Source organism: Coloeus monedula (assembly GCF_965178545.1).
Source record: "Coloeus monedula genome assembly, chromosome: 3".
Taxonomy (NCBI): domain Eukaryota; kingdom Metazoa; phylum Chordata; class Aves; order Passeriformes; family Corvidae; genus Coloeus; species Coloeus monedula.
The window spans coordinates 20575032-20647120 of NC_138783.1; positions in this window are offsets into that span (position 1 = coordinate 20575032).

Below are 72089 nucleotides of genomic sequence, written 5' to 3' on the forward strand. Positions count from 1 at the left end.
TTTTTTTCCCTTTTCTCTGCTGGACAGTTTCAACATCAGAATACATTGGGAGGACTTTCCACTGAGGCCTTGGCCCTGGAGGTGGGCCCACCACCCTGTCCCAGCTCCAAGGAGGGGGAGAGAGAGATCTACAGAAGGACTCTGAAGTTTCCCAGGTTTCTTTCAGCAGAGCAAGAGGTTTTATTATTTAGCATTATTATTCTTTTCCTGTATGTTTGTTAAATAAATAGTTTTTATCTCTTTCACTGTCCTTTGAGGAAAATTTATTTTTTCCCAAACCTGGTGGGGGAAGGGCTGGTTGTAACCTGCCTTCTCTCAGAGGATATATTTCCAAATTTACCCAAACTGGCACAGCAAGACAAAGTGCTAGATGAACCATGAGAACAGCTGCTCCTCACCATTGCCTCAGAGGCTCTTCCTACACCCCTGCTTCTGCCAAAACAGGATAGCAGCCTATAACACCCTCAGCTGCTACAGTGCCACCACATTATACTGTAGAAAATTTGACTTTGCAACTTCCATTCTTGCAGTGTCATAAACACTGAGAGTCAAACTCAGGATCTTCAGCACCAAAAAGCATATATTTCCACCTTGAAAGTTCAGAATAATCTTCTTTGTCCTGTAGCTAGGCAATAGACTCTTCCTGTCAGTGAATCAGCTGCTGGAGGAAGACTTCTCTGTATGTACAAGGCACTGCATTTACATTTTGACCCATTTGAAAGATGGCTGAGGGGGAGTGACAAGTCAGTCAGAAATCCTAATATTTTGGCAAAGCTCATTCCAGATTCCGATCAGGAAGAAAAATAACAGTCTAGATTCAAATATAGTAGCTTACTCTTATGTTTTATTTATGAAAATCATTTAATTAGCAGTGCTTTGCCTCTACTCAATTTCCCACTTCTCCTGAAATGTTCTGCCTATACTGCACAGTGCAAAGACCATGCACACCCTCCAGAGAAAAACAGTGCTCAGACTGCTGGGCTTTCTACTCAAAGTGGACATGGTGATAGATTTTAGTTCAGCTCAGGAAAGCAGCTTTGAAGTTACATCGTATTTCTCTTTCCTACATTTGAGTTCATATTGGAGAAGCCTCTGCACTGCAAACTGGATGCCCTTCAGATGAGGCCAAGCCAGAAGATGCCCTACTAAGATGCAGCTGGCACAGTCTACCTGTGTGGCACCTTAGAGCAAATCTGATGCTAAAGCTGCAAACGGGCAGGCAGTGCAGACCTTGCACACCCAGGGACAGCTGCCTGACTCTACAGATCCACTCCTGTTGCACTGTGCTGCCCTCTGAGGCAGGCACAGCTTCATGTGTTTCTTTATCCATTCTTTGAACATAAAAGGAAATTTGATCAATTGGTCCTATGGATTAAACTCTAGATGGAAAGTCATAAAATCCTGGAAAGCCACCTTCAAGTCCTGAGGGTTCAAGCAAGACTTTTTATCACAGATGTGATTGACCTGTCCCTGATGGAGAGATTGCCACAGCAGGAGCCCTACAGCTTCAGCAGGAAAGAGTTGCCCACTATGTCCATCCCCCTTCCCTCCCTCTGACCCAGTGCTAACCTGCAAAGTACCTTTTTTCCACATCTGTCATTGTACGGATGTTATGAATTAGAATTTAATTTTCCAAGGGCATGTCAGAAGTGCAGTACAGAAAGAATTTGAAAAGGTTGCAAAAGGGCTGTAACGAAACTACCACACTACCTGTACTTCATGCAAGATTTTAGACCTCTGGGAGCCTAATAAACACTTCTCGCTTCTCTTTTTGGGGTGCACACAACTGTATTCATATTCCTGTCTGCCTCACTACCAAGCACAACATGTTCTTGCCCCTGGAATAAGAGAAAAAGACAAAAAAATTCCTAGAACAACATAACTTTTTTAAAGATCTTCCCCAGTCCCCTTCCTCAAAGACATACTGACTGGGAACCATGGGAACACAGATCCCTGCTGCGAGTCTATATTATTCAGCAATATTCTTAGGAATCTGCTTACTGATTTCTCAAGGGGGTAGAAAGGAAACTGGGAAGTCTATTTCCCAGTAGAAAATGGAGTAAATCTCTCTCACTGGCAGACTTACACGCACACACACAATTTTTTGCAGTCTAATTCAATGCAGGCATAGAAGTCAATTGGAACAACAGTGCAATTAAGAATGCTGCATTCAATCCTGTGTGTCGCATAGCCCTGCTATACATAGGAGAATTAGAGGCTCATATGCCTCCAGTTTCAAAGATAAGTCATAAGTTGCACACACAAAAATCTTTATTTCATCACATCTTCCTCAGGCAGATAAACTGAATTCTGTATCAATCACTATGTTCTGATTTTCTAAGACTTTCATTGTTTTAACACAGCACTGAGGTAATAGTGTCAAATAGTGCAGTTTACAGTCTAGTGAAGCTGGGTAATTCAGAGTTGTTATTGTAAAATAGTCATCCCATTTATATAAAAGTTTTGATCTTAAATTACAAGGTGTTCTGCTTACTTTGTATTAGAGATGTCAGGGATATTTTTTAACTATAAAGGGGTGAAGAAAGTGTCTTTCTAAGTAGTTAATTTAAAGAGAGATACTGCATGGAACCCAAAAATACTCTTTTGAGTATGATAGCCTGAATCTTAAGTACTTGGTACTTTCCAGGCTGTGTTAGCCAAGGCACTGAACAAAGGACACTTCTGTGTCACCACTTGCAAAACAGAGCAGGGCCACGTTTTTGCATGCTTTTTGATAGCAAAGGCAGGATACAGTTATCAGCTGAGCTGAAATCATTCCTTCTCAATTCTCTTTGCAAGTTTTCCATACTCTGAGGCTCATGATTTGATTTTAAACAGTCAAATATTCACAACTATTGTCTTCCAGAGAGGAGTGTGCTGCCTCTTACCTCCAGTCTCTCAGCACGTTAGGCTGCCAATGAAGCCTGGAGGGGGCTCAGTGGCTGCTGCAAGCTCCCATCTAGGCAGGAGCACACATCTCAGCAGGATGTTCCACTGAAAGCAACCGTCCTCCTGGAAAAGCAGATGTTGACTTGCACCATGTGGGACTGGTATAATGTCCCTCACCGTCGTGCTCAATTTAGTACATTTGCATCCCTCTGCTTCTTAGTACTGTGAATGTCTTAGCTGGTATTTAATGGTTTGTGTTATTTAAATTGGATCCAAACCTTATTTACCTAGGTCTATTAGAATTTCTGTTCTGTTTCCTCACTTATTCAGAGGTATTGTTCTTCCTCCTTATTTGGTTCAGTCTGGTTTTGTTTGTCCTTAAAGGCTCCATCTTCTCCCAAGACCAAGACTTGTGAATTTCTCTTTTTCTTGCCAAGTGCAGGAGTGCAGTCCTAATCCCTCACCCTACAGTTTTGCCATGTAATTGCATCAGCATGCCCAAATTCTCTGTTTCCCCCCAGCACCACCATGTTCAGGAACAATGCTTCTGTGCGAAAACCTGTAATCTCTGGAGGACCCTCATAGTGACAGGCATTACATCGTGCCTCTGCCTTCATATGCACAGGTATTTTTAAAGGACAAACTAGAAAAGACCAGTTGTGAGGTCAGGCAAAATTCAGAAACAAAATACCTTGTTATCTTGAAAAGGGCTTGAATAGCACAGCTACACCTCTTCTTACTTGGCCACATAATGGTAGGTTCTCCCTTCAGGTAAAAAAAATGGAAAGAAAATGGAAAACAAGCTACAATTTCTCTGTCTTGGCACACATTCTACACTACCCAAAACACACAAAGCTAATGGAGTTTATAAGGTGAGGAACTGACTAAGAAGGAGGGCTTACAAGAAGATAAGGAAGATTTCACTAAAATAAATAACCACCTCTCTACACACCCTCAGCAAAAGTAACTCAAAAATACTGTTTGAAAAACCACACTTCTATCCTTTCTTATGTGTGCACATATGTACATTTATTTTCATTTTTATGTTTCTTCTTAGTCAGATAGCCCATGCAGGCCAAAAAGCTGGATAAGGAGCATGTCTGATCTCCAGCCAGAATTAAATACACAGTCTTAGCTGAGAATAGGTCAGGACAGACCTCTTGGTGAGAGACTGGGCAATACACAGTAGTTCCCACTGGAACAGGAGTGAGTCCTCTGGAAAATGACTGTGGACCCTTTTGAAAGACAACATTTTCCAGTTCATTAATCCACTTACAGCAACAAAATCCCATGCTGTCAGGGGAACCTGCAAAACAAAAAGCATAGGGAAGCCCTGCTAGGTCAGACATTCTAGCCCAGTACTCTCCATTAGCAGAGAGAGAAGCAGTTACTTAACTATTTATCCTACTAATACTCCTGCAGGTTCCACAAGTCCTGGACTGAAGACTTCTGATGTACATCCCTGATTATTTCCATTAGCTGAAGTTTATGGACCTAAATAAACATCCATTAATTTGTGCATTTCCCTTCTGACCCCACTAATGCAATCTGCCTCCACAGCCTCCCGTTGCAAAAGATTCAGATATTAACTCTCTGGGACGTAAAAAGTAGGTTTTGTGTCCATTTCAAACCAATTTCTGCTGGGTTTAATGCATATTTCTTGTTCTAGTCTTTCACTAGACGAGATCTGCTCTAGGTTAGCAAATCAAGAGACCTAGACCTCAGACTAGACCCCTAGGTATAGCCCTGGATTTGTGCTACCTTACCTGCCAATATGTGATGTCATGAACTACCATCAAAGACCCCTTAGGCCTCACTCCAACCTGAGAAATTCCAGCCTTATTAGTTTTTCTGCATAAGGAAAATTTCTTCACCCTCTTAGTTGGTTGCCCTTTCCAGTCTTTTCTATATCCACTATGCCCTTCTTAAATAGCGAAGTCCTGAATCACACAAAGTACTCAAAAGGTGCATCAATGTGGATGCAAATATGCTGCTAGCAAGAATTTCTCTTCCTTCTTTCCAGTCCCGTGAGATATTTTTCTCTCTCATGGAAGACATTAGCAGAGTTCTATAAACTATGAACACCTGTGGCCTTGCAGAGCTTTGTTTATGGTATAGTAGAAAAATATTTTGACAATGGATGTTTTAGGATTTTAGCCAAACACCCCAAGGGGTGGCTGATCCTTTGACCAATTAGACTATGAAGAAAAAAAGTCTATAAAAGAGTTGTAAAATAATTAAATCAATCAATCTTGCTGCACAATTCCTGCCTGCTGGATCTTTCTTCTCCTCCCTACCACTGCGGGATACCGCAATACATCAAAATTTTGATAAGAGCAAAGAAGTGTTTTCTGGTTTGCTCTCAGTACATTGCTAGGGATAATTAACATTGTGCTGACTTTTTGGCTGCCATGATATCCAAGCAGTGATTTTAGGGGACTGTCAAGGACAACTGCAGGATCTCTTCCTCTTCCCTGAGTCATAGCTACCATCTGAATGCTCGACATTGCACAAGCACAGTTTAGGTTATTTCTCTCTAATTGCATCACCCTACATTTGTCTACACTTTTTTCATCTGGTGGGCTTCGTGGACAAGACTTTCTAAAGTTACTCACTATCAGCACAGTATTCAACTAACCAGAAAACATTCTTAATATCATCTGCAGATTTGGAGATGTCACTGCTCATGCTCCTGTCAGACAGCTGATGTCTGACCAGCCAGATTTACCTTCCCTATTATTTTGGAGATGCACTGGAGGTTGTATTACTCCCTTACCTGTAGGATCTTCTCCCGGTTCTAGTTTAAATATTCTTCTGTGCTTTTAATTAACAGAGCCATCAGCCCAGCAATCCCTTGCTGAAGAGCCTCCTCCACAGTGCCACGGATTGAAGCTTACATTGGTTTAGCTTCTCCCTTTACTGGGAAATCATGTAATTCCCCTTATGACAGTTAACAACAAAGTGAGACCTGCTCTAGCTAAGGTACATCAGCCTAACCCACTTCCGAGGAACCAATTCCATTTTTCTCCCCATCTTTCTTAGCCAAACTGCCATGGAAATTGTCTTACTTGTGGTCCTCTGTTCAGCACCACTTCTGTGTATGCAGCTCTTCATTCCAGGGGTTGTTTTCATTTGGGCAAGAATTCCCAATAAACGTCAGCACCTTTATACAAATGTATCAAGGGTTTGAACCAGAAATGCACTACTGTAATCTGAAACTTCTTGTTCATCTAGCAATACTTTGTAATAAATCTACCAAGTAAGGTGCTGTAAGACAGATGACTAGAAAATATAGTGCCTGCATTCAGCCAGCAGGAGAGAAGGCGCGTGGATAACCATAGTCCTTGAATTTTGACTTCAGAGGTATGTAAAGCTTCAGAACAGCTTTTAAGGAAAAGATAATTAAAGACAGAGATCAAATGAAAATGGCATAAAATACAGCATGGGCTTAACAAAAGTAGATTGAAACAGATTAACCTCATACATTTCTTTGACAAGATAACCTACACTCTAGACAAAGGACATGATTGAGCCCATCTGTCTTAACTTTAGCGAAGCCTATGAAAACAAACAGGGAATTAATAGTAAAACAGGAAGAGTTGGGGATTATCAGAGAAATTGTGAGGATGAGAAGCTGCCTCATGTCAGACATCGAGTGTGCTTTCTGAAAGGGAAGGTTTATGGCTGAAAGGAAATTAGGAAATGAGGTTCCTCAAAAATCGGCTTTGACTTCACTTTATAGAACTTGATAAAAGTCACTAACAATCAGGGAAGAAACATTAGGAAACACTAATAAAGAAAAATAGCTCACAAATGGAAATTGTTTTCACTGAAGAGAAGAACTGGACTACAGTACACAAAAACAGATACCACTGAAGATTAGGTTAAAAAAATTGAAAGAAATCTTGAAGTGCAAACTGAAGGATAACAATCTTTGGGACTAACAGCAAGAAATTCTCCTGTAGGGTGAATGCTCCACCCTTGGAAATGGTGAAGAAGAAGAAGAAGAAGGAGGATTTATTTCTGCTTGTTGATTTGTAGGAGGGCAGTGGGCCACTTATATGAGGAAAAACAAAAGTGTAAAAAGCAAATCCAGCACACATAAACAAGAGTTGTCTGTAGGGGTGGGGAAGGATACTTTCTATTAGGAGAAATAAAATTTGAAATGGAAGACGTACAAGAAAGAATTATAGGGATTTTCAAAATACTGAAGAACTTATTTTTGGTGAAAAGTCAAAAAGAAAATTGAGACAGAGAGACTGAAAGGAAAATGATTGTTATACACTAAATTATTTAGGCTAAAATCAGAGTTCACCCAAGAAAAAATGAGTACAAACTTAAAATTGGATTTCTTGAGCTTGAAAAATATGGACTCAAGAATTAGATTAGTTTTTTGAAGGGAACAAGAGGGATAAAAAACCTGGTTTTAATATACAGTCTTACAGTAAAGGAGATGTAATAGAGTGCTTGCACTAGCCACGGATGACATTCAATTAACTGAAGTCTCCTTTCCAGTCCTGTATGTTACCTTTAACAGAAGCAGTAATCCAACTTTGCCACTTAAACAGAGCAGTTAGAGGAGACATTCCTGCAGAGAAGAAGCTTCTCTTGAAGTTTGCAAATTTTTTAGCCAAAAAAAATTTAACCTGCCAATCTTGGCTTTCCCTTTGCAGTGGTCACCCCTTGCACAAGCAGTGCAAAGGAGGGGCAGTAGTGGCCTTGCAGATCCACAGATGTCTGTGACCTGTTGCTGTCACCCACCTTGGTACAGAAACCCTCAAACCTGCAAGGAAGGGTCTCTAAAGGCAGCAGTGGGGGTGGGCAGCTGTTTGTGTCTGGTAAGAGGTTTCCTCCTGTTTTACATTTACAGCATCTCTATGCAGCTGACAAAAGCAGGCTTGAAGTGCAGGCTAGGAACGTGTCCTGTGGTAGATTTAATCCAGTGAATTTGCAGGAAGTGCAGAGCTGTGGCAGCACGGGCTCCAGCGGGACCGCTGCAATCCTACCTGGAACTGGGGTATGTGTGCTCCAGTTTAATCAACACCAGCAAAGTCTGCTTCTCACACTGCCATTTTTTATGTAGACATATCCTCCAAAGCTAATAATCTTTACTATCCAGAGGATTCCACATCTAGAAATATATTGCAGTTTAATTTGTGCTTGATACTGTATGAAAACAAGTGGGGAAGTGAGAGCTAGCCTCTGGGGGGTTCTGTATCCTGATATAGACACATTTCATTACTTCTGTCCAGTTTATTGGGGTCTTTCTCAGCCCACTGATGGTCTGCATTATTCAGGTACATGAAACCAGAAGGAGCAATATATTAGCCAAATACTGTTTATAATACACTGAGAGGAGATTGCCCAGTTGAGGCAGTGCTCAAGTTCTTCCCAGTCAAAGCATCACTGTAATTGTAGATGCAGAAAGAGTGGAGGTTTTTTCCCATCTCTTTTTTAAACATCTCTCAATTCTTTAATGACCCAGCCAGTTATATAAACATACAAAAGTATTTCAGCAAAGGTACTTCAGGGAGATTTAACAGGTTTGGAAAGTATTGTTCCACAGATGTCATCACTGTTATGATGCAGGCAGCACTAAATCAGCTGTGATTTGAAATTTGACAAAAAACATGTAAAATAGAAGGGCCATGAATGAAAATGGTGAAGCTTCCAGTATCAGTGTGGAATGTAAGAACTAATAGAGCACCATTTCTTTTTCAGAATTAAACAATTTTATGGGAGATGGTTCCGTTTGAAAGAGATCAAACTCATATAGGGTGATAACATTCAATGACTTCTAGCCTCACATCATGAAGTTCCTCATATATTACCAAAAAAATCTACTCTTCCCTAACTCATGCATTTTACTTCAAAATATCTTTAGCAGATGCTTTCTGTAGGGAAAAGCTGGAACACAGGAAAGCAAGCTGTAGATAACAGACATCTGCTATCTGGTTTTTAAACAATGTGTGAGGCTTCTTCCAGGTATCCCCATTCCCATCAAGAGGAGTTAGTCCCAATCCACAGAGCATTGCAGCTGCTTTGCACCACATTAGCAACACAAAGCACCACACTGGGTTTGGCACCCAAGAACAAATATAGCCTGCCATTTTCATACTCAAAAAGCGAAGATCACAGTCAGAAATATTTCCTTTGGGTTATGGCACAAGTCTAACAAAAACAGCTTAAATCCATCACCCTGGAACTGGAATCCTGGAATTACTTTCACCTCAAAACCAAGCTCTGAGCACAAGCCTACAGTCACTATGGATCAGTGCAGTGTGATTTTGGTCTCTCTCTCTCATGCAAGATGACAGCCTGGCTGCCACTTGGAGGGAAATTATCCACCAGGGTCTTCTTGGTTAATTAATAGAAATTTAGAGGCCAACTTGAATGCATGGCTCTTCACAAATTACTTTTTTTTTCAGCTGCAAGCCTAAGAGTCTTTCTTCTTTTTCTATACCATGGCAAATGGGGAACAGATTTCTGTTTCCTAATGCTAGTATCCAAAAAACCCAAGGTTGTAGACTCAGTTGTCAATGGCAACAGCAATACCATTGTTTAGCCTCTAATTAATAGCATGGAGTGAGCTCAATTATCAGTAAGCTTATGTTTCCATAAATAGCAGTTCTGGTTCCTTTCTGCAGAAGTATTACACATCACATAAACCTAATCCAACTGTCCAGAATGGTGCTTATCTGTGAAGGTTGTAGCAGATTACTCCAAACTTTAAAGTTCAAGACCCTTCCTAAGGCTAAACAACAAAGAATTCCACACACTGAAACTATTTTCAGTTGGATTCCATCAAAGTTTTTGATTTCCAAATGGTAAATTTTTAGGCTTTTTGTCTGTTCCCTATGATATTCCCAGCCTGGCTAGGTAGTCCCACAGGGCTATTTTTACAGCAATGAAAGTTTGAGTTATGCTCCTGCTGCGAATTGCCTCTGGAGTAGCTTTTCTTTCCATTCATTAAAGAAAAACCCCTCCACTCTGTTACTTGCACTAGATAACTCAAGTCAACCAACTGGAATATCCTGCTGACTGCTATGTGGCTCCTTTTGTTCACTGTATTATGTTTTTCCTGTAGGTCTTGAGAAGCCCAAGCTCCTGTGCAAAAAAACCCAAGTTATCTGAGCTGGTTCAATAGCAAATAGCATCCTCACTTTTTGCACTTGAAGACAGATGACTACTTGTACTTAAATAACTGCATCTACATTTGTCCACCCTTTGCATAGCCTTCCTTCCCTGTTTCCCTGATAGCAGAAGCAAGGAGTTTTAGGATCACAAGAACAAAGGGTGTAGCAAAAAAATTGTACTTGTGTGTAAATTAAACTTCACCAAAGTTTCTGTACGCCATTTTCAGGAAGTTATGCTTTGCTCTTGCAGGACATTTATGGATAAATGATGCAAAGAGATCCTGTCCTTGGATGTAAGGTACAAGTCAGTTAAACAAAGGATGAAGATGTTTTCTTTGGGCAAACAAAACCAATTCACATTATGTCTCTGCTTCCCTTCAGAGGAATAAAAAGTTCAGGTTGTGACCATACTGTGAGGGGTGAGACCTTCTGAAGGACATCTGATTGGAGCCAAAGATTTCTCTGGTCAGCCCAGTGGGCAGTGGAAAGGGTTTCACAAACTTTCAGTTTCCCACTGCACAAGCAACCACAACATATGATTCTAAGACTTGAAACTCCATTTTAAAAGCAGGAGAGATTTTGACTTATGACTCTGTCTTGAATGCTACTGTGGTGGCCTGTTAATACCCTGATTCTGTGATGTTCCCCCTGTTCCCTCTCTGGCCTTGGCCACTCCCTCAGTTTCTCCCTCTTTGCTCCTGTACCCCGACCCCACCCAGGGACCACCCCTGGGCCCCTGACAAAACCACCCCGCACCCAGACCATGCTGTCTCTCTACATCTGAACATTGTGGGGACAAGATGTGATTAAAGCCATCTCACACCCTCATGAGAGACCCTTCTCTCCCTTCTTTACCACCACTGCGTTGTAACACTGCTGGCTGCCGGAGCCAGATCGAGGGACTGTCCCAATTGGACTCTGGGATGTGACTGATTGCACAGCCCTGGGTAACCCCCGCTGAGCTCTCAGGGAGCAGCAGCCTGCTAGGCAGAGTCCAGCATTACAACATGCTATGGCATCTCTCTAATAGAAACATTCCTATTTCCAGCCTATACTGATTCATGGCCCTCTTACATCTGTTTCTTCTTGTGCCAGCATTGTCCTCTACCTTAAACCTCTCTTTTCCTTTGTAGAGTTTACCTCCATAATGCATTTATAGATAGCAATCATATCCCATTCTCAGCCTTCTCTCCATTCATCGAAACGACACTAAGCATTTATAGAGCATTTTTATGTCTGAAGTTCTGCAGACATTATGAGTTTCTCCTCACCAAGAAGATGGGCAGATAAGCAATATGAGTTTTCATTTTTTCGTTTTTGACTCTTAGTGTGTGTTTGTGATGAGATCATTCAGGCAGAAAGCTGAAGCTGTCACTGTACGGAGGAGCATCACATTACAGCCAGAAGGAGAGCCAGAATTCACAAGCACCAAACAGCATTCCAGAAAACAGCCTGGATCAAGGTCTATTTCATCATGGTTTTGCTTTATATAAGCTTTCCCCTCCTCCTAAACATAGTTGCTTCATAATAGTCCATAATTTGACCTATTAAAGAAGCAACACTTTAGTACAAACAATGTTATCAAATTTGCTAGTGAAACATAAAATAAAATAATATATATATATTTTTTTTTGTACCGAATTTCAGAGCTTTGGCTGCACTGCAGCTCACCAATCCAAGGGTCACAGCTGTGCATTCTTTGTTCTAAAAATTTTGGAATCGTTCATGTTTAGAAATTTCTTAATGGAATGATAATGGCCTCATATCTCCAAAAGCAGAGGAATATATCTGGAGATACTGAAAGAATATATATCAAAATGTAATGAAGAAATGTGATATCTCTGATTGCTTCCAAAAAAATCTTGCAGCAGCACAAAGCCTACATGAAAATCCAGCAGGATCTCTGGCTAGTTTTCAGATTCATAGCAGGGTACATGTAAATCTCTAGTGCTCAAAGAGCTGAAAAAATAAAACAAGGAATCAGATCTTATACACACAAAAGACAAAAGCTGAGCTTTCATTTTCCAAAGTTATCCAATTCATGTAAATACAACCCAGCAAGTTTTCATTCAGTAAGAGTCCAAGCAAAAATCAAAGTGTTAGACATCAATTCCTCAGCAAAAGGCGACTTCAAGTATCTGGGTATTCTAATATCTGATTTAAAAAAAAAAAAAAAAAAAAAAAAAAAAGAAGACAAATTAACTCAATGGAAAAGTGTTTCTTGGTTTCTTGTAAGAAACAAAGTCCTTTTTCACATTCAGTATTATTTTCAATAGGCAAATTTTACTGCCTCCATATGAGATCTGCAAAGCTGAACAAAAGGTTGGCTATGTCATCAAAAATGCTGATCATCATTTCCCGTTTATACAGTGATGACACTAAATGGCAGAGGAGAGAGAAATGTTCTAAGCTGGAAATGATGCAATATTTCTGATATAAATTATAGCCCAATTTGAAAAGCAAAGACCTGAAAGATTACTGTCTTGCTTGAGATTTGCATCTCTTCCTGAGCCCTGCCAGGGCAGCAACCTCCAGCAGTTACAAAGTGAGTCCAAAGTGACTGCTAAATGACAAAATAATGTCACTGCTTTTAGATCTATTTGGGCTTCAAGAGCAAGCACTGGACCAAAAAGAGGGTCTCAATGCCTGCTTTATTCCCCAGTGCCTGGAGTGCCTCAGCACACCCAGCTCAGATTCTGAAGCCAGACCTAAGCATCCTCAGAACTCCTTTGCACCCAGGCACAGCAAAAAGCAACCCAAGTAAGTGACATTGCTCTTTCCACTGGGGAATGTCAGAGAAGGTATTACAAAACAGCAATTAGCTAAATACATGTTGTGGCAGCAGAGTCTTATGCAAACCAAACCAAGAAAATCCCCAAAATGGGCCAAAAACAAAGCCTATTGTCAACAAAAGGACTTAGACCCTCTAGGCTGGTAGTGGAAAAATTCATTGATCAATCAAGCCAACAAAAGACAATGTAATATATAGACGGTTAAATGATAAGGACATTATCAAACAACAAATAGTAGAAAAGGAGTTTATAATTCAAATCAACTTGTGTTAAAGGTGGGACAATCCTGGCTCATAATTGCAGTATTTTTCTTTTGAGCAGGTGAGTTTTAAGACCTGCCTATTGAAGTCAGTTGAAACAAAGATCTCCGAGACCTGAATGAGAAGGCATAAAGAGCCCTCTAAGTCAAAAGGATAAAATCAAACCTGGCATATGCATTCAAAGGGTGGAGAAAGGAAAAACTTCACAGAGCATGTCAGATGGAAATCCGCATTAAAAATTTAGTGAAGATACCTACAAGAAAGAGATGGAGATTGATAAGCAATTAAAACAACTTTTTAAGTTTATCCTAAGAGAACAGCGCTCAATACACTGCCATAAAAATGAAAGAACATACTTACTGCAGTCCTGCAACTCTGTCCCCAGTCCAAGACCTTTCAATAGTATCATTAATGATGGGGACAATGGGATGCTGCATATGCTTATGAAATTCACGAACAATGACTAAAGCTGTGAGAACAATGGAGAACTGGACTGAAATTCAAATTGCTTTGGCAAATTGGATAAATAGCTTGCAAAAATGAGATTCAATACAAGTGGGAGGACAAACATGGGGCACAACACTTAGGCAGGAATTATCAGCTCGCACAAATACAAGATAGGGAACAACTGGTTAAGTGGCAATTCAGCATAAAAGGGTCTGAGGATTATAGGGGATTACAAAGTAAGCACAGTTCAGAAATGTGGTGCTAATACAAATGACATAAAGGCACAAAATCACAGGATAAAAGCAGGAGGATAGCCTGTGACATATATGAGCTATTAATTACTCACTCACTCAGCATTGTGTAAAAGTCTTTGCTTTAGTATTGTGTCTACTTCAAGTACTTTAGACCAGAATCCAAGGAGAAACAACAACTGGAATGGTCAGAGACTTAAAACATCTGATATACTCAGAAAGTGAATGAGCAACAACAACAAAAAAGAGATGGATGGGTGACGTGATGACAGTTATTGGAGGGTTATATAAAGGATAAATCAGGAACTGTCATAACACAAGTGGAAAGTGTTCAAAGGAAAAGTAAATGCACAGTAAACCTTTTCTTACATTGATACATAAATAGTAAAGAAAAGAGCAAGGTCATGATGCACTGAAGATGGGATCAATAAATATAATCTTGGTAGGATCCATAAGCTAAACAAGCACTTTAGCCTATCTTCACTCACTTTAGCATAGTTTCATTAAAGGTGACAGTACAGAGTACTCAGATATGTAGAATAAAGGCAGAAAAGTAGGATCACTGTAAAACAAGTGAGGTGGAACAAAGAGTCAAAGTACTTATGCAATTGATGTGTCCAAATCACATCTATCCAAAAAACTCTAGGAAAACTACCATATGGAAATATACTGTGACAGCAATAGCAAAAAATACTACCTGCACGTAAAAAATACCAGTAATAAATTTCAGTGACATATCCAAATCAATTTGCAGAGAAGCAATAAAAAAAGTTACAGAAATAAGGGGACATGGTAAAATAAAACTCAAAATAGTTTAATCTGAAATAAGTTGGCCTAATATAACTTTTTTCTACAGTGTATTTGGACTTGAGAAGAACCTCTGTTATATATAAATCTGTATGGGAAATTACCTAGACAATACAACTTCATAGGAGCAGCTACTTAGCAAGGCACTGAAAGGAGGTAAATATGGGTGTTCTCAAAGATTGATTTCATAGCCAGTCTTATTCAGCAATATTTACTTTAGTGGACTCAGCAAAAAGAATATGAAGGCAGTTAAGTAATATGCTGATAAGACAAATCTTGTGAGCATCGCCGTACAATAAAACATGATAATTAAAAGGAGTTTGGAGAAAAGGGATGAAATACTGCAGAAGAGGACAGCAGTAGTAAGGGATGGATGGGAAATTCAGGTAAAAGATGGGAGGACATCAGTCTGATGAGAAGGAAGACATGAGTGAGCTATCTTATCCCAAGTGATACTGAGCAAAGGTAATTGCACAAGGCACTCCACAGGGAATTACTGAAATGTCCTTTGGAGCCCTGTGGGCACTCTGGTGATCCACATTCCAAAAAATGATGAATTTAAGCGATTTAAACTGGAGCAGGTGCACAGAACAGTTTCTAGAATGATCATGGAAATAGAAAGCTTAGCTGAAAAGAGAAACTGTTTAACAAATGAAGGCTGAGAGGGAATATAATTGTTCTCTATAAACATATCAAAGAGGTAAACGCCAGGGAAGGAGAAGAGCTATTTAAGCTGAAGGCCAGTATTGGCACAAGAACAAAGAGGTAGAAGCTGGACATAAATAAGGTTAGGCTGGGAGCATGATTTCTAACCATCAGAGGAAGGGAATTCTGGAGAAGCATTAAGAGCATGAAACTCAGGTATTTTACAGTGGAGCTTTATTGGTTTGGGGAGGCAACATGGTAATGTGACTGGCTGGTGACTGCAGGAGGATTTAATTCAGTGAGACAAAGAAATCATTTCAATCATGTACCTCATAAAAAATAGAAAGGTCTTTCCTGAGCAGGCTGAACCTGCAGATATAAATCAGTTGTGCTCATCACAGAAGCATCTCTTCTATCATGCACAGTGTGGGGCACAACCAACCATCCTGATGAGTCCTTCAGGACTACTTGTAATAAGACCCTGCCATTCCTATTCCGTGGCTACTACCAGAAGAAACCTCCAAGGTTCTCTCTTGCATTATTTGCCCTTTATATTAACAAGTACTTCCAGGGGAACTCACAGCATACACAAACAGACTTTACAGCAATTAGAACTTATCAAATCTAAAACCCATTCAGAAATGGTTCTACAATTTTTTATTACTCCTAAGATGTGAGTTTTCCCCCTTTCTATTTCTCAAACTACTTCATGGAAGGCTTTGCTTAAAATGAAATTAAATATTATGAAAGTTTCTGGCTAAATGTCTATTGAATGCTATAAGAATTTTCAATTTTTAAGAGCTCTTTATCAACTGTTTTTATTTAAACAATAGTTTTGATAAATTTTGAGGAAATATTCCATTAAATTTGCAGTAAAATGTTTGAGAAACCCTTCTAATGAATTTTCTAAGAGTTAATAGTTTATTAGGTGTCAGATGATTTTTGACAAAAAATAGACTTCAGTGAGAATTTAGAAATACCTGACACACTTTTTTTTACCCAGCACTTTTCCAAGGAGAATAACTTTAAGTCCTGTACTACATTACAAATGGGAACATAGTGAAAGGAAAATAATTTGATCAGAGGGAAAACAGTGCATTAATAAAGTACCAGATTTCAAGCATCCAGACTCCAAACCCTCTTTTTCCCAAATGATTTATTTCTGAAAGTACTCATGCAAATATATGAAAAACAGTAAAGTATTTTTTTCTATCTGAGAAAAAAAGTGCTATATATGGTATACTTTGCAAAACTATCTAGCTCTTGTAAGGTCCTGTTGCTGTAGAACAAACTTCATTTTCCAAAAACTGACACAGGCCTGGTTATAAATGGTGATAAATGCTGAGAAAATAAATTTCACTTTGAGACAGAACTCAAGTAAACCCAAAATTCAGAATGAAAATCATGACTGCACAGCAGATCTGTACAGGACCTCAGGAATTACAAGAAGCCTAGTCAAGCCTTGCATTAAGAGGCAAAATTTACTGCAGTCCAGAAGGGTGATGCAGGGTCAATGAATCACTTAATTTCTCAAAATCCAATCTAAGTAAAACTTGAGTGGGAAAGGATCTTTCCTCTGCCTGCCAGCCCAGGGGAGGAGACTCTTACTGTAAAGGTTTGCACAATGCAGCCCATGTGCTGCTGGGGGGGCCCTGCAGGCTGCGGTGAGCTCTACACGACATCCAGCCAAGTCTTGCTTGGATTCAGAAGGGAGTCAGCAGACTGTGAGCAGCTCTCTGCTGAAATTAGCTCAGGTGTGAGACCTCCTTCTGGCCTGCTACAATAACCCACAGTGTCAGGAAGCCTCGTTTGAATTTGTGGCTTATAATTAACCTAAAACCCACAGCTGATGAAAGTCCTAATATTTTTTTAGTGTAGTTTCTTTATTGCCACTCACATGAAAAAAAAAAAAAACCTCTTGATAGGCCAGTGGCAGGACTCTGGATTTAAGGGAGCTTTTATGCTACAGCACTTGTCAACAGCATGGTGTTTCCTTTAAATGCTATAATAAAAAAAGAGAAAAGCAAATTAAGCTATCAAACTATCATTCCCCAGTGTGTTAACAGCCAGCACACAGGGAAGGGAAACCCGAAACCTTTTATTTACTGGACTGAGGCAGGACTCTGGAGCATGTCGCTGATGGGGGGATCAGGTGTGATCAATTTCTCTGCCCCTAACCACCAAAAGGGAGGTGCCTTCATTGCACCAACTGGAGCTGCATTAGCACCATGACAGGCCCAGCTCTAAACGCCCTGGAAGGGATAACAGGGCTCTTTGGTTTACTGCATCCAGGTCAGGTTTTCCAACCATCAGGAAAACATTAAAAGTGGACGAGTTGAATGTTACTGAACTGCCTTACAACTCTTAGAGAGGGTTTTTTCCATTAGCAAACTTCCCCGAGATCCTGATTTCCCATATAATCTTGATTACAAATCAAGTCATTTCTCCAATGCCTCCAAAAAATCCTCTCCAACAGTAATAAATAACGCATGTTTGATATACCCAGAATGCAGACAGAAACAGCAAGTTCATAGGATTGATTTTCAGGTGAAAATGGAGCTCTGTGGGTTTGGGTATTTTACTCCAATTTGTCTTGTGTGCTTTTTGTGTGCTGTCTGAAAACTATAAACTGAGACGTGGAGAAAATGCAAAACTTGTTAAATTCTAGTAAGAAAGGCCAACATTATTGATCAGCTTCCTTGATTATTCTTGATCATGGATAGTCTTCAGAAATTCCTTTTATAAGAAACATTTTGGTTCCAGAGAACAGCTTGGGTTCTCACCTTCTGGATGTGCATCCAGGACTAGGCATAAGAGAGAAAGTTAAGCAAAGCATTTCAATCTCAGACTTTTCTTGCTTTGGTGAGTTTCAATCATAGAATTAATGTTGTTTGTAGTAGCTTTTGTGGACTTTAATAGTCTAAGGACTTCAGCCACTAGAAGTAAGTCAAGTATACACAAAAACTTTCAAATCGAGGATTCAACAGACAAAAAAAAAAAAAAATCCAACTTAGTTCAAAATGTTAATATTTCTCCATAATTAGCTTTGCTGTCCTTTTGTAAAACCCTGCCACTATTGTAGCAATAGAAAGATGTGTATATAAATTGCAGCATAATGGACTTTCAGAAATTAAGTCATTTAACAAACAGAAACCCCAGACAAACACTTTACATTAGGCATTTAGGACTTGGTTTGCTAATTAAAACAGATAATAAATATGTTCACACGAAAGGCATCCCATATGATTTCTTGTCTCAACTCAGTGGTTTCTATTATTTCAGTGCTCTAAAGCAAAATCATATTTATCATAACTAATTATCCAGATAATTCCTTGAAATGGTTCTTTCATTTAATTATCCTCTAACTCAGGGTCTTCTGTAACTAACAACAAGAAGCAAGCTCAAGAAACAGACAATAACTTGCAATCCATACTATCAAAGCTGCTCATCTCTAAGTCTTTGATAAGGAAACATTAATAACTGGGTGCCTCAAGAAGAGGCCCACTGTGCAAGCATTTCAAAGCTGTAATTTCCAGTAGCCTGTGAGTGTTGGAATACTTCTTTATCACTGACTTTACTGGCAGTTGCTTTCTTCTGTTTGATGCTGCATTCTCTGCTTATCCTGACCCACAAATTTTCCATATAAATCAGACAGATTTATAGATCTTGCATACTGTGTAGGGCACAGAACACTACACAAACAACATTTTAGGCTGATTAATGGGTTTGTGCACCACATTAAAAACATCTAGTTTTGCTCTTGCTTCTTTTACCTAGGTAAGTTAATCTTGCCCATCATATCATATTTGTCTCAAGGTGCCTGTTCTCTTCATTTATCCTCTTTTTCCTGCTTCACTGCCCGCTTGCCTTTCTCTCAGAATGCACTGGGAGGTCTGTGCTGCAGGTGGTTTAGTCTGCTGCCAGGGAATGCAAATACAACCTGCTCAAAACCTGGGGAAAAGCCACTCTCAGGTCAAGGCTCTGTGCAGCCATGTGAAGCAGCACACATTAACCATCAGGAAGTTCACAGTGCTTCACTGTTGCACCCTGACACGGGGCAGACCAGAGAAGGTGGGATGGACATTACAGTAGAGACTTCTGGAGCAAACAGATGTACAAAACCCCTCAGGGCACTGGCAGAGCAAGGCCAGCTACAGCACAGCCAAAAGAAACTGCAGACTGCTCATATGGCACATAAAACCTGGCAAAGACAAGTCCCAGGTCCCACAGTATCCCATAACAAAGTTATAAAAAATTCACCTATAACTACCTACAGGCCCTGATGCTGTTACTTTTCAACCAGTACTCCCAAACAGTTTTGCCCCCATCTTTTATTTCTTCCCTAAGGTACACATGCTCACATCAGTTTTCAGTCTGAACTGAACAGACTGAACACAAGGGTAACACAAGAGTAAATCCTTCCCAGGCACGGGAGATATTCTAGATTTGTACAAGCACAGAGAGGAAAGTCTTACCTTTCCTAATGAAACATAACGTATCAAGTGGTTTTATCAGCCTAGAACTTTCTAATCGCAGCCTGAGGCCCACCTGTTTATTTAAGAGTCTCCTGGGATACTGCTAGCTCAAATATTATTGGTCACACACACATATATATGCATCCACAGCCTCATGATATTACCCTTTGCTTGCAGGAGATCAAGACCAACCAGAGTGTAAATTAACTCTGTCAATGCTATTCCAATATTCTGTATGCTGTGCCACCATCTTACACTTAAAATCAATGTCACAAAAGGCTGCCACCAGGAGCAGAGCTGGTATGCCCCAGGGGTTCTGCTGTGAAAATCCAGCACCAGTCAATGAAACCCTGTTAGTTCACTGCTTCAGTTTACAGCAAGAGTGCTATTGATGCAGAAAAAAAAGTAGCCATGTTACTTTTTGCTACACAATAAAGTGCAGCAATGGCCAGGGTGAGAGCTGATAACCTGATGGAAATAGGAAAACATTTTACAGAACACAAAAGTCACTGACAAATTCCTAAGAGCAGAGGCAGCATTAGAGAGGATACTTTTGCTCATGTTATAGTAAAGAATGGGTACTTTGATTGCTTTCTGCTTTTTACAGGTCGCCTTAAATTTCCCAGAGTGCTAAGGAAGAGAGTTGTTTGCAAAGCAAGTGAGTGCAATGCTTAAATCAGAGAGATCACAGTGACCTGTTGGGATTAATATGTTTTTTCCTGGACCAGTCTTCTGGTGAATATTTCCAAGTACAGAGAGTCATTGTGTCAAGTAGCATCTTGCTCTCAGATTGTGCTCCTGCTCAGTGCAAGAGCCTTTGTGGGCCCACAAGCCATATTCCCTTGCTCTTCCTACAAGAATTCCCTGTAGGAAAGGGGAGTGAAACCTGTGGTGAGACGAGAGACATATCTCAGGGAAAGACAAGTATGTTGTCCATCTACGTATTCCTAGAAAATATCTCCGGTAGGACAGAAAAAAAGAGGAGGCCCAGCATCAAATTTACAGAAGATCTTGATCCACACCATGCCAGGCTGATGCTAGCTCCAAAAGGGCCAGAAATCCCCTGGATATCAGGCTACCAAGGACAGCCAGGTCTCTATCTTCTCCTGCTTGGCATCAAGGAGACTGCAAGAGCCATGACCACTACCAGCACTGAATTGCTATCCTCTCCTCTTTTGCTCTGGCCACAAAGCAGAAAGGAGCAGGTTGCTAACAAGACAGCCCATGTCAAGTGAAGATTCTAAAGAGCCAGGAACCAAGTGCCACTGTGCTGTGAGAGATGCCATCACCTCTCCCTTTCCAGGTTAGAGACAGCTGAGATATCTGAAAAGCTGGAGATTATCTCCTCTCTTGGGGAATAAGTTGCCCAAGAAGAGATGGAGGGTTGGCCCAAGTATGCCTGCATTTACAAAATGGATATTTTGACAGGGAGAAGTGAAAATCGGGAGAGAAAACTCAAAGCCGCAGCTGATGGCCCGAAACGTCATCCCCACCACCATGAGGCACATCAGCACCAGGGCTAAGGGAGCCTGCAGAGATGGCTGGAATGGTGCCTCGGCTTCCCTGCCAGCCCTTGGAGAGTCCCAAAGAGCTGAGCCAAGAGGCACAGCCTGCACCACCAGCCAATGCCTGCTACTGGCTCCGTGCACTGCCTGTACTCTCCCAGTGCTGCACTTTCCACTTACAGGGTTGTGCCTCCCCTGAGGAGGCACTGACCTCCACCCTACAGCCTGCACTGGGTAAAGCTGTGGTGAATCTGTTGTTTTCCTTTAATCTAGTTGTACCATGCATGATGTTCAGACACTTTTTCTCCCCAGCTCAGTGACTTATTGCAGAAGTTCCTCCAACTCTGCCAGCAGCTCCTCTTCACCAGCTTTCTTGTAGCGCAGTAGCATGAACAAGCTGCTCTCAGCCAGCTGCACTATAGACATTTCTAAGTCTTGCTTAACACAATAAGCACTTCTGCAGGTATGTGCCCACCACATACTAGCAAATACACCAGCCCTCCACAGATGTCAACCAGTACCAAAACATCTACTAGCCAACCCCACTGCAATATGTCAAAAGACATTGCCTCTTTCTGCAGCTATTAACTGGTGCTACCTTTGGATTTAGAGCATGGCAGCAACTGGGATACACACAGGACCATAATTCTGCTTAATTCACTCTCCAGCAAGGTTGCAAATTGGAGCTCAAGTCAAATTATTAACAGTCTTGCTTGTTGTCTTTGAATAATTCAATGACAAATAATTTTGCACAGAAGACAATTCAAGGACAAATTAAAAGACATTAATATTTCACATTTAAATCAAGGCTTCTTTTAAACAATGTTCTGTCTATTCTGCTGTTTCTGTATTTTCCACACACCTGGATACCTGTGCAAAAACATGGACTAAAACAATATTTCATGGGACAGTACCCTGTTAAATTTCATATCCAGATCTAAAAAATTTAATTCTTGACCTACAATGGATCATTGTAACTCCTTGCTCCGAGGAACTCTGTATTTACAGACAAGAAAATTAATCTCCAGTAGTTCTAGAATATAAGAGATTTCTGCTCCTTTATGATTAAAATGCATTTTCTCCAAAAATTGACTACATATTAGTTTCTAACAGAGCTAACCAGCTAATCTTATATCTTGTTGGGCTTTGTTACCCTTCTAAAGCAAACCAATGAAGTCACCTCTTTGTCACTCCATTTATAACAAATATAGCCATTAGAAGCGACCATATGTTCCTGCAGTAGCCAGCGTTATTAATTCCCAGCAGGGGATGCTTTTTCCTCCCTAAAAAACCAAACATTAACTTCAAGGACCTTTTTGGCTAAAGCAAGATCCTCTTCACTCTATAGAAACAGCTAAAGTTTCTCCAAGGTTTCTACAAAAGGAACAAAGGGAAATTGCAGAAAACAAACCACGTACCAAGATCATCTTTTTCTTATATTTCAGCTGTGTACTGAGCTGGCTAGAAGGGCCTCCATCAGTATCCTTGCCTACTTGGGCCACCTCATTTCTTCAGTACAGCATAAGGATGGATGGCCAGTGGCACCTCTGTGTGTTTAGCAGAGCTTTGCATGCTGGCAAGTGGTTATTCACACTATGCCATCAGCAGTAGTGCTCTAGTAGCACCCATGTGCAGCAGCACTTCCAGACAGCTCTGGGGCTCCAGCAGAGCAGCACACCCTTCCCTCCTGGGAGGCAGGAGCTGTGGGGAGCATACTACATTAGCCCTCCAAAATCTTCATTAGCTCTCTATTCATCTCAGCAGCCAGCTCAGGATGTAGCCACAGCGCTACAAAGCTCTCAAACATTTGCACGTGAGCTCTCCTTTGTACCAGGGACTGTCATCAGACTGGAGAGCCTGGAAATTTCCCATGGGGGTCGAAAGAGCTCGGTTTTGAGTTTTCTCTTGTATTACTTCCAGCTGTTGAGCAGGTTCTTCAGGTCACAAGGCATATTAAGAAGCCTACCAGACCTTTTTTCCTGGAAGGATGAGCCTCTCAGAGCTGCTGGGTCAACAGCCACTTGGCACACTGCTGCCACGTATCCTTTTTTCCATGATCTGCATGCATTCTAAAACACCAAATATAAATACTGGGAGCATCTACATGCATAAGTAATAAGATCATTTTCATTTGTCTTTTCACAAGGAAGTTTGCTTCATCACAATGAGTTAATTTGCTAATACATTTTCCCTTAAGGCATGTATTTCCTTGATTGAATCATTTATCAAAATTTATTATAGATCAAGACCCACCCCCCAACATGTGCAAGGCCCTGATTTATTATTAAATGCTCTGAATTTTTTGCCTTTGTCAAATGGACACACTGTGGATTTAACTTAGATGTGTTGTTAGTTCACTAGCAATGAAGCTGTGGATGTCACACACAGTTTGCATAATTTTGGTCACTGCAGCACTTGCTGTTCCTATAAAGCTAACCAGTGCAACAATTGTCCACTTCAGTGTAAATAAAATTGAGGAACCTTTCCTATTAGGCTGTGGAGACAAAAAATATTTTCTCCTTGGCCAGTGAAAAGGAAAGAGGCATGATCCATGGAGCTGAGTGGGGGGGGAAAGGAAAAACTCTTTCCCCAAAAAAGGGGATTTATTTGTTTGTTTTCTTTATTTGTGGCACTTGAGTTAGCCATTTACTCTCCCATGAATTTTATTTCTGACTGCAAAATGGTAACTCTAATGTTGAATTGTAAATCTAAAGCTCTTCACTCTGGACCTCAGAGGGCTGAGGGGAAGATGACCCAAATAATGTGTATTCAGAACAGCACTCTCAGTACCAAGCTGTGAATGAATGAGCTCAGGTAATGAGAAGAGGAAAAATTGCTTTAATGCAGTTTGGTGCAGATGCATGCCAGCTTAATCCAGCTGACCTAGCAAGACATACTTTTTGGAATAGTAAAAATAGCCAGAGGATCCCTTAGCTTTTGCAGAAATAGGAGCAACATAGGCATTAAACAGCTACCAGATCACAACCCTCGGCAGTTATTTACTATTGCAAGTGTGGGAAGGCGCCTCTCAGACAATTATGCATAAAGATAAGAAATGCTCGCTTTCCGTAAGGGAGTAGCACTGCTCTGAGGCCCTCCTGACAAGACCCACAGTCACTGTCTAAGCTCAGCTTACACTGTGCACACAGAGTCGCCATCCAGCCAGGGGTCTGTCTGCAGAGCAGCTGTGAGCTGACACAAGGGCTGGTTCTTGTTCTCAGAGCAGCCAAAGCAAGCAGCAGATGAGGTGAGATCTGCCAGGGACCCAGCACGCCTGCAAAACCCAACAGGATTAGGGGAAGACAGTTTCTTTGAACTCTGGGGCCTGCTTTTACACGGTTTTGCAACAAACTTTCTCCCCATCACGTTCAATGTGCTTCTTTCAAAATTGAGAAACAAGCAGGTGTCCTACCATGGCTAAGTTAACACCTATAAACACCATGGCTTGCAGTGCAGTGCTGTACAATGGACAAAATGCCTACTGCAAATCAAGTTACAGCAGTGCATTTGGATACAAGCTTAAAAACACACTCTCACTATTTACTCCCCTGGCATTCTGACTGCATGTTCATCCATGATTCCTAAGGCACTAAATTTAATCAGAGAAAACAAACACCAATATTTCCTCTTATTGTGTTCAAAATAATTTCATTAATTCTCTCGTCAGAAACAGCATGTACCTTCTTTTTCAAGTTGGTTTAACCTATCTCTCCCTGACGAGAGTGGAGGTAAGAGCTTTGGGCAAATAATTTAGGATTAAGAAGTCAAGATCAGTCTCAATAAAATAAATCCATACTTATCACACAGAAGCATTGCCATTTACCTGTAGTGCAGGTAGCTCAGCCACAGACCCTTTCAGAAACTGTTTAAATTCCTCAGATATTTGTCATTCTGCTGTAGTCCACCTGTGCCCCACCAGGGGGTTCATATCTCAAATGCTCCAGCTGTACCTATTTTATCCCTGACAAAGGTTCAAGGCCAGTTTACCCAAGTAGCTGTGCTTTTGTTCAATACCTGCTTTGACAGTTCACTTTTCATGAGCATGTGATCTTTAAAATATAACTGAACAGTAACAAAAGACTGCCTTAGGAGCTATGAGTTTAGCCAGCTATGAGCATGACAGAGTAAAAATGCTCCCTCTTGTTACTCCTGATCAAAACAATAAAAAACTTCAGCATCTTCTGATGCATTTCCCCACCTGTCTTAAAAGTTTAAGACAATTAGTTTCAAATTCTTCTGATGTTCCTTCCAGTTCTTGCTGGACTTTTTTTTTGGCAACAGTTCGACCTAAGGTCCCCAATTTTTCTCCCAGCTTCTTGCAATCTCAAGCAGAAGTGTTCTCACATATTTTCCATTACAGTCAATCAGACATGAACTGTGTCCAATGCTTGCCTGTAGCTTTGCTGTTAAATCCATTAAATCGTGGATCTCCTGCTGCTGTGGAAGCTGACAAGTTATCTTCCAATGTCTGGAATCTCTGAAATGTAAGAATAATGACAACAACAATAATAATAACAACAAATCAATCCTGATTAATTACTTTTTCTCCAGCTTTAGTTTTGTTTGAGCTCACCTCCTTCAGAAAACTTCAGCATATCCCAGCTAGCACACTGAGATGCCATTCCTGGAGTTGCTGCCCCTCTCAAAGCACACCTGTAGCTGATTTGTCCACAATTCTGAGGCAGGTGCCCAGGTGCATAGACAAGGTGAGCACTAAGGGTTGGATCTGCCACAGGGAGCCAGAAGCAGCAGCTGCCCACACCAGTTCTGCTTGATTTAATTTGAGCCCCACAATCAAATACGTATTACAAAATTGCCACTGTTGGCAGAGAGAGCTAGATTGCAAACTTTTTATCATTTGAAGTGATTTCAGGGCTCCTTTGGAAGAGGTTTAATTATGGATATTTGACCTAATGTGGGAAGAGGAAATCTGAGAGGGTCCCATTGAGGAAGTCTGCAGGGAAATTTTTTTCGTTCCTTATCTTTCATTGTCAGAGATGTCAGTTCACACGTTTGTATTGTGACTCTCTTCTTTATTTTCTTTAGGCTTTCCATGATTAAGAAAGAATAGCTAATCTCTGACTAAAAAAATAAATTAAAATTAGGAAACAAAAAAATACAATTCTGGATGAAACTATTATAAGGAAAAGCTGGAAAATTGATGCTCATTTGAACAGCAAACACCCAAACTACAGAGTGCATTTGGGTTAGCTGAGCTGCTGAACTAACAAAGCTAGGGTTCCTGCAGACCTGTTCTCATAGGAACTCCAGCTGAAGCTTTTCCCACATTTGTGACATTTCTAATCTTTATTCCTGCTTCTTCCCCTAGCCTGTTCACTCCCTGGAGTCTAATTAGGGTTGAGCTCAGTCTGAGACTTTCCATCTACTCATTGCCTGGCAAGTTGCAGGAAGTAAATACCTCCAACTTCTCCATGAAAGCTGATCAATAGATTATTATGGAAGAAAGGCCAAATAGCCACACAAATTCTTATTCACCCAGAGCATGACCATACTACCTTTCCTTCCTTTGAAATGCAAGGAAAAAAAAGGGAGCTGGCGCATTTGTTTTGAGCATTAGGAGTGCCTGTTCCTAACTGGGAGTGGATGAGGCTGGCATTCAAATGCAGCATTTTGAAAAAGCAAGGAAAAACTCAAAGGGTCTCCTATTGTCTGCAAGTAAGAAAGAAGGATACTGGGTGGAAGGGGATGCATGCCTGTTCAGCTGGGTAAGGGAAACAATTAACTTCTAGTCTTCGGCTATCTTTTTAATTGTTCATTAGATGGCTCATCTGTGTATACTTGCAATGGAAAAAACCCGTGCAAAGTATGTCACAGGCAGATGTGCGTGCTGTGCAGCAGTAACTCCTCACGGAACTCCGAGATGAGATTTCAGGAGCCGAGCAGGGGAGGGTATATTGATCAACCAATATCTTGAAATAGATCCTTTTATGTTTTCCATAGCTGTAGATGGGTTGTTAAGTACAAAAAAACACAATAAGAGTGAAGAGTGTGAGTATCACCCTTGCATGTGCCTCAGCAATTCAGAAATGGCCACTTCCCTCCCACACTCGGAAGCACAGTAGGATGAGTGTGCTCAGGAGCAACAGTGCTGAATTCCATAGGTGCACACACCTCCTGAACCTGTGCATCTCCTCCAGAGCACACCTGAAAAGCTAATGCTGTGCCATAATACATTCATGATAAGCAGCTGCTGGGTGAGCTTGTCTCTGCCGCTCCCCTGCCACCTCCTTGCCCTGAGCAGCAAAGCACGTGTTACTGCGCCTGCCTTCCACTCCAGCAGCTATTTTATAAATTCTTCACTGTGCATTAGCCTATTGGTTCATTTACTAGGAGTCAAGAATACATTTACAACATCCCTCTCTATGAAGCATTCTTTAAGAGAGCTTCCATACTAATTAAGTTAAATGTAATAATGACAGCCTGTTGATGGAACTGAAGCTAATGATAATGATGCCATACATTTAGTTGCAAGCACCTACTCAGTTAAATGAATGGGTCTATTGTTTTAACAGCACTAAGTCCCACAGCCTGGGAGACCACAGGAGAGAAAACAAAATATGTTACAATGCAGTTGCTTTGCAGGGCAATAAATAGGTTTAAAATGCACTATTCTGGCTTCAATGAACATGTGTCCAATCAATTACCCCGTCCTGGTATACAGAGATATGTACTAGTGGATATATGGTGATTTCTAAAACTGGAATAATGAAAAATTGATGTCTTTTTAATCAAATGAACACACATTTGCTCTGTCCAGATTATATTTATTTGAACTGCAAGAGGTACTTGGAAAAAGTGTTTCTTTCAAGAATGTTTGAAAATCAATAATACTCCCCAACCTTTGCTGATCAGATATCGGACCTTTTTTCAGACTGCAAATGTGCACTTAGGACTGAGTGCAAAACAATCTGAGTGATATTGCAATCCTTCATTGATTTTACACCCCAAGACTTCTCTGCCTTTTTCTCCAAACACTCTCCCAGCAATACAGTATAGTTTTGCTGTAGTGTACTGAGATTTGCCTTTCTGAAAGCATCTTCACATAAGGTTTAAAAGAAGAGGATGTCTTTTTGGTTTGTTGGGGTTTTTTCTTTCAAATTAAAATGTATCTATTGTATTGTTGATCTGAAAAAATGATAGGGCTGCTCCTTATACCTGCAACAGTCAGATGTGTCTCTCATAACAGCTTTCTTCTTTGCTCTTTCTTCCATGATTAAAGAAATATTAAAAGCATTCATCTTCTCAAAAAATAATTTTCTGGAGCATAGAAGCTCACAGTTATACACACCATTATCCTCAGAAGGAACTGTGGTAGCTACCCCACAGCCACACACTTCCCTTCCTCCTTCTCAGAAAGTCCCTTTCTGTGAGATGAAGACCATGCCACCCCCTGCAAGCCATTGCTGAGTAGCTGCCTTTCTCAAAACCTCACCACCTGAGCAAACTTTCTCACCTATTTCTGTGGTGGCTGTAGTCCCAGGCTAAACAGGGGCACCCCCTGTCCTCCAGTAGTGCTGTTCTGTCTCACGTCACCAGCTGGGGGCCCAAACTCTCGCCCAAGCCCAACATCCCAGGTACCACTGGGGAGGGAGAGGAACTCATTCCAGGAGCTGGACAGCTCCAGTCTTCCCAGTCCGCTGTGGCTACACCTATCTTAATGCAGACCGTGCACACAAATGATCTCAGCTAACTGCATAGTGTAATAATAATTCCAACAAATCTAGTGGCACAATTTGGTCTAGAGGACAGATCAGCTACTTCTGTTTAAGCCACAGGCTCTGCCATATTATTCTTTCTGTCTGCTTCCTACCCCTCTCTGGCTAAAAGCACATTTTTGAGGGTAGCCTGTTCTTCTGATCACACATTGGATTTTGCAAGACTGACTAAATATCTTGCAAGTGATTCACAGACCAACTCACGGTTGCTCACATTTATATGCAATTACTTTCTGGCCCTACAATAACCTATGCTTTGTCATTCATTCCTGTAAACTCTCATGCACATCCTTAGAACGACATCCACAAACAGTTTCATTAAAATCACCACAACTATTCAGATGCATAAATTTAAAGCACATCCATATGTGACTAGAAGATTTTGGCCTGTTTCTGCTGACATTTCATCTCTATTGAACCCCTATGACTTGGCATATTTAGAAAACATCTGCTGTAGTTAACAGAGTCCATACTCTTATTTCTCCCATCTTTTGTTTTTATGTTCACCCTCAATGACATGACAGCATCGAGGGTAAATGGCAGCAATATGCTGTGTGTATGCAGAGCCTAATAGATTCCATCTCAGACTGATATAGACAGGAAACTGAACCAATACATCTTTAAACCCATAAGATCTGCAGATGTTATCTATAGCCTTGTAAATTACAAACTTTTACTGTTTTATTTTTACAGTTGATGATTGTAAAATATAAAATTTTGCATTATCACTGTGTAATAGCACAAGCTTTAGAAACACGGTGCTGCAGAAGGGAGCATATATTAAAAGACAGAGTATTCAAGGGAGCCTTTTACTGCAATTTTAAGCTGTACAGCTGACTGCATAATAAAACTGTAAAGCCAGACATGAAACAATGCTTGCTAATATCAGAAAAGTGAAAACTTTATTAAATTTCTGGGACTTCAGAAACCAGCAAGGAAAAAACAGATGCATAGAGGGCATTTAATTAAGGATAAAGACTGTTTGAGTCATGCTGGGGCATCTGGTCACCCTACATTAAACTGAACGTGACAGTGAATAATAAAGTATTTAAGAATGACACTAAAATAACTGAACAGCAGCTTTGCAAGCTGGAAGGAGCAAGGAAGTCTTGAATTAAAGTCCCTGTTCCTCGCTTTAAATCACCCTCCTGTGGCTGAACCACGTTGCAGCCACACTTGGTGACACTATTTTTAAGGCCAGGACAAGATCAGAGACACAAATGGCCAGACAAGACCTCCAAATTCTGGAGGCCAAATGGGGCTGCACTGCCTTGTGGAGTTGTTTGAGACCAGCACTCTTCCCAGTAGCTTCTCCTGCTCCTGGCTTTCCAGCATGACACGTGTGGCATGGGCTGCCCTTCAGCCCCTGAGTCACCCAGTGCCCCAAGATCTAAAACCTTCTGTCTGATCACAGCCCAGGGCATGTGATGGGAGACAGCAGTGACTGTGATTTTAAAAGTTACTCTCTTCATGGTGTTCCCCAGTACTTCGCTGCAGAGATTTTGTTCCTACCACTGTCTTCCAGTAACAAGCCCCAGAGGAGGGAGGGAGGGATGGAGGGAGGATCACAGGATGCACAAAGAGCACAAAACATCAACAAACACATAAAACTCCTCTTTTAGCCAATTTTTCACATATGATTCCAGTGCTGAATCCCATTATGAAGATTTTTTGATCCCAGAGGTTAATGCCTACCAAACTCATGCCACGTTAAAGTCTCAAAGATACTACATTCCTTAGGATGTTGTGGAAACAAGAGAGGCAAAATTTATGTCCTCCAAAGGGCACACTGAGGTGGGGAGTCCACAGAGAAAAAAGCTGCAGTCACCCAGACTCTGCAAGCAGCTTCAGCCACAGTTTGTGCCTTATTGAGCACATCTACATGGCCCCAGTTTTTATCCCAAATGGACATCTCTCCATGTGAACACCTCACAGTATTCTCCTGAGCAGACTTCATGGTGTCCAAAAGGGGTGACCTCATACTGCTGCTTTAGGATAAAACTCAATTAAAAATCGTCAGCCAAGAGAGGCCCATAGAGAGCCAGGCTTCGTTAGTTCCCATGCTCTCAGCCCTGCACTGTGCTAAACCAGAAATGTTTTTATTCTTCCAGTTTCTTTGGTGCATATGCTAATTTTTGTTCTACATTAAAAATGTCACAACCCAGGGTGAGTCCCCCTCCCTCCAGCTCATCAAAAGAGGACCCTCCTGAAATGTGATGATCTTTTTTTCCAAATCTACTGAAAAATGTGTTGCAAATTATTTTGAGACACAGGGGAGCCCTACAGCTTTGCAGCTGGTACATGTTAAGCATCATCTTACTCAGAGCAAAACTGGGGATGAGAGCCAGAAAAAGTCATTCCAGAGATGCCAGTCATGCCAAGCCCCCCTTGAGTGAATTCTATTTTTGCCTGGAATCAGTAGCAAGATCAAAATATCATTTTTTTGCTGGGCCAGGGAGGAATTACACCTCTTACTAACCCCACTTTCATGAATGAATTAGAATCAAAGAAGAAGAACAAAAAGCAGGAAAGATAAGCATGTGTTTGTCTGTGCCACCCTTAGTCTGATATTGGCTTATTTTCTAAGTAATACCTGTGGGAATTTCCTTTCTGTTTTCAGAGTGTGGCTTGACCATACTTTCTCTGCAACAATGTTCAGTCTCTTACATTGGCACTTGTCTCCAGCATCTGGAGCACTATGTGTAAAATTTGGTATCACGTGACCTTCTAGAAAAACATTACCTCAGATGCAGCCATGAGCCTGTCACAGCAGCTCCTTCCTCTACCACTCCCCCCATCACTAATCTGTTCTGCAAGACTGGTCCTCAAACTGTTTTTTTCCTCCTTTTTTAAATATGCCATGCACGTGGCAGATGAATAAAAAACCAGCAGAATTTGAGTAAAGAGACAGAGGCAAAAGCATGAAGTGTTCTGAAGAGATAGGAGATCAAAAAAGGTTTAGTTCCCACATCCCTTAAAGGTCTATTCATATATACAATAGGCTCATCATATCTGGAATTACTCTGCATGGGAGCTCAGCGTGTGTGCGCTTTTATCAGCTGCCTTCCAAAAGTGCATGCCTTCAGGAAGGACAGCCTAGAACAGGCAGGAGAGATGGGCAAGTCCAGCCTTGCTGGCAGCCAGTTTTCAGACACTCAAGTGTGAGGTTTTGAAAACAAACACATTTGAGATGAAATGTACACACATGTATACACACACACACACACACATATATATACGTATCTACAGAATTAGGTATCCCTGGAAGCATGGGATGGTCATGACAGACATTTGCATCCCAGTGCCCTGAACCCTGTGTTATCATTACCCTGACCAGGGTATTTTCCTTTCCTTCATGGGAGCTCTCTCTGGTCAGGGGTCTTCCAGCAGGGACAGGAAAGGGGAGATAGAGCTCATGTAAATGCAAGAATTACACTGCGCAAGGAGTGGTTTTTTCCTCCCTCCTCTCTGCTAGCAGTGGTACTTCAGCTCAGGTTGAAAGAGCTCAATAAAAGCTGTCTCAAAACATCCTTCCCAAGGTGCCCTCTAAATGAGAAGGTGAAATGTGAAATTAGAAAAAAAGAAGATGTATGGGAACGGTCTCAAATATCTGCTCTCTTTCCTTGAAATCATCTCTCTTGTTTTCTGGCTAGCCCATCCTCTTAGGGGCCCTTCCTTTGGGAAAAGCCATGCCTCATGAGATGCTGCATCCCAGGCAGCCATAAATACATTGCCATTTTCAAGTAAGTGTCAGTGGGTTTAGGGAGGTCTGGCTCATGATATTTTAGTATCTCTCTTTGACAGTACTGCCCAAAACCACAATGCTGATGTCAAAATTTCACAAGTATTCATGAGAGAAATAAAAGCAAGAAACAGTATATATGTTTTGTCTTCAAAAATGGGAAAAGCTACAGGAACATTGGAGTTTAAACAAGTACCGCAGGCATCAAAATCTATGTTAAGACAATACTTCCTAAATAGGTTGGTAAAAGGAAAGGCCAGCATTAACATCACTTAACATTAACTGTTCCTCCACATAACACCCAAACAGCATTTAAATATTGTGAGGATCTGTTAATCCATTGCTTTTCCTATTTCACATGTTCCCCCTCTTCCCTGCCCCTGGCCTTGGCCACTCCCTCAGTTTCTCCCTGTTTGTTCCTGTACCCCATCCCCACCCAGGGACCACCCCTGGGCCCCTGACAAAACCACCCCGCACCCAGACCATGCTGTCTCTCTACATCTGAACATTGTGGGGACAAGATGTGATTAAAACCATCTCAAACCCTCACGAGAGACCCTTCTCTGCCTTCTTTACCACCACTGCATTGTAACACTGCTGGCTGCCGGAGCCAGATTGCGGAGCTGTCCGAAATGGACTCTGGGATGCGATCAATTGCATGGTCCTCAGGGAGCATGCTCTCAGGGAGCAGCAGCCTGCTAGGCAGAGTCCAGCAGTTACAACAAAATATCAAGGAAAGAACTACTTATAACTGAGCTGGAAGACACAAATGGTCTTACACTGGAAGCAACACCACCACCCACCTCTTTTTACCCTGTATATTTGGACTTTTTTATTTTATCCTGGAACGTTAGGTTTGAAGTGGCTGCTTTAATCTTTGCTCTTCTGCAGCCCTGGTCTGGTCTCAACTACTGTCTGCCAGTTTGACTCCTCTGGCTTTGGTGTGGCTGTATCAGAGCACCTGGGGGGAGTTTAATTTGGTTGTCAGTCCTCCAGAGCCGACCCACACTCCTCGGCTGTGTCAGCTCTGCAGGAATGATGGGAACAAAAAGTCAGTAAGAACTTCTCTTTGTGACTGAAGTCAGCAGATACAACTCTGCATAGAGGTAGCAGATGTGTCGAGTAAGAGCATTTTTAAATGGTGACTTCTCAAAGTGAGATTTTACTGTAAGTTATACAGCACACCAGTTTTGTGATCTCTTCAGCCCTGAGACTGTCCCTGTAATATTAATTGTATACTTTCCAAAGTGCTACCCTAAACACTTTCCTCAGTGCTAGCAGAAGTAGTAAGAAATGGCCAGTACCTTCCAATAAATATAAATTTCCTCTTACTTCTGAGGTAATCTAATCCATACAGATGTATTTCAAGGTCTGTCAAAGTTATTCAGGCTCATTCCACAGCAGCCTGAACATCCTCTGCCCTGGAGTTTTACCAAGATAAACTATGGAAAGAAATCCAAGAGCAGGTGAATTGGTAATATGAGCTATTTCTGGATAAAACTGTGATATTTATTAGGCAAATAAACCACCAAATGAAAAACACAAAGAAGATGCCAAACACAAAAATGACACTCCTGTCACTTTGAGAAACATTGAGAATCGCTCAACCCAAATAAAGCATTAGATTTAATAAACTGTTCTTGCAGATGTGGTTATAAGTAAGTTTTAGCAGCAATAGGTTTTACTGCTATTTGGGCTTAGAACCAAAAGCACTGATGAAGCTCAATGGCCAACATTATTCAGGGGAGAGCTAAATAAAAGTCATTGTAGCAGAACTCCATGGCATACAAATATCCAAGCATGAATAACATGATGCCAGCTCACGCTGGTCCTTTAGTCTGCCTGTATCAACAGTGTGGGTGTCAGCAGATGCTACCCCAAACACACCATTAATTTTGCCACCCAGGAAACCCAACCACACAGCAAGAGGCTCAGAAATTTGAACAAGCTGATCCCAACGCACAAGAAGGCCCCCTGTGGTGTGCAGAGAGTGGTGCTTAATCTTTTCCTATCAGGATTCCATCCCTCAGCTTGTAACATCTAACCTCAGGGGTCTGTGAGGCTCAGTAAAGCAATGAAAACCTTGCATATAAAATTTGAACATCACTGCCCCTAACACATAAGCCTCTCCTGAGTTCAATGCTTCCCTGCTTTTGGGAACAGCTCCCTAACCCTACCACAGATCTCCCCACCAGCTGCAGCAGCAGAGCACCAGCAGCCCTGCCCTATCCCCCAGCTGGGAGGCTGCCCTGGGCCTCTCACCCTCTGCCTTCACCCCCAGGGCAGGGGCAGGCACTGGCTGCCTGGGGAGGGCAGAAGAGCAACCACATCTGCCACGGTTCAACCCCACACAGCAACTAAGGCCCACACAGCTGCTCACTCACTCCTCCCTCTGTGGGATGGGGGAGAGAATCAAAAGAGTAAAAGTGAGAAAACTCAGGGGTTAAGATAAAATTTCGCAGGGTAGAAATCCTGGGAGGTGCCAGGATGAAGGATGCTTCTGCTGGGGGCATTCCAGATCCCCAGTGCCCTGTGGCACAGGGCAATGAGAGCTACCAAGGAAAAAAGTGTTCCATAGAGGATCAGAACCCTTCCAGAGGTTGGGGACTTCCACAGATAGGTCAGTGAGTGCACGTGTGGTCCCAAGGACCTGCCCTCACCTCATCCAGCTCCCTGAGACCACAAACAGGCAGGAAAAGGGCCCATTACTGCCCATGCATTCACCACCTTTATCTAACAGAACAGTGCCGAGCACTGCAGAGGCTCTTGTTTACTCCTATGATACATAATTTGATAAATAAGCCCTATCTTTACTCAAGTGGCTTTCAAATCATGTGGCTGGCCTGGGCTAGTCCCAGAAATGGAGAAATCACCCCAGCCTATTCAGGGACCTTGAAAAAAGAAGAAAAAGGAAGAAAAAAAGTATGTCTAGCAAACACTAAGATGGAATTTAAAATCCTGGTCATCCTTAATCACTTCAGGCTGTAGACCTGGATTACAAGTAAATTTTATTTTCCTGTAATAAAACATTCCTCTTTACAACAGGAACATCAAGCTGACATTTGAAACACACCATTTGACTGGAATTACACCAAGAGTGAATACTGCAAAGTGACTGCATCGCTGCACATGGCTGACAGTAATTATTAATAGGACTGCTCTTCCTTTGATAGGCATGCATTACAGGTGGCTGAATAATGGAAACATTTGTGAACAATTGTTTGGTGGCAGAAAGAAATTCTTCTGCCAAAATTTTAATGCTTAAACACAATGCAATTAACCAGCTCCAAAGCCCAGCTCTTGCAAAAGCAGGATCGTTTTCACAACACCTGCTGAGCTCTGCAGGAGCACACACAGCAGTGCTGTTTAGAGGGTCAAGAGTGGATGAGGCAGAGGCAGTTAGACTCCCAAATCACCCTCCCTAAACCACATGAATTAGTGGGGAATTATTTTCACTTAGGTTCAGTCAGAAGCATCTGTTGCTAGAGCAATATGCAGAGAGGGGGGAATGGAGTCCCAACCTAGCAGGCAACTCTGCAACCCCTGTAATGCTGGAACCCACAGTTTATCAGCTGATGAAAAGAGAAGGGAGAAAACTCTTTGGCTCTTCCAGTAAATCTGAGTCAGGGTTATGTCTGTAATAGCAAAGGGATTCACAGACTAATTCAGAGACAATCTCTAAATCCAGGAACTGAATAAAAATGTTAGCATAAAACAAACAGTAATGGCTGCATTTCCATCCCAAACTCAGAAAACCAGATTTCGGCTTGCCAAGGGAGGCTAAGGAATTATCCTTTTTTACAAAGTATTTATGAGAAGATCTCAGGAGGGCAGGAGGAAAAATCGTGCTTCATTAAAAGAAATGCTAAAAAAATAATACAATGACAATACAACAGACCAAACTTTCAATCCATTATCCTTAATCAAGCAGGAACATTCACATGTAGCCCATGCATGCACGTGTTTCTCCTGTCAGTGCTCATACATTTCATTTAATACCAGGCTGCTCCTCACCCGGGGCTCGTTACAGCTGAGCCCATCCTGTGCCAGTCGTGACCCCAGCCTGGAGCTGCCCTTCCCGGCCTGACCTCAGACCTACCTCAGTACCATGGGCTCACCAAAGCTCTTGGCCAGCCCACGACTCTCTGTTCTTGGGTGGCATGGGATGCAGCTCTGGCTGGCGATGCACTGGCCCTGCCTCACTGTCCTTCACTGGACAGCACTGTCCTTGCTGCTCCCTGGCAGGAAGGGCACCAGCTGCCTCCTTCTTCCTCCTTGCCACCTGTCCATGAAAGCACCTGTCGAAAGTTCCAACATCTCCAGATGTGTGATCAGGGCTCCCATGCAAATGCTCACTGAGGGCTGACACTGCACCTCTGGGAAAGTGCAGTGTGTTTGGTATGTCCCCAAAGCTCTTCACTGTGAGTTTTCTACCATAACAGAGCCATGATGGCCTGCAGGCTGATCCATGGCAGCAAGATACCTGGAATGATTTCACCAAGCCATGCTATTTTCCCTCTCCATTCACGATCTCTTTCTGCTTTCTTTTCTCCGTTTTTAAGTTACACAATTTTCAGGTAGTCAAACTCCTATAAAACATATGAGATCAAACTAAATAAACTGATTTTAAAATAGATTAGGCTAAATGACTAAAACACTGAAAAGAATAGTCACTTACAGCATTTCATAAAATCAGAGAAAGGTTTGTTTTGGAAGGGACCTTAAAATCATCAAGTTCCAGCCCCACTGCCATGGGCAGGGACACCTTCCACACTACCAGGGTGCCCAAAGCCATTTCCACTGACTGGCCTTTGCAATATCCTTTCAAGAAATGTATATTTTAAATGTAGGATCAAATTTTTTTGTAACTTCATTTTTAGAAAATGGACGTCACCAGTTTTTACTAAAAAAGCCTCCAAGCATTTTTACTTAATGTTTTAAAGAGGGGGAAATGAGTAAATGCAGTTGGCTGGCTGTCGGAACAAATAATCAAAGAGCGTGAACTGTAAATTGTCCAAAACCAGAATACATCCTTCAGATGCACTTGTAATTGATGCCAGCTATTTCAGATCAGCAAATAGCAAAGGTTCACCACTTTTCTCTCACATCAAGATTTTGGCATTTCAGATCTGTATTGGCTTTATGACCTTAAAGAGTAAGTGCTATCTGACATTGACTGATAGGGCAACAGTTATTCCAGGGTTTTGCTAGCCCACTTACATGAGAAAGAAAGAAAGATGACAAACATGGAGTAACAGGAATCCCTCCAGTCCAGCTGAGTGAAGCCCACACAGGGACCTGCCTGCTGAGGATTTAAAGTCATGTCATCCTCTGGGGAGTGACTCCAGGACTGGGCTCACTTCCACAGCTTCAGGTGGGAAACACCAGCTGTCCCCAGCATGTGTGAGCAGTTGGACTGCAGAAAACACCACAAACAACCTTAGCCAACTCTTCAAGTCCAACTTCAACTCGGTGTCAATTAAGGGAGAGGAGCAGCTGGTGCCACCTTCAGCATCAACACCTACCTGAAACGACATGGAGGCAGCAACCAGCATGAACCCTCTGGGAAGGACAGGGAGGAGCACATTGGGAGGTCAGTACCTAAAACTGAAGTCACTGTAGATCTCGCTGGACAGCACTGCCAGAAAATCCTCAGTCACAGATTGAGTGAAGTCAGGCATCAGCAAAAGTGTCAAGTGCTGGAATCCCTAGGGCTTCAGGCCAGCCCTGCACAGACCTACAGAGAAAGGGGAAAAAAGCTGTTGCATCTCTTTGTTGTTGCTAAAGAGTGATGTAAATGTAGAAATACACAGATAAGAGCATTGCCAAAGCCTGCTGCTGGATCCCTGAATGTTGCCATGCCAAACGCCAAATCTTTCATTACAGCAATATTTCCAGCTGCCTCACTTGAAAATGAATTGTTTCTTGTCACTAAGGCAAAGCTGTCACATGCCAAAGTAAAAAAAAAAAAAAAGGCCAAATAAAATCTGCTGCCTCTCATTAGATCAAAGGTTGGCAGAAGAAATAAACCACCACACAAAATGACATTTATTCAGCAGAACAATTGACTACAGAGTCATTTGTCACTTTTAATATTACTACAGTTGTAAAATGAGGATAATGGAAATCAAGTTACCCTAATGGTAATAAAATATTTGTAAACTAAACTTGTTCATTTTGACTATAAAAAAGACATTGAAATAATTCAACTGCGGAGAATAAAATTGAAATGGGTCTGTAATTACATAGATTTTCAGCATCTTCTTCTTTATGAAAATAACTAACTGCTGATGACTCCCACATTTCTGGCACCTTACTCTGCAAAACAAAAGATTAGAAATATGTAGCAGATGTACAGAAAAGGGGCCTGCAGCAATATTTCAGAAGTGATGCATACATTTCTTCCCATTTCTCCTTCTTATTAGTAGCATGCCAAGTGTCATATCTCATTAACCAAGTGAGCCTGTATGCCAGTGAAACTTCACTGAGTCAAGAGAAGGGACAGAGCACTATTAATGAAGTCACTGGATCTCAAAATCCTCCTCATCACCATCAAGGAAAATACTGGAGGATTTTTGGTGACTTTAATAAACAAGCATGATGTCAAAAGGTCTATTGTTGTGACCTAACATGGCTTTTTTATCCTAGATGACCTGCCTCCACAGGTTTCATTGATTCAAGGTAAGGATTGCAAGAAATTCAGCACTTTTCTCTAACCTCTCAGGTTTCTTTGAATTCTCTTTTGACCTAATTTCTAATGATTTCCCTGGAACATTTCATATAAAACAAGTTCAGGGCTGTCAGCTGTAAAATATGCCAGTCCCAAAGGGAAGAGGGCAGGGAACTGAAGAGCACCATAGTATCCTGGGTGTATCCTAGGCTACATTCCTGGATTCCTTTTGCTGCTGTTTAAGATTTTAGTTTGTTTTAGATTAGGGCCATGTGAGTTTCTTAATTGCATCTAGATTCTAGGAAAGTCGATTTTTTAAAATCTCAGAGTAGTTCCAGGGCATGACGCAATTTTGAACATGCCTTCCTCTCAGGTTGGATCTAGACCGTGCCAAAATCAATGAGACTGGTACTTCACCTCAGACCCACCACAGATCATGAACAAGAATGGATTTTGAAACTGGATGACCTGACTGATTGCACAGGAAATTTTTCAGGTTTTGAAATGGCTTTGGCTGCAGGGACTTGTTTGTCCTGCATCAGAAACTTACAGAGAAAACCTGGACCTTAGGGAAAATGGCAAGAAACCAAAAACTGAAGCCAATGTATAAAGGCATGCCAAAATTCTTGCCAGCAAGGTTTTTATAGTTGCATTTAAAACCATTCCCCACTGTTTATTTGGGTTTGTATTTTGGGGGGGTTTTTTAACTAAAAAGGCTGCGATCAACACTATACAATGCTCCTGCCATTGAGGAGGGAACCCAGAACAGCAGCTTCTGAGGACTTCAGAAGTGCACAGTGTCTGCAAGGCCACCATTTCTTTGAAAAAAAACTATGAAACCAAATTATCAGTAACTGCATCAGTTAAAACCATATCAGTAACCCAAATAACTAATGTTAATATTGAAGTAGCCAGCTATGGTGTTTAGCAGAAGAGAACAGTTGTCCTCAAATTCCTTTCCTGCAACAGAATGAGACTTTAGAAAGCAAATCTTTTTTCTCCTATGTTGTTATTTATGGAGTTACAAGGGTTTTGCTTCAATACTGTCTTTATATGCATGTTTCTGGTAATTATATACACATATGTTTGCATGTAGAGTTTATCACAGGCTAAAAGGGTGAGTCATGTGCTTTGATCACAAGTGAGCTCGAGTATCCTAGGACAGGTTTCCTGTGTGGATCTTAGCACGGCACCCGGGGTGCTCTTGTGCGGCAGCCAGAGACATCGGTTCAGTACATGTAGGCAAATTGGAATCAGCTTTAATCCAGTGAAGCTGCATGGAAACAGACACCAGTAAAGCCACAGTCTCAGCTGGGGTTGTGCAAAGTTGGGCCACACTGCTGGGCTTTGCTGCCTGCAGCGCTGGACCAGGAATTCTGGAGCTGGGTCGTGGGATGGCTCTTCCTCTGGTGCTCAGAGGCCAAGGACACTTTCCAGGCAGGAAAGGGGGCTGCTTGAAAATTAAGAGGTCTGAGCTTTCCATTCAAATCCGAGTGGCACCACACACACAAAAAATTTCCCCTCACTGGTGAACTCTCTGGTGAAAGCCCCTTGAATGATCTGTGGTCTGTATCTGTATTCAGTGTCCCCCTCCCTCTTGTGAAGGGAACCGATGCCCACACAGCCCTCCCCGTCCCCTCTCTCTGGAGATGGACCATGCCATACACACAGAGGCTGACTCGTGCAAGCCCAGAGGGGCTCATTAGCCTATGCTTTAATGCTGTGCTTATGAGGACCAGATCCAGCCCTGGAAACTGCATGTCCACTCTCCAAAGGCACGGAAGAGATTCCAGAGAACCTTACCTGATTGGAGCTGCTCCAGGGGAAGCTCACCCAAGTGTCTATTGGCTAAGTGCTGAACTAGAACAGGAAATTATTTGGGAGCAAAGTGCAGTGGTATCTCCTTTAAGTTCCTTTGGAGCCAGCTCATGCCCAGCCAGGCTTATTACTTCTGGTTCCAGTCCTCTGGTTCAGAGGACTTTGGGAAATCTCTGCTGTGCCTCAGTACGACATAAATGGACCCAGCTGGGGTGCAGGTGTGGCCAGCTTAGATGTCTGTCATCCTAAAGGTAGACAGGTCCATTGAAGAAGCACTTAGATGCTCTGCTGGAACACAGCCCTCGAAAACACAGCTCTCTGCAGGTGCAAACACCCCACCAACATCTGCCAGCTGCAGCAGGCAGGACAGAGTAACCAAGCATGGCATCTGATTCACTTAAACATTATTTTACCAATTGCAACTTACTGGTTGTATACCTTCTTAAAATATCATCATGCAACATCTAAAAGACATGCAAGTGTAGTTGGCTTTAGTTGGTTTGGGGTGCTTTTTTTTCCTCTGCAACTGAAGAGAATCGTAGTAATCTCTGGAGTGAAAACAGTGATATGGCAGCTCAATAAACCCGTACCCTAATTCACCTCAAAAATTAAATTCCTTCATTTTACTTAAAAAAACCCCACATGTGCTGGAATAAAATCTAAGTGAATTTTCAAGATATGCACAAATGCACAATCCATCCAATCTATCATACCCCAATCTAACATACAATCTGTCTCTCAGAAGCACCAGTGAGATTCCACACTCTGTTTAATTTCCTTGTACAAAACTTGGTATACATTTATGCCCTCAAGTCATCTGTGTCCCAAGTGTCAGGGTAAATTGGGCCAATAATATGCTAAACATCATTTTCAGTCTTTGAGAAAACAGTGCAAGAATCCATGAATCCATGATCCTGACATTCATCAATGTGCCAATGCAATTACTCTGCTCTGACCAATCATTGTATCTTAGGAACATGCTCAATTTTAGTCCAAATCATGACTGACACAAGAAGAAAAAATAAATGCTGTCACTAGTAGTAGGAGAAGAAACAATATATTATTACACAAATCCAATAGATCCTGATTTTGTCATGGGACTGACCGAAGTGATAAACTCAGATGGATAAATGTGGGCTACAAGCCCAGCACTTCTCAGCCTGCTGGCCCTCACGATGCACAGACTGCTGCCAGGGCCACCCTAGGCTGATGGAATGATACCCGTTCATTTCAGAGGCATTGGCTCAGTCACTACGTTTCCCAGAGCTGATGTGGGAGGCTCACTGAATCAGAACATGCCAGAGAAGAGTCTGGCATGCACCAGGAAATAAAATATCTGCAGTCCAGAACTAAATTATAGGCTGAGAGATTAATTTTGAAAAATGCCTTTTTAAAGATGATACATATGTTCTTTTATATATGTGTATATATCAGACACAGGATGCTGCTACAAATACACCTCACGCCTGCTGTCAGTATCTTTGGATGAAGGACAACTAAAATGTGTGGTTTGTTTTCCTCTTGTAAGAGCCAGAGGACCCTGTGTTCCATGTTCATCACTTTGCCTCTTTCCAGTCCTTAAAATAGCATGCATATAAGAGGAGACTGAATGAAGTGCTTCACAGAGCCTTGTTTCCAGCTATAACCTAAATGAATTTTGCACATGATTGGAATCATTTGCTGTTTATTTAACTTTGCAAGTGTTTTGGAGGACCTCTTGTAACACCAACTGTTTCTCACTGCTGGGCTGCTGCTTTCACTGCCTCAGGCAGTTTTCCTCTGTACAGTCACAAAAAGGGATGTGGTCTTCTGGACTTTATGGCCATTGAGCGATGGTTGTCAAAAGAGAACTGTGGGACTGGCTTCTCAGCCTGCAAAATCTCTCTCCATCAGCCCAGCACTATCAATGCCCAGTGGGACTTGCTCCAAGCCAGGTGCCACTGAAAGGTGTGGAAGCTTTCATTGCTGCCCTAACAGTGGGCTTAACCACCAAAGGCATCTCCCCATGAGCAGTCTGCCAAATATGAACACAGGCTCAGAGATTTTTGCTTTTCCCTCTCCATGGGCTGGACTCTGGCACTTATCACATCCTTGCCTGTGCTGCCCAAGGACTGTGTGCTTTAAATTACACTTTTGGTAACCATGGTGAAATGCATGGTCCCATTTCTTTTGAATAAAGACTTTCCCAAATATCTTCTAATATGACTGCCCATGAGCAAAAACTTACTCTTAACTTCCTTTCGTCCCTGCTCTCAGCTCTGATGAATACAAAAGATGCCTCAAATTTTTTTCACATTAATAAAACCTCCAGTATTACTCACAGGGCCATGAGATACAAAACTGCAGTCAGTGCAAGGAGGTCAGCCCATACAAAGCATTCACATATTCCTGGCTAAAATAGCAGTGTTTTTTTCTCTGAACATGGCCACTCTCAGGAATCTAGATTTTTCTGAACATCTTTCTAGATTTTTCTGAACATCTCAGTGTTCATTATAACTCTCAAATTTAGGATTTGCTCTTGACTTGCAATTTCCATGCACAGGTCAAGTAGTCAGCTCTAACAGCTTCACCACCAATTTCTTACAGACACTCAGTGATTCCCTTTTAATTCTCCCTCATTTGCCCAATTAGCATTCTGTTAATTAAAACAGAAAGTGCCTTTACTTTCCTCAGAAAAACATATTCCTGCTTAACCCTTGATTTATATATGTACCTCTGCAGGCTGTTTCAATGAGATTAGAGTTTGCACACAGTTTTTTGTTCTGGTTTGTAGACGTTATTCTGAGGAAATCTTGCAGTATAACATCAGACTAGCTGTCTAGAATTTATACTGGAGTTTTTCCTAGCGTAGTTTGACTGCTGAGATAATTAATAGTCTTTAGTAACCATGATTCCCTGCCTGTGAACTTCAAAGACAGCAGCAGTTTAATATTCTTTCTTTGACTTTAAATAGCAGACAGTTATTACAACATTACATGATTTGGAAGTGAGGGACTGTACAGGAACTACTAACTGAAGTTGGCTAGAGGGTTCCACCAAATCTACCTTGAGTCAAGCTGTGTATGGGAAAAGGATTATATGATTTTTCTAATTTTCTCTCCATTTCCATCTGAACTCTGTCAAACTCAAATTATTGTATTATCCAGCTTATATTTCAACACATTACCGTGTGCCTGTCCCAGAACCACACAGGGCTTAGGGACTTCCAGCTGTGGGCTCTGCCTTCCACCAGGCTTACACAGCTCCATTCTCACCTCCTGCTCAGCCTGAGGCAACATCAGGATTTGTGCCTGTGTGCAAGCACAAAAGCTGGGCATTTCAAGTCCCTTCACAGGTCTTCAAACACCCTGAGAAACACCTCCACGTATTTCCTTTCTGTTCTCCTGCCTCTTCATTTCTATACCACATCTTTAACAAGTACAAACCAGATGTTTTGTAATAACACAAATTAGCACAGCAATTAGAGCAGTTCTCTATAGCTTTAGTGGTGTGGGTATCAGTCTGTTCTGCCCTTGCACCAAATTTGCTGCTGCTCCATAGAGGAAGCATGTAGCTTTCTCCTCCTCCGAGGCCAGCTGTCAAAACAGACACCTGTGTTGCCCAGGTTGTGGCACAGCGTGATGGACGAGACTGTGCAGTTCCCAGAGGGTCCTGTGGGTCCAGCTCTGTGTGTACCAGGTTACAATTGCAGGACCAGAGCCTGGAGTTCCCGAGCTCCTTGGAAAATACCTCCTGGTTCACGATTTCAGTGCTTGCTTCACCACTAGTTATAAAAGCCTGGTGCATCTTGAGACCGCCACACCACTGCACCAGTGAGATGTTGAAGGGTCTTCTATGGGCAAGCAGACTGGGTATATGTGGATAAATACTGATGAATCCAAAAAGGAATAAAACTTTACACAGCTTTCCCCAAAACCAAATGCAAAATTTCACCCTTTCTGTCAGACCCCCGATGTGACTTCAGAATGGCATGAACCCCAGGTCAAAAGAAGTAAAAGCTATTCTCGTTTTGTAGACCAACCTTCTCATGTTTAAAAACCTCAGAATTAAATCTCTTGTTTTCTCCTGCATGCCACTGCTGCTCCTTGGCTGTGGGCTGTACCATTTCCACATACTCACTGTCTCAAAGACTTTGCTTGGTTTTTGGTGAACACCCCATCAGGAACATAAACACTAATACACTTCATCTGCAGATGGAAACATTAAACAACTTGCTAAAGAAGATGTACACAGTGTTCATAGGAAAAAGGTAGGGAGTTTAGATACCTAGATGACTAGCCTACAGCCCAATCCATTGAATTCATCTTCCTCTTAACTGCAGCTGAGTTCACAGAAACTCTGTGAGCACAGCTGTGCCTGTGTGGAGACACTCTCCTGTAAGCTTCCCTGTACCCCTGCAAGAAGGGGGGTTTCTTACAGCAGAAATCCCAGACAAAATGCTGCCTGATTTACAGAGGGTGGATGTGATATCTGGATTGAGTTAAGATTACCAGCCCTTCTTGCCCACTATTAGACTTGAACACAATCTATTCCATTTTTCACCAGGGACTGATGAAGCCAAGATATTGCACGAGAGAGATTTCATGGCAGTGTTTCTTCCAAGGCTGGGCACAGCATTACACTAGCTGGACTAACCCACATTCCAGCCACTGCCTCAGTCAGAGCCAGGACACAGATAAGGCCACGGGACTGCCACTCCATCCCTCGGCTCCCTGAGAGGCAGGGCAACAGCACTGCTTTGCCTTTGCTGACCTCTGAGCAACACAGCCTGGGCTGCCTTTGTTCTACTTTTCTGAGGATTTCTAGAGTAAGGAAAAGCCCCTTTTTAGAAACATGAGCAGGGGGCTAAGGAGGTACATGGTTAATTAATAGGCATATAGTCATCTAGCAGTGCAAACTCTATAAAACTCTCTATATGAACATCTGATTAAACCATTAGATGACCAGAAAAGGCCAAGAAGCCTTTTGCAAGAAATTCTTGATGTAGGTAAAGGAGTCTTAACATAAAATCATGTCTATATAAATGCATTAGAGTCTGACTCCCATTTTATTCAGCAGACACAAAGACTACCGTGCTTGTACAGCTGCCCCATGCCTATTCTTCTGATCTATGTACATTTATACCCCAAATACGAGAATTTATCTGAAGCTTACAGTTAACCAGTCACCAGTTGATAAAGTTTTTCATCCAACAAAAGAACATGAATAGCACTACATAACCCAGGTGACCAGGCAGAAGAAAACAACAGCCAGTGTTTAACTTACAGCAAATCCAACATCTGCAGTTTTTTAGACAAATGATTCCCAGCACAATTACAAATAATGAAGGCAAAAATACCACAATTCATGAAGCATTTTGAAGAAGAGGGGGAAAAAAATAAGAGCCTACATTCCTTAAAAATAGTCTGGCCACATTTAGATTTTAAAAGTAAACGTGTGTGTTGGAACCCAAACTGCAGAATTTCCTTTTCTTACACTTTTCTTAAGACTCAGCACTCCAGTTTTGCCTACCATTTAATAGGCTTCTTCATCTGGAAGGCTGTTGCTACTTATGTTGCCAGTGTACTTGAGGTAATACAGAAGTTGCTTTTCTCTGAGATGTTTAAAAATAAAAATAAATACAACATTATTACTTCATCTATTTGCAGTGAAACCCAAAGGAAATATTTCAAATGTATCATTTATTGAAGAAAAAATAAAATTAAAATAAGCTCATTATGCTTTTGGAAATAAATTTCCAGTTTCTCTTTTTTTTTTCTGATGTTTTCATCAAAGACATATCAAGGGGCTTTGGGATGAGTTATAGGACTTTTTGGTTTTATACTGTTAAAAGTCAATTTTCTCTGTGTTTGCAGTTGATTTAATATAGCCTTTAGGATGTTTGATGCAGAATTTTAAATCTCTGGAGAAATCATGGCCACTTAAATAATCTAAATAGCACTAATATGTTTCCTTAGTCTTAGCTGCTTTATTAATGTTCATAACAATTCAAATATAATGTGCAAAATATGTAGAAATATTTTCTCAGTCTTTATGGCTCTAGATATAGATATAAGTCAGACAGCGAAGGCTGCTACACTGACTCCAAGAGCAGACTTGGTCATGGTCAGACATTTCAGTTCAAGAAACCAAAGAGTGAGACCCAGGAAAAAAAAGGTTTCCTCCTAATCTCCAAGTCAGAGTTTGGCTGAGCGCTCAGATCTCTTTGTGCTCAGTTGTTCACAGCTAACACTGTGAACAGCCTCATTATCTGCACCCAAGTCCTTTTAAAATCCTGCTGAAGTTCCCAAAGGAGTCATATTGTCTGGCAGAGGTGCCCTCCACTCGCTGCTGCCAGCACGGAAGGAGTTAAAAGGGACAGTATTGAACTGAACCACCTCTCCATCTCACTGACTGTCCCCTTGGCTTTGAGTGAACAAAAGGGGGATGTCTGAATAGGAGCTGAAGATTTCATTTTAAAAGGTATTAGAGATGTGATACAGAGGCACTATCTGATATCATTTCAGGTGAAAGTACTATGAAAGTGTACTAAAATCATTATGGTTTCAGTGCATGTGTCCTTTTTTCCCCCGCAGAAGAATCAAGATACTTCAAGCTCTTTAAGAAAAGAGACAGTAAAAGGTGAATGACAAAAGCTTGAGCAAAGGGTCAGTGGCAGGTCCCTGGGACTGATTACCGCTTTGAAATCCAGGCAGCAGGGGAGGCAAGGTGTCAAAGGCTGCAAAATCACTTCTGCTGAGCATCTAACCACCAATGGGTCTGATCAGTGGAGAACATGAGCTGAGGAACCAGGAGAGATCACTAAGAAGGAAATACAGTGAATCATGCTGCTTTACACAGAAGGAAAAAAACCAACAAAAATGCAGCCTACGGAAACTGCTGGCAAAGGAGACAGGCAAAACAAAGAATTGATTAAACACCTAGGAGTGAAGGTAAAGAAATAAAAACTGGAATAAATAAGATCTAAACATTTTTCCAAGTCTGTGGAGCTCACTGACTTAAAAGAATGACTTCCCTTTACCCTGATGGCACAGAGTCACTGGGGTAGTAGGTAGGAGGGGTAGGCTAGGGGTCAGCATCTGACCCTGAGAAAGAAGAAAATGGCACAGAAAATATCAATTACAAAATATGGACATATCTTTTCAAAGAAGTGAGGAGGACAAATAGGAGACACCTCCCCAAAACCCAGGGTGTATGACCTCCCAGGGGCAGGCATGGTTTCCTTGGGCAAGGAGCCCTCCCTCCCTGGGAGTGAGTTTCCAGAGATGAAGTACTTCACTGACCAAGAGGACTGCAAAACCCATCACCCCTGCCGGCCCCTTGGCATCTACCCAAGGCACACTGAGAGAATAGAAATTACACCTGTGCTTCAGCAACCTCAATGTAATTCTCAGCCCCTTCACACCTTAGCTCCGCATTTTCACTGGTTTAAAGGACTGCACTGCTCACTGGAGATGTGGAGGCAAGCATTCCACCCTGCCTACATTGCCACCTGCACAATGCTACCCAACAAGCATCTGTAGCTAGCAGGTGTGGGGGTGCACACCATTAAGTAGAATCATTAGTTCCACCAGGCCCTGTGTGTGCCTGTGTTCCCAGGACAGAGGTGGCACATGCACTGGTATAATGCCATCACAGGGAGAAGACAGGAAGATGTTGAAGACTTTCCAGGGACTTGGACACACCCCTACCCTGGAGTTCAGGATGACTCCTCTACAGGATAGACAGGGCTCATGAGGAAGAGAGGCTACAGGTGCCTTCCCTGCCCCAGGCCAGGCTACAGCCCCTCAAACTTTGCTTTTCTTCATGAAGAATAGGCAGACAGCAGTAATTTAAAACATACATTAAAAGTACTGTTTTTCTAGTAGATTGGCATAGCTGTGGTCAGGGGGGATTTAGGAAAGCAACATATGCACATGTACACGAGGACCTGCACTCCTGTAGGGACTGAGAATTACATTTCCAAAATTAAAATGGAAAATGCAGTTCTGTTTAATGATGATTACAGGTTTAGCTGCATTTTCCTAGATAAACCTGGGTAATGGCAAGACATCACTTGTATTGTTAAAAGCTGTATTTATCATGACCTGTGGCAAGTTCAGAAAGATATTCCCATAAAACAGGATGGATATTTAGTTCTGGGTTACTCTTACCTTATCAAGTTTCAGGGAATGTACTGATCTGTAAAGGTACCTAGTGGCTAACTGGGTGTTTATCAACAAAGTATTTAGGCAGTACAGTTGTTTTTTCCCAGTTACAAGCTGCACATTTGTTTCAAAGTGTTTTCACTACTTGTATGACCACTAAAACAATGTATTCAGGATAATGAGGTTTCTAGTGGTTTTGAAATGTTATTTAAATGCTGATTTCAGAAGTACTGTTCATAACCTCTGTTAGGTCTGCCGAGAAAGCACAATTTCCAAGGGGTTTATATCAGCATAAATCTATGGAGCTTTGTTGAAGCATTGCCTTCAGAGCAAAATTTTGCCACTCATCTGCCTAGATACCCACAAACCACTGACCCAGCTAAAAAGTAACCTGCAGCACCATAAATTGACAGACACAGAAAAGTATCTCAGTTAAATGTGATCCTTAAATCCCTTTAAGGTTCTTTTTCTTTTATTTTCCACCACTGTTCTTTTAGTTTGGAGGAAATTTTCCACATCTAGCTTGGTTTTAACCCAGCTCAAAAGTACTGCTGCAAATGGAGTTTGCTATTCAGTAAGCCTGCTCCTCCATGATAGCAAGTGGGACTGGATGAATCTTTTCTTCTGCTTTTCTAAAAAAGCCAAGGTGTGTAGCCAGGTGTGTGGCTGGGCTGCTGGGTGACATCATGTATATCATGTCATCTTTCTTTGCTTCAGATTCCCACCGACTTGGAAGTAAATAGATAAAACACTTTGAAATTCTCTAGCAAAATCCTTGAAACAGGTGGGTTTTATTTTTCTAAGAAGAAACAAAGATCTGTGCATTTGCAGTGTGGCCAGAGCAAGGATTAGTGAAGCAGGTCATAACCTGGCTCCGACACTGCCTTCCTCTGTGGCTCAATTCACCTCTCTTTGCCTTCATTTCCTATGTCTGCTGTGGTATTCATGCACCTTCTCCAGAATCCTGTGCTAAATCTTGCTGTCTGCCATGTAAGAAAGACTCTGAACAACTGAATAACAGAAGGGCTGAGACTCAAAGAGACCTCTGGAGCTCATCTGGTCCACCCCCTGCCCCACTCAGGTCGGGCCACCTAGTGCAGTTTCTCAGAACCATGTTCACATAGGTTCTGAATATCCACAAAGAAGGAGACTCCACCACCTCTTTGGGCAACCTCTGCCAAGGTTTGGTCACCCTCACAGGAAAAATTTGTTTCCTGATGTTCAGAGGGAACCTGCTGCATTTCCAGTTGTGCCCATCACCTCTTTTCCTGTCGCTGGGCACCAAGGAGAAGAGCCTGGCTCTGTCCTCTTTGCCCCCTCCTTTCAGGTATTTGTACACATTGATAAGTTCCCCCTTGAGCCTCCTCTGAGCTGAGCAGTCCCAGCTCTCTCAGCCGTTCCTCATAGGAGAGGTGCTCCAGCACCTTACTCATTTTTGCAGCTCTCTGCTGCATTTGTTCCAGTAGCTCCATCTCTCCTTTGTGCTGGGGAACCCAGAACTAGATGAACATCTATGAATAGCTGACAAAAAAAGATATCATAATTATAAAAACCAAAATAACTTCCCTTAGAGTTAGAGGCCTCAGGAGTCCACTGGTTAGTTTACCAAGGAGAAACTTAAGGGAGAACAATTTTTAGGGTCCAAGACACGGAACACAAAAAAATTTAAGAATCATCAATTTATCAGACAAGAGAGTAACAAGGCCAAATAACCCAATTTGATAGGGGACAGAAGAGAAATGAGGTGCAGTGCAATTAGTTGTTTAACAATGGCAGCAATTAGCTGCTGGAAAATTTACCAAGTGTTCTGGCTGATTCTCTGTATCTGGTGATTAAATCAAGATCAGATTTTTTGCCTTCTTTGAAGTCTTGTCCCAGTTCATATAAAAAATTCCTCTGGCCAGTGTGAAGCAATAAGTCAGACAAAAAATGATCACAACAGTCCCTTCTGGCTCTATCATCTATTCTTTTATACAAGATGCCATTTGCTGTTCTGATGATTAGGCAATTAACATTGCAAAACACCAGAAAATTCCTAAAATTCAACAGTGCTGAATGCCCTGAGTTAGTCTTTGTCTCAGTCTCAGAAAAAAAATTTTGAACACAAAGCACCACTGTACTTGTCTCTAAAACAAGCCAGAAACAAGACAGAGAAGAATTTGGTAGCTTAAATGCCAGTTTGGTGTACCCAGCCTATCTCGGCTCTGTGCTAATCAGCAGTAGCACCTGTATGCCAGACATACTGCAGACCACAATGCAATGTGTGGCAGCCAGATTTGTTTATGAAAAACTGAAGCATCTCTAAAGGAAAACTGTTAAGGGGTTCTTTGTCCTAGCAAAACTGCTCAGAGTGAAAAAGCCTGCATTTACCCTGGAGAGGAGTCCTTTAAAAAACAGCCCTTGAACATAGCTAGGAGCTGGAATACATTGACTGGCGCAGGTCAGGTTGCTGCAGCAATTACGTGTTTGGATTCTGGAGCCAGTCTACCAGATGTACCAAGCAAGAGCAACTCTTCTGAAATAGCCTTGATAATAGGTTTCTGAGGGAGACAGTTCCCTGGAAGCAAAGTGCTCTGATGCCATTTACGAAGGTGCACCACAAAAAGACAGGAAGGCATTAGAAAAGAAAATATAACATATGTTAATCATCTGCAATTCAATCACTTTTCTGTACAGCTAGGAAATGAATAATTTTGTGTAATGCTAAGCACAAGACTGTGACTCTTTGTAGATACTGAAACAATAAAGAAAGCAGCACGCTGCTTGTCATTCTATTGCAGCCCTCATGAGAGCCAAAATAAGCTTTAGGAAAGTTCATGTCTAATTTTCAGACTTGGCTGCTCTAAAGAGATCAAGGAGCTCGACAAATTTCCCTATGGATGAATCATCCTTAGTAATTTCATGTTATTTCTCAGACCAGACCTGAAATCCAAGCCAGATCCAGAACCATAGCTCTGTGGGAAGGTTTGGATGGCACATAACTGGGCAAGCAGTCCTGCTCATCAAGAACGTGCCACCTCCTAAGCAGACACCCAAATAAGCAGTTCCAGAGAGGACATGGATTTATTTGACAGGCATGGAGTGTAACATCCCCCCAGCCATGGGCAAGCCCATGGACAGCCTGCGTCTTTCCCAGTAGGGGATGATAGAAGGGAGTGGGGGCCGAACATCTACTCCTGCTTGCACCCCATCTCTGTTCACGCTTGCAGCTGATACAGATATGCTCTACTAGCTGCCCAGGTACCATGGCTGCTGGAGGCTCAAAAGCTAGTCAGGAGGATACCATATAAACCCATGAACAGATTTTTATCTTTTTTTATTTGGTGCATATCACCACACACTCTGGGTGGAGGCACTGGTGTAAACAACCACTGCCAAGGACAGCTCTCCCTCATTCAGCCAAGGCTGGAGCTACATCCCTTTTGTGACAGGCAACATTTTAGCTCATTTGCTACAGCTGAATAACTTAAAAAATTATGTAACAGGGTGAGAAATTTAAATTTAAGCTGTGTGTGTTTATAAGCCAAGCAAATAGCAGTATTATTTACTGTGTCCCCAAACCCCTGCTAATCAGCACACAGGCAGCTGTATCTAAGTCCTTTCTCTTCACACACACACCCCATCAACTCTTCTCTCTCCTGCTCTTGGCATCACTTGTTATGCCTGCTCCATTATATCTGCTGGAAATTTTTGAAAATGAAAGCTTGAAAAATACTAGAATTTAAAAAAAAAATCACTAATATACCTTCCTCAGTCAATAGAGGAAAACCAAGCAATGAGGGAAGCTCACACACACATATCCTAAAACTGTAAATAGAAGAGGCTCTTAGTTTGGCAGAAGCTCCATTAGTGACCCTGCATATAAATGCAGGATGTGTGTAGGCACACATGTATATCAGCTGAAAAAATTCAGCTGTGCCTCTCTGCTGCCCCAAGACAGAGCTGGCCCTTGGTGCATGGCCACCACATCATCCCCCAAGCAGGGAGGCAGTGGGGCAGAAGAAAGTCCAGATTTGTCCTGGCAAATGGGAGAAATGCTCCAAAAGGATGAAGGATACAGGAGACCCAAACATACAAAGTATGAGATGCAGGCAGGAGGACATCAGCTGGGGAGGAGCTGTTGGGTGGCATTTTGGCACAGGGTGGGCTGGGGCACATGCCACTCACAAGCACGGCACGAGCCCATGGTGCCTGGCTGGCACAAGAAAGGTGAACATTGTACGTAAGCACAGTGACACCGTTTTTTTCTTCTTCATCTTATGTCAGACTGCTGTTATGTACTGCTGGAAAGCACTGGTTTGAAGGCAAATAGAGACCAACCAGGCACAACATTGGAGCACGCCGAGTGGCCTCAAAAACATCCTCCAACTGCAGGTCACAAGCTGTTTCCCCTGAGAAAGAAAACACTTGTTGGTAGAGAAGGAGAAGTAACAGCAGCCTTGAGTTCATGAAGGTGAAAAAGAAAAGGAAGAGTTGGTTCTCCATGTCTGCAGGAGATCGAACAAGAGGAAACTGATTTAAATCATGCAGGAGAAACAGCTAGATAAGCAACCAGAAAACTCTGAGGGGACGTCTTTAAGACAAATACCCCTGAGTTCAAAGCCAGGTTAGATGGGACTTTGAGCAACCTGGTCTAGAGAAAGGTGTCCCTGCCCAAGGCAGAGGGAGTGAACCAGATGACCTTTAAGGTTTCTTTTCCAAACCATTCTATGCTTCTATGATGAGCATCCCATCCTGAGGTTACCTATAGTATATTTCAGCAAATACAACATTCGGAAAGCACAGACGATGTAAAACACAGACAGAGCATATACAAATAGGCTAATGATAGTTATGTAAATCCTCAGCTGATGTCTGGAAAAGGCAATTGGCCTGCAGTCTCACTTACAGCATTATTTTTGTAAGGACCAGAGGTCAAATTCACGCGCTTCAAAGGGCATTCAGATGAACTGAGTTAATTTTCAGGGGGAATTGGATGCAAAACTCTCTTCACATAAAATCTCAAATCCTTTCCCCCTTTGATTTTCCTTTTCCCCTCTAACAGGTTTTACCTATGAATGCTGATAGTGTAGAGACACCTAAAATAATCTGAGGTGCACACACTCCTACTAGATACAGGTAACTGAGGGTGCCCAGTACATTTGCAGAAAGCCTGTGACACACTAGGGAATAGTCATGTCAAACCAAGACCTTCTCTCCATTTCTGTGTGGAGTGCTGGCTCACATCCAGTTCAGACAGAGTAGCTGAAAGTCATTTCTCTCTGATGTTGTTTAAAAGCCTAAATGCAATGAAATACTAGTCTGAGTCCATTTCTCAATGAGCAAAAGTGTCCAAAAGCCACCATCAGAGCTGGATCTAATTGGCAGTCCCAGTAGGGAAGTGAGGAAAGAAATGGTGAAACACAATGCCCTGCCTCCTGTGGTACTTGTTACAAAACTTCTGCAGCAGTGGCTCCAACTTTTGGCGCACTGGGTTTCATATTTTTCCCACCCACATCAAACTTCCCCACACTCTACTATGGTTAACCAGACACCTCACTGACACGTTCTGCCTCTTTCTGCCAGCTGGCTTTTGCTGCCAGGGAACAGTTGTAGCTGCATGAAAAGTCACACCCTGGATCCATACTCCTGACTGATAACAGGCAATTTAAAATGCTTGACCCCATGCCAGGTTCATGGCCATTCTGGCCTCAAAACTGCCATGGCTGCATTTCAATATATTTATCCTATTTGCTATCAACAGAAGAATATGACTCAACTGAGCACAGAGTTATAGGGTCAAACACCATCAATTCTGCAGCTGAAGCTTTATCTCCCCGCAACTTGCTCCCAAGTCACTCCCTAGTACAGTGAAACAATCTCAGAATCAAACCCTAAGCTCTAGAAGATTGGCTGGATAACCTGACCATAGAATCAGATTATTTGGGCTAACCAGGCTCACTCAAGGGTTTTGTGTGAATTTTTGTCACATGTAAGACTGAAGACTTCATGGCAAGCTAGGCACAGGCAAGTATTGCCATGGGTAGTCCTGTAGTCAAGTTGCCAGCCTAGCAAACCTGGTTTAGTGTAAGCGGCACACCAGGCTTCCTTTGAGAAGACAGGCAAGTCCCATTGATTGCAAGGAGGTAAGCATCTCACTTTTCTCACTTTCCTCGCAGGCTTCACTTTGCCTGGAAATTTAATTACTTGGAAATTTAATTACCACCTTGCCTGGAAATTTAAATTACCCCACTCCAGGCACTTCAGAGGGCAAATCTGTTTAAAAAAGATACAAGACTGATGAGAGAGGATGATTAGGTACCACCAGCAGCTAGAAAAGCATTACCTTATTTCCAGTGGTTATCTACAGCTCTCCCTGAACGTATGCTAAAACAAGTAGTGCATATTTCCCTTCAAGAAACAGCTCATTTTACAGCATCCATCGTTAGGTGGTTTCTGGAGCCTTCCCAGTAGTAGTAACAAAAAAATATCACAGCAGACTCATTTACCTCACTAACTCTCCTCCTAAGGCATTCATCTGCTCTGCACAGTTGAGTTTATTTCCTCATTCCCCTTTTCCCTTCACACTCTTTCTCTGTCCTCTTTACTTGTTTCTATTTCCTCACCCCCTTTATATTTTTCTCCTCCTTCTAGAGCACCTTCTGCTCTAGAATTTGCACTAGTCTGCAGGGAAACCAAGTCAAAGCAGCAAATTTTATGTTTCAGCCTGAGCACAAGAAGATTGGTCATTCTCATCTCCTCTGAAAATCAGTTTGAAAATTTTGGTCTTGCTGTCCTGCATATGAAAAGAAGTATAAAAGGGAAATGTAACGAGAACTGGCAAAGAGTGAATAATAGAGCGTCACTGACAACAGGTTGTTTCTGGGCTCTGGCTCTTTCCCACTATCCAGAGTTTGAGACAAGACACATGGCACAGACAAAATTCAGGCTCTGCAGTACTTTTTGACCAAACAAAAGCCCCAGGATTTCTACACTGTCAGACTTAGCTCTTTAAACATTCTTTCAATGCAGAGTGATACCTTGCACTCACAAGGTCATTCCTCACAAGAGAAAGGGTGGGAAACTTGTCCAAGGATGTCTTGGGAGTTTTGTCCAGAAAGAAGCCTGAATGACCATTTTAGACAACAGTTTTTGCTAAAGGAAATATCAGTCCTCCCATCCGAGAGGGAAAACAGCAGCAGGTCTTTACTGGCAGGCACCAGTCCAAAGCAGGAAGGTGCCTGGACAGGGAAAAGACTAGACAAATAGTTCCTGGACAACCCATTAACAGAAATGCACCCTCAAATCCTGCTCAGATGGTTTCAAGTAAACACATTTCTAGTAAGAACTAGTACAGACAATTAACAAACTACAAAAAAGTCAAATGCAAGCTTTCTGTATATTCAGTTCTATTACTAACCTATATATAACATTAATACTCTGCACCATACATTAAGTTCTGCACAAAAAGGGGGAAATAATACAGGCTGCTCTCAGATTCCTGCGATTCCTCCTCAGTTTCTGTAGTAGGCTATTAATTAATACATAATTAATGCCCTTTTTTTTCATGTAAAGAGATTTTAATTTTGCTTTTCTAGTTCCTTGTCATTACTGCAGACAAGACAGTTTTGTATGAAAGCAATGGCTGGTGATGTGTAATACAGCAGCTGGTTCCAAAAATTTGATTTCTCTGTTTACATCCCTGGCTTTAGAGTCCCATAGCAACTGAAAAAAAATTAATAAAAATCCTCAACTAAACTAGCATATTGAAAACTTCCATATAATCCTATTTATGCAGAAGGGTTTTTCTTACAGCATTTTGCAAAGTTCCTTCCCAGCTGCTAATATTTTAATAAAATACCTTTATTATTATGGAGCGCAGTGGGAATTAGACCTGGAATTTCTCTAACTGCAGCTTAGCTGGGAGAAAGAAATACACCACTAAAACCTCAGCTCAGGTCTTTTTACTATTTCTTTCCCTTTCAAAATGTTTTGACTAATTTCAAGCCTTGCACCCGCTTCGATCACCCATTTTACTGATTATATTTTCTTTACTCCTGCTAAAGAGGAGGCTGGAGCTTTACACTCCTCATTGACAACTCTTCCATCAAGAATGCTTTAAGAGATGAGCACTTTCCTTGGCAGCAAAGAAGGAAACCATGAGGTGTTACACAGAGAAGGCTGCCTCTAAAATAAATAAATAAAAGAACTCACCTCATATTTTATCCAGCATCTTCTGAGTCTCATCAGAGGAAATTAAAAACAAAATTGGCTCCTTGAGAGGATAGATCAGACACCTTAAAGAACAGCTGCAGTTTGTGCTTTTGAGAAATGAAAATTGAAATGCAGACTAAAGTGGATATTGGGTGATTTATTAACCTCCTTTCTCCATTCTTTCTGAGTGTCAGTACATTCAGCAGATTATCAATAGCACCGTCTTTAATGTACAATTTTCAAAATGAAATTAAACAGACAACTCCCTGTCTCTCTTCCTTCTCACCTCACACAGTGCACAAGGATGTTCAAAGGCCCTTGCAGCTCCTGTTTGCCCAGCAGGAGTCATGGAGCCTGCAAGCACACCCTGCAAACCCCACAGCCTGATAAAGTACAATGAGCACCAACTGCTGTAGGTATTAGTGAGGTTTGTGTCAAATGCTTGAGAGCCTTCATGAGCTTGCCCAAGCACACGAGGCCTGTTCATGAGCAAAAATATCAAATGTTACTCCTTGACATTTTGTTGTTTTAGTAATCTAACCCCATAGAAACTATATCAAGCTCTACAAAGCCATTCAGCCCTTAGTCACAGCAGGTATGAATCACCACGTCAGTTAACACTACGTGCATAAATTGCTGGCCGTGTGGATTTATGCCACCAGGACATAATTCACCAGTATCACCCCTTATATTTGATTAGAACTGTGGGATTTGAGAACAGTCTTACATAGCTGGTGGCAATTTGAGTTCCCACCTTAACAAAAAAGTCGGGGACTGAGGTTCACAACCTGTGTGCTTAAGTAAGAGTTTCACGTTCACCCTGCTCAGATTAATTGCTTCTTTAACCTGCAAATGCTGACACACGTGCACAGCTGTGCACACTAATAGATGGGACAGCAGCTGAGTCTCTATCAAGTTTCATTATATCCTGCATGCTTAATTGTTCTCATCACCGGAAACAATCATTTTTATTTAACAGTTTAAATACAACAGAAATTCCATAATCTCATTTAGGTATTAAGGACATTTATAAGCAAACAGAAATGGTTTTAAGAGGCACAAATATCAAATTGATGCATGGAATTCATTGCCTGGTGCAGGTAAAAGATTTTTCTATTCACCGCCTGTATCTGTAGCCAAAGCAGGGTCAGAGACTGTCATAAAAAGTTTTTTGATTCATTCAGCTTAGCCCGGTGACACTGGCATGCTGGGTCAAGTGCACTGTAGCTCCCTATAATTGCAGATATTAATGAAGCTTTGAAAAGGATTCAAAAATGACTTTAAATGTCCACACTGGCTAGAAACCCATTTTGTCCTCATATGAGCATGCTAGATCATCCAAAAAATAATTCAGCTACTAGGGTTAAAATACACAGATAACACTCGAGCTCTTTTACGGCTTTTACCCATGCCAGGCTTCTCTCTCCTTGGCTCATTATCTTGTTCGTCCCCTCTCATTTGACAGGGAGCCCACTGAATATCAGAGCAGCACATCAGCATGCTGATGCTGCCAGACTTTCTATTACAAAACCCAGTTTGCAGAAGTACACCATCCCCCCCTGAAGCTTTGAAAGCAAGACATTAGGTCCCAGCCTTGGAAATGTGTCAGATTTGGAGATCCTCCCCTCAGAGTAAACCTCTTGATTGGGTGGATTTTGCCTTTCAGAGACCTGCAGAGTGTTAAAACACAGGTGCCATCGTCTTCTCCCGGGCACCCCTCCACTCTACCTCTGCTGGTGTCTTTGTCCTGATACTGCCCTCAGTGATCCCATGGTCCCATCCTTCTGCCTAAGTCTCCTTTCAGGATACTCCCTTTATGGATAAAGCAGGTAAAAACAACACAGACCATGCTGGTAGCAGGTGCTGAGGGGCCTGGGCTAAACTCCAGCTTCCCAGAGACACCCTGCAGGATGACAGCACCTCTTTGACCTGACTGCATGTCTCAGCAGGCAGTCAGCTTCAATGCTGGAGCACCATCCCAGCTCAGCCAGAGAGAGGAAGTGGAGGGGCAACTTGGAATTTGGCTTCTTCTCCCACTCTGGCTCTGCTGGCCACCAGCCACATGAACTTACATATGAACCTAAACTTACACCTGCTAAAATCCTTCTTTGAGACAAGGGAACTTCTATCAAAGCGCACAAATTTCACTTGCCAGCATGAAAATGTGACTTTTTCCAGAGAAACCAGGCAAGTCACTCAGCAACTGCTCTGCAGAAAGTCCCTGAGGCATTGCGGTGCCATGTGTCAGCCCCTCCATTGCCTCTTCCCAGTGCCAGCCTTTCTTTCTCTGCATGAAGAGTTGAGAATGGAAATGTTCTATTTCTCCCTGCTGTTAGTCAAACTTTGGAGCATCCAACTGACACTAGTCTATCAGCCTTACAGTTATTTAAAGACAGCCTGTCAGTTTATTATTAATAGCAGCAATTACATTATAACAGTTAAAAGAGACAAGTGGGATTGGGAACATACTGCAGCCGGGGTTAGAGATCTGCTCAGGCCTGCTTTGTGCTAGAAGAGGCTTTCAAGTGTGATTATATGAGCAAACCCTTCTCTCAAGAGCCATGATACATCTTCCCACAGCACATGGCATACACAGGGGCTCATTCTGCCAGCCCATCTATAAACTGAGGGGCCACAGAGCCAAACTTCAGCTAATACACCCTTCCTCTCAGCAATATCTACTGCCTCAGGTTTAGCGAGGCTCTCATCTGTCCACATCTCTTCTGGTCATTTCTGAGCTTGCAGCAGAGCATGCTGACATCCACTTTTGGCACATCATTCAGGCAACGCCACTCCCTCATTTCCAGAGGAAAAAAAAACACTTCCCAAAGAGAATGTAGATATAATAAAGCCACGCTTTATTTTTGCCCATGTAGCTGCATCTAAACTAAGGGTCTACATCAGCATTGTTAAAATAGCTCAACCGATATTATTTTACGGTCAGCAACTCCAAATGTAGGTCTTAGCCACCAGGAAAGAATCACGTTCCTAAGTAGGCACTGAAGAGTTCATGCTTTAAAGGCTTTCTGGAAGAAGGGAAACCAAGGCAGAAAGCAATTGAAAGACTCCCCCAAGGTCATGCAATACATTTATGCAAAACGTGAGCCTACCTGCGTTTTAGTCCATGGCACAGATGCCATGGAGGTAGCAATTTAATAAGCTACAAGCCCCATCTGTTCATTATTGTCTCAACTGGAGATTGCCATCCCCAAAGCTGAGCCACATTAATTGATTGTATGAATGCTCTAGCTTTGACCCAATGCAAAAGCAGTCAATTTAATTTAAATCCTTGTTGGAGAAGATTTCAATTTGCTGGCTGACTTTATGCTGAAGCAGACAAGGAGCACTCAATGGAAGTTTCATAACCCAATCCTGTTACGTCTGACAGAGCACATCTGTCCACCTTCTACCTCCCTGGCAATTTTTAAATCAAAACAAATAAAATGTGAAATGAGCAAAAGGGAGACTTTTGCTGTGGCACTGCCCAGAGCTTTGGGCTGAACATAATTTCAGCTAGCAGAATTTCACAAAACTAATAGCATTTCTTCAGCCAGAAGTTTTCTCTGTTCCGAAGTTTATCGGTTTTCTTTCCAGAATCATGGATTTTCCCTTTCTCCCCATACTTAAATCTGGTAAAGAAAAGGGAACACAGTTCATGTTTTTGTTCCAACTACCACCATTAGGCAGTAGTAGGGTCACCGAAACTACAGAGGTGGAAAAAAGCTTTAAAAAAACTCTCCCTAAATGCTGCATCCACTCTTCTTGACATTTTAAGTCATCAAAACTTCACTAGTGATATGAGAGGCTGCTAAATTTTCCTCTCTTACCCTTTTCTTTCATTTTTATTAGCAGTTGGATTTTGATTACATTATGCCTGACAAGGACCAGCTGCCTCCACAAGTAACTGCATTATCATCAGAGGCAGGCACAAGTAAAAGCATGATGCATGTAAAGGGGTCATAACATTTACTGGGGGTTTTTTTTATAAACTGCATGAGAAACCAATTCACATGAACCCTTCTAGTGTTAAAATAATGGACTTGAAAGTCCTCCCTGTGAGCTTGGCTCCCAGGGAAAACCCACTTCCGTCCAACAATACACCTCCAAAACCACCCCTTCCCTCATTCATCCATGAAAACAAGACCATTTTTTGAACATATGAAATTGCATTAAAGAAAGAGTATTTTTTTGTTAAAAGCATTAATTTTGGGGTCTTTTGTCCTAGAAGATACAGCCCTACTTTGTTTGCATTGAGAGTATTTTTCTCTTATTCTTGGGAAAAAATGAGAAAAGACACACAAATTGCATCTCACAAACAAAAAGGCATGAGCATAGACACTTCAGGTATCTCACTCCACTGCAGTGACATTACCAACAAGTGCAACAGTAAATAAAGTAAGCAGATGCTCACAGGCAGCTGAACAAGGTGGTTTGAAGATATCCAAATTACTGCAAACAGCCCATTTCTCTTTCTCTTTCACCTTCTACCCCATCACTTGACCATAATGGCACTTTTGCTGTTCATCACTCTCTCTCCCCATCAATTTTCATTGCCCTCCACAGCTTCTTTATCACTTTTGTTGTCAAACCTACAACTACCTTTAGCTCAAATGTTTGCCATAAATTCTGGCAATAGACATCTAACCCGTGAAGAATACAAATAAATTGGCTAGTTTTAAGAGGCACTAGGTGATAATGTATTTTTTCATATCCACAGATACAGCTAATACCTTCACATCTCTATTGGAAAACTGACTCAGCACTTACGCCCTTACTCTCACTGGTTGAGAGTCCCCTCTGCACTATTTTAAGAAGCAAGCATGTTCTGGTGCAGTAAAAAAGGACCAAACCACCACATGACTCAAAAGAGTCACCAGCAAAGAAAACTTTTCATCCATTCCCTTAGTACATACCCTGCAGGATGTTTTACTACAAACAGTCATTAAAAAAAAACAAAAATTATTTTAAGTCTAAGCTTTGGTAAAAGGCACTGAATGCTCGTGAACAGAACTATCACAATTTTCAAAGATTAAAAGAGATAGAGTTTTATCTTTCAGAGGAAGTAATTCCAAACTCATTGCCTCCTTTTTCTTGCAATTATGCAGTGTTTTTTGCTGGGGGAGGTTGGTTTTGGTTTGGATTGGGTTTGGGTTTTTTGGGGGGGAGGGGTAATTTTTTTCACTTCTACACTGGTGCAAAAGCATTTACTTTAGTAGGTGATGAGGTTTACTCCACTACAAACAATAGAGGAAAAATCCATATCTTCGTGCAGACATGTCTATTCCTCAAGCCGAAACGTGTGACTGGGAGCAGGCACCAACACAGAGTGCCCCACGTACCCTTCCAGCACAGTGCCACAGCAGAGACAAACTGGTGTCTCATTCCCAGCTCTGCTTCTTCCACCCAGACTGAAAAAATACAACACAGGTCCACACCATGTGTAAAATACTGATGATGAGTGAGTCTGGCCTTGTGAGAAACTACCAGAGTCATGTTTATCTGACATACCCAGGTAATTTCAATTCTCTCACTAGCTGAGTTTCCTCACGTTTTGAGGCAAAACCTCAAATTTTGCTTAATGACACCACAGCCACAGCCCTGCCATTCTCATCAACAGCAAAATGCTATTCCCAGTAGCCTGGACCTCACTGTTACAAGCTGAAGGTGCAGACTCAGTTAACAATAAAGAGACAAATAAATCTCTAGTTGCTGACACACCCGGAGAAACACGACCCAAGTATCACCAAAATTCTCAGAGGCCAAAGAAAGAGTTTAAAATAAAAAAGTTTCAACCCCCAAATTTTTTTTTAAAGGACACAGGGAAGGAACAGAAGAAGGAACAGCTCATTTTCTGGCACTGTAGTACTCCTAAAACATAGAAAGACAAACTCCTAAAAATGTACCCACTGAAGGACAGGGTAGCATCAGACACACGTGTTCATGGGGGCCTCTTCTCCTTTTGTTCCTTGTTTACCCTGACCAAAATAAAAGGGTAAGGCAACCCCTGGCTCCTAGGGAGACTTCCCATCAGGGCAGGAGTCCCTGTGAGAGCAACAGCCCTGTCTCCCACAGCTTTCATAGTCCCTGTCCTCCAGCAGGAGGGGCTGGCCCATGTGGTTACACCCAGCGCTGCCACCTTCACCTCTGCAAAGCAAGGGGCAGTCACAGTGCTGGGGGGGGAAAGCTGCTTCCCCAAAGGTGGGCAGCAAAGCCCAGCTCATCTATAGAGAGGCAGCTGTGTGGGCTCACCTCACCCAAGGGCTTTGTGCTCAAAAAGGTGGGGGGAACTCAGCCACTGAAAAAGACACTGAGGCTATAATTAGCTGACCTCTGCCAGGGGCAAAGACGAAAAGGAGAGAAGCTGAGAGGGTTGAGATGGCAGCTGAGCTCCTTTCCTTCAGAGAGACACAGGGGCTGGTGCTCCTCCATTGCCACTGTCAACCTGAGGCCACCTCACAGGCAGCTGATTGAGGCATCCTGGCAGTCAACCATGCAACCAGCATGTTTAGGTCACACAGTCACAGCGTGCACAGGCACTTGCACAGACTTTAGCAAGTAACCTTGTGTTGCTGCAAACCACCAGCTCATTACACTGTTTCAGCACCCACCATGCTTCCAGCACCCTCCAAACAGACAAGCGCTCAGGGAGGTTTTGTGTGAAGTTGTCACTCCCATCTCAGATCGCGATGACCTTCAAGTATAAACCAAGGCAGCCACTTTTACAGCTACACTGATGTACTCTGTGTAGAATACTCCCTTCTTCCCCTTTAAACCTGACAGCACCATTTTCTTTCATTGCAGCTACTTAGGCACACCTACAATACAGGGTTTGGAATTTAAAAAAAGGCAATCCAAGAAAACCAAAAAACAAGAGTGCAAGAGGGGATGGAAATATTCCAGCATTTGTAGGCTGTGATGCACAAGTGAAAAGCATATTCATTACTGGGAAACAGTGTCTGATATTTCCAATTTATATTCACATTTGACAGCTGAAGATGGAAATTCAGCCTCACAGAGGTGCTCTCACCATCCTTCCTTCTTGCTTCCCAGCTGAGCTGCCAAAGACAAGCAACCCCGTGTTATTCACCTTGAGAGCTGGGTGCTGCAGAGCCAAACTTCCAGGTTACTTGAGTTCCCAGGGACTTTCATCCCAATCCCACAAACCTGACAGGTGAGAAGGTCTGTGTGGGCAGCAACCTCAATTGATTGGTGGCACACGACGACCATTTCAGGAACTAGGACAACCAAGGTCACCTTCCACCACACCCTCAATCTTGCTTAAGCAAATTTGGCCTGGAGCTAGATTTCACACCCCACAGTGTTTATGTTCCTTTGTCAGAGATTAGCAGCTACCACGTGGTTTACAAGCCAGCCTCCACTTTCTGCTCCATCACCAGGCACCTGCGCTACAACCACCCAGTTTTAAGGCTGCCTGGTGCTGGCTGCATCTGTAATGCAGTCACTGGTGATGAATCACGATGTCACAAGCACTAGATTGCAGCATTGATAAAGGGAGAAGAACGCCTGTATTTAGACACAAATGTCTTCACAATCGGCAGGGCCAGGAAAGGAAATAGAATTAGGCAAGGAAATAGAATTAGCATTATTTCAATGCTAACTGGAAGAAATGTGGTGCTTTAACACTGAGTACATGTATTTTTTTCCGGGAAAAGGATACTGTTGCTGACACACTGGAGGCAGGGTGGGGAAAGCAAAAAAAGGGGGAGCTGAAAGGTGGAAACACAGGCAGAAAGAGCATTGTTTTCTGCATGAAGGCTTTTACTTTGAGGAGAAGCAGGAAAAACAGAAAGGATGTCACAGACGAAGGTCATTGAATTTTGTTTATTCCGGAGAGGGATGAAAATCAAGTCTCAACAGACCTGGTCAGCAAGTTTCCTCTTTTCCACTGTGGCCTCATGGAAAGGACACCCGTGTGGGGAGCTGTAAATCAACTTCATTTTTGGCCATATACCCTTTTCCCTTCCACCTCTTACCTTCATCCTTGAGTGCAGGATGTCCATGAGACAAAGGTGACAACCTGGCATTGTCAGACACATGCCCAATCTCACCAGCTTCTGTCGTGCAGGCACTGCCAAGAGGCATTCCTGCTGGCATTTTTAAAACCACACCTGACTGGCATCCATCATTCACAGCTCTCTGCTTCCTCCCTCATGTCTGCCTTCAGCTCTCACGGAGCTGCAGCTTCTGATTGCAGGATCTTTGCATTTGAAGGCAGCTTGGGGTGGACTGCCTCCTTTTGGCTCTCTGGGAATACAAAATAATGACATGTTTGTTACTTTTGTGAATGGGAACCATTCAAAAGAGACAGTGCTCCTGACAGCTCCTGGAGAAATTATGCTCCAGTGACAGGCTTCTTTTTAAAGTCCAGGCTCCTCCTGATGCCCATCTGTGATCCTTAGCATTATTAGGAGATGTTTACGGCCATTTCAGAGATGGCAGGCTCCAGGTTTTCAATCTGCTGAAGAAACACCACTTGGCATTAGGCACTGTCCTCTCCTCAAGCTGTGTGATTTGACTAAAAAAATATTAAACCTGCTGATGGAGGAAAAATTTCCATGACTGTGGAAGTGCTTTTGAACGGTAGTTTCATGATCCCTTACCTTCAGGGATATCATAGGACTAGCTAGAAGCAATAACTTTAAAAAGACCACCTAGCATTAGGCTTCTGGCTAAATATCTTGACATAGCTCTGCTAAGTTATATTTATGTATTTCTCTACGTAACCAGTGGCATGCAGGATCTGGGGGCTCTACCTTCTTTTTCCCGTTCTGCTATGGATTCCCTGTGCTACTTAAGAAGGTCCATTTATTTGCATGCAGCTCATTTACTTTTATTTTGGACGTGAAGACAATACTTTTCTGCCCCTAGAACACTGGTGCAGTAGCTGTGAGGTTGCTGGTTAAAAAGTGCTGTAAAGGTAATAAACTACCACTGCTGGATTTGCAGACTCTAAGAATACTTGTCTACAGCTTCCCAGCCTAATTTTACCATTTGAAAACCAATTGTATAATTGATTTCTTAAGTTTCCAACTTGAAATAATAAAGAGAGCTGGTTTTCGGAAAGAGGTGATGTTCATTCCTCACTCTGCTGAAACCAAAGTTGTTGCACTCAATCAGACATGAACTCTTAGCACTACCATAGGGTAGTAGCAGGCTCCCACAGCTCCAGGTTACTTGGAAAGCTTAAATCTTTTCCTAGTCATCTGAGTGATGACTAGATCAACCACATCCCCAGCCTCTGATGTTTCCAGCCTCGGGAGCCGCGCAGTGAGAGACAACTGAGGTGAACTGCACAGGGAGGCAAGGAGCAGCTGGGCGGGATGACCATCCTTCCCTTGTTCATCCAGCGCTCATCACAGGCTGTCAGCACTGTTCCTGCTTTGCAAGGGTGGAAAAATACACCCCGATGTGAACAAGAGGAGCCGCTGCGCTGAGTCCCGCGGGAGCACAGCCTCCTCTCCGTGCTGCCAGCCCCGCTCCCCTCCCCACGGTATTCAGGTCAAAGACACAGCCAGGAGCCAGACTGGAGACTGCCAAAGCGAAAAGGGCCGGGCTCATTCGGAGGCTGCCAAGCCGTTCAGCAGGGGAAGCTGCGGCTCAGCGGCCTCGCTGCCGGCGCTGCCTCGGCTCCGCTGCCACGCAGGGCAGTCTCGGCACCAGCGCTGGGCAGGGCCCGCACGGGAAGTCTCCCGTCGTTTAAATGGAGAAGGGGGCGGGAGAAGGAAAGGGAAAGGAAGAGCAGCGGGAATCGGGGGAAGAGCGAGCAGGGCGAAGCCGCAGCGGGCAGGGAGAGGCGGGAGCGCTGCCTACGCCGGGGCTGCACTGGCACCCAGCGGCGGCGGCGGGGCCGGCCGGGGCTGCGCTGCGAAAGCAGGGGAGCCCCTTCGCAAAAAACACCGCAGATGCGAGTGTATTTTACCTTTTAAGGAAAAAAAACCACCCAAACACCACCACCTCCTCCGCGTCGTGGTCTTCCCCTCCCCGTCCTTCAAATAAAAACCCAACAAGCCAATCAACTAATTCCAAACCGTACTCCATCTGTCCGGCAGGCGTGCTTGTGCAAGCCACAAAATGCGAAGTTTCTGGGGAAAGGACGCGTGCATTTCAATCTTTGTGTTAGACCAGACTAATTTACAATGTGTTATTTTCAGTAGGGCTGAAGGAGAAGTTAAGCCTCGTTGGTGAAAACTTGACACCTGTACAGGTACCCACTGAAGAAAGAAATGTTTTCAGGTTCACATACCTGTTTTTCAAAAGGCTGAGAATAAATCTGTCTTTTTGTGAGATAAGAAACACTTTGCATTTCATTTCAAAGAGACAAAGTTAAATAGTTCTGCACAACAAGGGCAATGTTTCAATCAGAGCCTCAGTAATAGATGCCCTATGCTGAACAGCCTTATGTAGCAATGACAATATAATCAATTGATGGATGAGTTAAAATCTTTTAGGACTCAGTCAAAACCCACTTCTATATAGCAGCGTATGCATGTCCATTTTCCAGATAGGCTGCATCCATCAGTAATACCAAGGGAAGGGAGAGGGAAAGGCTTCTAAAATCACGAAAGATGGTTTGAATGTATCAAGCTTTTCTTTGCTTTTCGACTGTGCTTAATTTTCCCCACCCATTTCAGTACAGCCATTTGCCTCACAGAAGTATTTTGTGATATTGAAAAATTACATACGAGGAAACAGGACTATGGGAATTAGATTATAACATAGCACAGATGTACCTGGAGCTGGCTGTTTGATGAAGCAAAAAGTGATCATATAATTTCCTCACCTTCCTTCTATGATTTTTCCAACTTATCTTAAAATTCTCCTTTGTCTCACTTGAAACCCACCCAGCAATGGAAATGAGAGACTTGTACTAATACAGAGACAATATATTCTTGCTGAAACTAGAAGTTATTCATTCTATCAGTACCCTGATATATTTGGCTTGTAAATTTGGGAGATAGACAATACAAGTTCTGAACCTCACTTTTTTCACACCAAATTAAACATCTGAGTTTTCCCCACCGCTGCCCAGTGCTGCAGTTGGCTACATAATTGCCTCTTCCTTATGAGCTGAGGCTCTGCAAATCTTGTCATTTGTATGGCTTTGTGCTTTGAATATAAGGATTAGCAAGGATTTAGGATTTATATCTCATTTGAAAGATTAATAACTTACCACTTCATGTCTTTCACCAGTGGGAAAATTAAGCAAAGCACCATGCACTACAGTGCCTTGGGAATTCCCATCACCAGAGAAAGGTCTGGAGAACAAGTGGGTTTTACCACCTGACCTCAAAATCATTGTGTGTAGATTTGGTGAATAGAAAACTGAGGTGAATCCCAGAGTTGAGGAGGCTACACTGAGGACGGATTCCACCCTTGCATGCTGAGAGAAGAACCTCTGAGGAGTAAAGATGTATCCAAAAACAGCAGGAAACCATGTCCTGTGGGAGCCAACACCTCCCACACTCCCTCCCCTCTTATCTTGGAGCAGGAGCAAGGAACACTCCCTTTTGTGCTTCTGTCAACTTCATCCAGTTTGAAATTTAGCTGCAGCAGCCCCACAAAAACTCTAGCTGAGATAGTAATACAAGAAGCGAGACAATTTCTCAAGCAGGCTGAAATTTCAGCCACCAGCATTCTCCCACACATCTGAACTCCCTTCTCCCATTTATTTTTTCATTCCTCTCTCAAGCGCCGTAACAAGTCAGCTCTTTGTTTTTAGTGCTTCAATTACTCCCTCAGAGCTCTTGAACTGCTGAGCCTTCCCAACAAAATCAAGATAATGAATAATGTTCATCGTTTGCTTCTGTGCAACTGTTTCTCCCACCCAGGCTTGCAGCATGACTGGAGAGTCACAAGCACTGACAGCTGAACAAATCCCACGCCATCACGGAAGACAGGCTCAGCAGTGTACCCTGGCAGCTTCCTCACACACTGCAGCCTGCTTTTCCATGTCTGGAGGGCTTTATCCCTAAAACTGGCCATGGAGGAACCAGCCCCACTTGAGAAGCGGGACTACAAAGGAGCCCTGAGGCACAGAGATGCCCAGCACAGCAAAAAAGGTATTCTCCTCTCCTTGGTCCTCCCTAAAAGCGCTGCTCCCCCTGCTACCCACATGAATAGCCACTTCCAAATACATAAACCAAGGCACAAAGGGGGAAGAGTCAAACTTTTTCAACCTGGCCTGCCTTAACAACATAGCAGCCAAAATCCATGGCCAGCTAATTTCTGTTTGTTTTGGCTTGAACAGGACTGTTTCGTATTAAATTTCAAGAAACATACAGGTATGTGTAACATTACATATAATGTAGTATATTGCTGTTACTCACTCTTACAAAAGCCTGTTTCTTTAGCAGAAGTCTGTCATTGCTGACTCCCCCTCAGTCAGCTTGACTCCAGCACCAGGAATCACATTTACCTGCAGCCTGGGAGGCATCAGTCACTTTGCCATCAATACCCTCACAATAGGGCCTTGCAATGGTTGAAATTGTTGCTCAATTAATTGCTGGCTAGTTCCTGCCAAATTGCCTGCAATAGCTCTTCCTCTGGCATGGAAGGAAAGAATACGGCCCTTTAAAGTGCTCTGAGGTCACATTAGCCTCACACACACTCCATTACCCACGACCTTGTCTCTCTGGCAGAAGCTGGAAGCTTCTAGCCTCATCTCCCAAGCCCCAGAGGCACCAGGACTGAGACTAAAGGGTGTCTTCATTGGGAGATGTGGGGTGGCCAAAAGGAGCACAGGGTCAGAGTTGCTGGAAATGCTGTTCTCAAGCTCCCAGCAGGGGCTTGTCTTAAGATACCAACACAGCCAAACATGGAAGGGCCTCTTTATTAAGAGAGTGGAGCCAAGGGAGAAAAAGCTGGCTTACTTTACGTGCTACCAGGGTCACATGGAGGCTGCTCCATCGGGAGAGTTTAGGAGGTTCAGCGGGAGAAGACAAGAGTGTATTTTCCATATGAAACTCATGGGAGATTATGCATTAAGGCCGGCCTGCCTTCCTTCCTTCCTTCCTTCCTTCCTTCCTTCCTTCCTTCCTTCCTTCCTTCCTTCCTTCCTTCCTTCCTTCCTTCCTTCCCTCCTTCCTTCCCTCCCTCCCTCTTCGTGAGCTAGGAATAACAGCACTGTCAAAAAAGCGTACCCAATTTCTTGCAGATTCAACAGCAGAGGAAGGTGACTGCCCATTCTGCCTGGGGAGCAAGAGGTGCTCACTGTCCTTGCCAAGAGAATGAAAGAGAAGCACAACTCCACAAACCCTGGAAACCCAAAAGTCTGTCTCTGTCCTATCCAAGCACAAAACTGGTATCTGGGGTTATTCTGCAGTTTACCCATGAATACACAATGGAAACAAAACCCCTGAAGTTAAGAAAGAAGCTCATTAAATGTGCAAATATGAGGAACTGTTGTTGAAAATTATCACAAAAATACTGACTATCATCTTGGGTTATGGAAGATTTTGAGTAGGAAGCTGTTCTGTTGCATGTTCCTCCGAAAGCTTTTCACAATTAACTTGCCTTACTAGAAAATGAGGAACTGAACACAGCAAAACATTCTGTGAAGCCATGATCTTTGCAAATTTTCATTAAAAATGTTTAAAAGAAATGACATTTTTCATAAAACATTTCAGTCTTGAGTCTGGAATAGCTTTCAGCTTTGAAATGCAATTTCCCTTTTAAGAATGAGAAAAACTGAACACTGGAAAGAAATCTTTTGATATTTTTACAATCCCATGTGACAAATGAGACATTTTTCACATTGCCAATTTGCTGAAAAATATTTTTAAGAGGTCATTCCAAACAGATTTTTTTTCCCAAAATACTGACACTTTAAACAACTTTCATGGGCTTTTGGGTTTTTCTACCTAACTCAGTTAGGACTACATATTTTGTGATTTATGAGTTTTTTGGATGCAGTTTGCCACAGATTCCAGTCATCCAGATACTCGTGATTTTTAATTAATTGATTTACCATTCCTGGCTCTAAAAAAATGTCAGAAATATAAATGAAATGTCAACTAAAACCCTGCATTCTACTTGTTTTCTAGGGAAAAAAATAAAAGAAAATTGAACCTTGGTAGGTTTGAGAATCTGCAAAGAATATGTTCTCATTTCTTCTAAAAGTTATTCCACTTTTCGTCACCTAACAGGAATATCTGAATACTGTGGTTGCCACACCCTTCCAGAAAGATGTTTTTATCTCTTTTCAGATACAAAATTATCTCTGTTGTTTCAATTTCAAATATCAGAGCTTCCCTCTTACCATTCTGCCTACAGCATTTTCCACAGGTAATATCCATGGGGCAAAAAAGAAGAGAGAGACTGAAAAATGGGGTGAGGGTGGTATGGAATAAAATTTAATTCTGTATTAAAACATGAAATGCAAAGAGGTTCTAATTTCTTTATTGTAACTAACTGAGTAAAATTCTCTATTTTTGTTACCATAAGTGCTGCCTTATTTAGTGTGTTACTTAAGTGCTATTTCTAGTGTGGCCCACTGACACGAACGCTGGGATCACCATACTGATCTGTCTAAATATAGCACCTGGGAGCTGACAGTG